This window comes from Amphiprion ocellaris, chromosome 6 (genome assembly GCF_022539595.1).
Source record: "Amphiprion ocellaris isolate individual 3 ecotype Okinawa chromosome 6, ASM2253959v1, whole genome shotgun sequence".
NCBI classification, from domain to species: Eukaryota; Metazoa; Chordata; class Actinopteri; family Pomacentridae; genus Amphiprion; species Amphiprion ocellaris.
Window position 1 is genome coordinate 23,189,145 of NC_072771.1, and position 67,828 is coordinate 23,256,972.

Genomic DNA, 67,828 nt, shown 5'->3' on the forward strand with positions numbered 1-67,828 from the left:
GCAAAACGCCCTACAAAGCAGGACATGCATGCAGCTTCTGACGTCTGCGGCCACACTGCGCTACAAAGCCCAGAAAAACCAGGAGCGGAAACAATGAGAATCAAGCTTATAGACGCCGCATAGGTCCACGACCGGCAAGTTTTTTCGAGCAGAGGCTGCAGTTAAGTGCACATCAGTTCATTTCGGATGAGCGGTTCGTGCGAATATTTTTCCACGGTGAAAAAATATACATAAAAAGACTCATGCAGGGGCACTTTAATACCCCGACATGGCGACGGCAAGAAAAGGGAGAGAGCTTTTTACTATTTTGGAAACTAGCGCGGACGCAGAAAGTAGCACGGTGTGCGACAGTCAAGACTCTCCGCTTAATCTTTCGGCCGATGTGAAGTGGTTTGAAATTCCGTACAGAAAGCCAGACTCGGACGAGGAAGACGGAGTGCGGGAGGAAGAAGAAGAGGAGGAGGAGGCGGCGGAGGACGGCGGCGAGGGGGAGAATGGATTCACGAGCACAGCAGCAGCCGCGGCGGAGGCTGCGGACGCGGCCAGCTTCATCGCCGGAGGAGGCTGCAACATAATTCTGGTCACCGGCAGCAACGGGATCAAGCACGACGAGGAGGAGTACGCAGAGGACTGTTATTATTCTACCTCCACCAACTGCTCGGACACCACCTCCAACGATTCGGATATTGATTTCTCCGATTTGGAGGAGGAGGAGCGCAGGAGTTTTTTCAGCTTTGAAGATGACTTGGACGAGGACTGCACTTCTCCGGACTTCTGGGGCGAACCGGACCAGGTCATTGCTATCGAACCTTTCTCCGCTGTCAGTGGCCCTCAGCACTCGCTGGGGGACGATGCTGACACCCGTGACTATTTCCGGATACTCTTCCCAGATTCTCTTTTTGAACACATGGTAGAACAAACAAACAATTACGCCCTCTATCGGCAGAGGAGGAGCGGGAAGTCAGACCCCCACTGGCACCCCACTGATGTGAGGGAGATGAAAGCCTATGTGGGTCTGAATATTCTGATGGGCATCAACCAGCTTCCAGACACTGGCATGTACTGGGCCAGTGACATTTTCATAGGTAATGCAGGCTTCAAAAAAACCATGACAGCCAGGCGCTTTGAGAAGCTCACCCAGTACCTGCAGCTGTGTGACCGAGAGTCAGAACCCGTGTGTGGAGAGCGTGGATATGATGGCCTCTTCAAAATCAGACCTCTGCTGGACGTGGTGGAGAACACTATGTGGGACGCATATGTGCCTAACCGCTGTCTGACCATAGACAAGTGTGCCATTGTCATGAAGGGACGCTTCTCCCCCACCCAGTACATGTCCTCCAAGCCCCTGAGGAAGGGGCTCACAGTGTGGATGCTGTGTGACTCCCGCTCAGGCTACTGCCACCGGGCCAAGATCTACGTAGGCAAACCCAGCGAAGACGAGGCAGCGGCCTGCCTGGGCTACAGGATGGTGACCTCGCTGGTGCGCGGCCTGGAGGGTCAGTACCACCACCTCTTCATGGACAGCTTCTTCACCTCGGTGCCCCTCCTCCAGAGGCTGCTGAGGGACGGCCTGTACGCCTGCGGGCCCACCCAGCCGGGACGCAAAGGTTATCCAGAGGTCCTCCGCCCCCGCAATGTTGGAAAGCTGTCCCAGGGTGAGTTCTACCAATGCCAGCGCGGCAACCTGATCGCTACGGTGACACGGGATGTCAAGGTGGTGAGCTGTCTGTCCACCAACTGTGCCCCCGGGATTGTAGGTATCAGTCCAGGCCGGCAGCAGCGAGAAACAGATGGGGGCGAGAGCGACAGCATGGACGGCTCGGGGTTGTCTTTCGGCGTTCCTCGACCTCTGCCCCTGCTGTTGTACCAGGAGAACATGAGAGGGGTGGACCTCTGCGATCAGCTGAGGGAATGCTACCAGGTGGGCAGGCCGTGTAAGAAGTGGTGGCGCTACTTCCTTTGGTTCTACGTCAATCTGTGCATCGTAAACGCCTACGTAATCCTGAGGGAGAGCAGAGGTGGCACGCCGCCGGCGGGCTTCAACGGCAAGCAGTTCACCCAGCGCCACTTCCGTGTTCGCCTGGCGCAGCAGCTGATTGGTGACTATCAAGGGGCGAGGGGCATGGAGAGGGCGGCACGCAAGAGACACGCAGATTCACCCATAGAGTATGGACATCGCCTGGAGCGCATGTCAGAGCGCTCTCGTCGCTGCAGGAACTGCACCAACAAGGGACTGCGACATGAAAGCGTGTTTGGCTGCAAGATATGCAATGTCCACCTATGCAGGGGAGGGTGCTTCTCTGAGTTTCATAAATAAAATTGAACTGTTTTTTTTTTTTTTGCTTGTTTTTATATCCTTTGTGTAATCAAACTACTTGTGTCAAGGGATTTTTTAAAACAGTAAAACAATTTGTAATTCCAAAGGGTACCACTACAAGTGCACAATATAGTCACACACTTTATGTAGAGCTAGTTTTAGGTTAGAAGTATTATTGCACGTATAATAGAGAAAATAATCAGAGAATCTGTAGATTATTTGAATTAGTATAGAATGTTTTGGCAACTTGCCTTCTGTAACACTGACAGAATTGCCTTGTGTCACTTTTTTATACATTTAAAATATGGTAAGGATTTTATATGAAAAAGATGAAATCAAACTTTTCTGCACTTACAATAGATCAGAAAATGTTTACAATGGGAAGTTTATCTCTCTCCTTTTCCAAAATAAAAACTTCTTGATGATGATCTGAACTGAATCACCCCTTTCTTTCTGTCATTTCAAAGCATGGGAAACATCACAATAGTTAACATTTAAAAGAAAAAAACAGTGTTAGTTGAATGTGAACATTGATGAAATTACACAGCTTCAGCTTTGGTTGCCCGTGTTCCTTCACACATGAAAATCTGTGTGTATCTGGGCCTTCAAGGGGACGCAGCTTGGAGCAATTAGAGGGCAGAAAAAGCCCCTCAGTACTCTCCAGCCAATGGACCTAGGGATGCCATTTCTTTCTCCAACCGCACTACAGACACAGAGCCATCTGTGGCCCTATTACTCTGAGTCCAAACCCAAAAAGTGGTACTTGTCAGTGACGCGATTGTAAAATGACAGAAACATGGCAGAGAGACTCTTTTTGATGGAAGATTCACAGAGGGTGAAGACATTCGCTTGAATGATGTAAAACAGCTTCTGCACAATTAGTCAAATGAGGGTGTTCTGGATCAAAGCTGTTTCTACAGTTCTAAGAATCAAGGACAGTTAAATTAAGAAGTATCGGTGAGTTGCGTTAACCAGAATGTGTGTTTTCTGCACAGCTTTTCTGAGCGTTCAGTTGTTGGCTGGCTGGCTGAAGGCTGTACGTAGGCAGAGATAGGCCGCTTCAGCAGGTCAGACTACCCGTCTCCTGTGTCTCCTTCTGAGGTCTCTCTCTCTCTCTCTCCCTCCTCAGGCTCCGCTTTGCCATCCTACACATTCACACACACTTACACACACACGCAACACTACAACACACTACACACACACACTACACACACCCTCCCTTCCCCTTCACTCCGCTCTCCTGCACTCCCTCAGCCGTTCCCCAGCTGGGAGAGGGTTAGTCAACTGGACGCCCATCCCGCTGATCTGCGGGAGCCCATGGGGAGTTGCCATGGCAACCGCGGCCGATGAAGACAGGGAGTCGCCAGCAGGCCCACATGGTTGTCATGGTACTCGCTCTGGCTACGGAGGTGGGAGGTGCCAGAGGCCACACCTCCCTAACCCTTCTCCAAAACCAGGGGAGGCAGTAGTGTGTGTGTGTGTGTGTGTGTGTGTGTGTGTGTGTGTGTGTGTGTGTGTGTGTGTGTGCGTGTGTGTGTGTAGGGAGCTGGCTGGCTGACAGCCTGCACACTGTACATGGAGCCAGGCTGGTTACCAGGCAGGCTCTGCTACAACACAGCCAAGACCATGACTGCTGCCAAAACTGAACCAAACTGCTGTTCTAGAGGCGTCTTCGTGCAGGTGTTCCTGGGATTAGAGGAATCTGTCACGCTGTGTTCCTCAGCATACCAACCAACCATACCCTAAGTTATTTCTTTTTTCCTGGAGAACATGACTGACACCGCTGCTTTGCAGATATCTTCATGCAGGTGGAGGGGGCAGAATTCGCTAAATCTATGCAGTACACTGCAAAATCTGCATTCTGTTCAATCATACAGCATTTAAACCCTGTATTTTCCATTTTTCCAACATATGTCAAGTGATTTCAATGGCTGTCAGTCTTCCTCTACCCACATAGCCTAGTTATTGTTCTGTCAAAGTTATTACAACTACTTACAATAATTGATACATTAAAAGCCACTTTTGACATTTTATTTAAATCACATTTTATGTTTCCACTCAAATATTAACACATTTCTAACAGACTCAAGTGCCACATGATGACAAGCCAATCGCAGCAGATGTGAGCTGAAATGTGAGTTCAATTTTCCAATTACAAAAATAGCAGTGCGGAGGATATGTACACCAGAACAGTGGAATCTGAAGCCATGTTGGTCACTCTTGTCCTTTTGTATTATTAATGTTGAAAGTGGAACGTTTTTGTTTTCTGTCAATTCTCCTCTCTGGTTTGTGGGCTGACTGTGAAATCGTGAAGCTTTATTTGTGCTGAGTCAGAACCAAACGCTGCTCTCTCTCTCTGGGTAGGTGGGTGTGCTGTATGTGGTGTCACAATAGCCAGATCTAATGTTTCCAGGATGGATCCCAACCATAAAACGCTCAGCTCTCGACATGTTCCCCCTCCTGGGCAAGGAAAGATCTCCGAGTCTGTCAAGAACATGGGCCTGGTTTCACTTAAGCACCACTGGTTGGGAAACACGTACTGTTAGCATCATGAATGTGGCTTTGTTAAATACTTTCCTCTGTTGCAAAATGAGTGCATGGACAAGGACGGGCGTGAGAAACCCCAAGCATCTAATTCTCCGCTCTCTCTGATTCATTGTGTGCCTCTTTGCTGCAACGAATGAATGTTCTAGACGGGCATGAATGTGATGATTGTGAGATGAAAAAGAGACCTCTTAAAATGGAATTGTTCAGATTAATCAGTGGCTCACTGAAAACAACATGTTTGCCTTTTTTAAGGAGTAGTTCAACCCAGGATTCAGATATTCAGCTTTCACTTGTTTACCCCAGTGCAGTGATGTAAAGTAACAACATAAAGTGCACTTTTTTAAGATCTTTATGATACTCCACAACAATTTATAGTCACTAGTTACTTTTCAGAAAAGGGTTTTACATAAATACATAGTAAACTGTGAAATAGAGTACTTTATTAAAATGAAACCATGATTCCTGATCTTTTCCACTGGTGACCCTTTTCAGAAAAACATGTCTCATTTCAGATGTCTGTGAGCTGCTGGGAGTCAAGAAGAAGGCATTTGTCCTGTAAACTTCTCTGTTTGAGGCGCACAGATCTAAATTTCTCCAGCATATCCCAAGAATGCAAAGATTAGAGAATATTATTTGAAATTAAACTGAAGGCAGATTTGTTCAGCAGAGCTCCATATTTTTTGTTCTTCCTTCATCTCTTTTTTCCTTTCCTTTATCGATGGATCGGTAATATCGATAATGCTTCTGCGACAACAAAAAGAATTAGAAGAATTTCCTATGTTTAATGTTAATTACAATAACAATAAAGTCTAAAACTTATCTGGATTAAAAGTGGTGCAAACAGTGACATGTACAGCGTGGGTGTTTGGTAGGTACCAGTTTGATGCAAGAGAAAATAAGAGCAAAGAAGATGAGACAAGAACATTTGGTCTCTTTTCTTGGTTTTTCTATCTTTTTCAACTTTCTAACATTCTACTTAGTGAAAAAGGGCAAAGAAAAAGCACTCATTCTTTAAAATCAGCAGGCATAACTGACATATACTTGAACCAATGTGTTTTTCACATTTTGATATTTGTTCTTTGACTCATTTAAATAGACTGCCAGTCGGCCATTAAAACACAACACAAGACACCTGGAGATATCGGGTCTTTGGGACATACAGTGAAACTGCTGTTTATTTGTGATTTAATTGGTAACTGCTGTAAAAGCTGTCTGTGATCCGACTGGCCTTTTATCAGTGTTGCAGCTGTAATGTCATACCGGCATTGACTTTAACTGGCTGAGGAATATAAAGCACACAAACAACAGGATTCTCTGATGTGTGTAGATAATAGCTAGAGTTTAATACAGTCAAATTAATGTAGTTACTGATATGACACATATCTCCATCTAGTGGACAGGAGAGCACATAGTGTGGAAAGTCACTTGAACTTGCCCAGAAAACAGCCATCATCCATCCACCCCTTATTCCTCATTCGGGTCACGATGTTGCAATGATGTTTAGGCCTATTTATTGACCCCACAGCATTTCTGAGGCGACAGTGCTAACCACTCAACCACCGTGCAACCCCCCAGAAAACATCCACTCATTTAAATACAGTCACACTGAACTGACATAGTTCCTCATGCTTTTATTTTGAATCCCATCAAACAACATCCATGTCCTTCCCTCTTATCTAACGTGTCCTTTTAACTAGGAAGCTTTCGAAACCAGATAGATCTCTTTGGTTTTTGTTGAAGTGGTTTTGGTGAACCCAGCAGGATGACCAGGGGGAGTTTGATTTCTGGGTCTCTTATCAGAGGAGCAGCAAGAGTGACCTTTAAAAAAAACAATAAAAAAAAAAATCTTACTATAATTTTAATACAGTTTTTATCTAAGACTTACATAGATTACTGAAGGTTTTATAAATTCAGGCAAAAAAATGATGAATGAAAGATGAGGATGATGATGCAATAAAAGCATATGTCATTTTACTGAATTTCAAGATTACTTTCCTCTGTCTCTCTATTGCAACACCAGAGTTTCCCGGAAGCTCCAGTGTAAATCTTTTTGAGCTGATGCTATGAGGGAACAGGTTAGGCTGCAATATGACACTGTTGCCTTCATCTACCCTCATTAGTGTGCGGACAAGCCATGAGGAATCTCCCCTTTAACCCTTCCTTCATCTCACTCTTCCTGTCTCTCCCCATCATAAAGCCACTGTGTGGTGCTGTTGTCATCACTCAAGTCTTCCATTTATAAAAGAAGATTAATATACAAAAACAAACCTTATGTTTCCTGAGTTTGTTATTGCTATGATTCAGTGATGGAGTCTCATTAACCTGAACTAGTCTCATTATGCTGGACTTGAGAGTGCAACAGAAGTACCTTAAGTCTGTACTCAAGCTTCATCATGCAGCAGTTGAAGAAGGTAGGAGGGAGCTGTGGAGGGATGCTCAGGATTTTAGTCACAGTCCGACTGGTCTCAGCTGGAACAGAGTCTCCAGTCCCACAGAAGATGTCATTTGTGTGCACCATCCTCTTTGACTGAGCAACAAAAGTCTGCTTCTCACACAAGTAGAATTTGGGTGTTACTGTCCGTGCAGAGCCGTTGATTACTTCCACAGAGATTCCCATTGCCTCACCTGGTTATATTATGGAGAAAAGAAAACTCATTCATGCTTCAGTTCGAGACAATTCAGGAGATGTTCTCAATTAAATCTGCTTACCTTGCATTAATCCCATTTTTTCTGAGGTGGCGTTCATTGTAATCCTTCCAGAGCCATAAAATGTAATCCTGGTCGCATGTTGTTGCTCCTATAATTATTTTTTATAAAGACATATGCTGTCAGAAAGGCAAATCTTAAAATGTTTGCTTGAATTCTGACTGAGATAAGTCATTACAAACCTAAATAGACTCAGGTGGCAAAAACAAGATAATTTTAATACCTTAAGTCCAATGATAATCATTTCTGATTTGGAGGCAAAGGGAAACTCAGACTTGGTCAGAAAAGGGAACTCAGTCTTGGTTTTCTGTACAAGCCAGATTGACTGAGTCAGCTGTGCTCGCAAACTATATGTGATGGTGCCCCATCTCCCTTTATAAGATGAAGGCATGTCTCTGTAAGGAATGAGCCCAAAAGGACAAAAATTACTTTATCTCGCCAGATGGTAAGGAAGTGTTTCTGTTCAATCTAAATTCCACATAAAGGGTGATGTCAGAGTTCAATACATACGTATTTGGAATCACAAAGTTGAATGGATACACATTTCTTCCAGGGCTGATGATTTCTGAGCCTTATAAAAGGAAAACATTTCAAGTTAAATACACATTCAGCAGTTTAATATATTAATCAGATCATAAGCTTCATGCTCATTTTGTTGGCACAAGCAAGACGATACTAACCGTCTCCTTTCTTTTTATCCTGAAGAATAATATGTTCAAAATTAAAGTATTTCTTCTTGTTGCAGTGGATCACTGTGGTTTGTCCTTCTTGTTCACACCAAGTTACTTTGGCTTTTCCTTTGGCTTTGACCACAAAACTCTGCACTTTGATTTCCTTGCTGGTCACCACTGTCACTTTTCCAGAGAGGATGTCACCTGGCGAGAAGGTGCCTCGGTCATTCACCTTATCGTACTCCACTGAGAGATGCTTCACAGTCATGATAATACTGCATCAAACAGCTTCCCAGAGGTTGTGAAGTAAAAGCAAGAGAGTTCTCCTTTAGTAAGTGATAAATCCAAAAAAATTTACCACAAACCGGTTTGAATTGCTCCACGGTGGTGTTGCTATGGGGCTTTTCGTTGAAGGATAAGGATGCTGGTGAGGCAGCCATATGCACTGCAGTGGTAGACTTCTCCAGAGCCTGTATCTGTGTCACACATGGTCACATGATCCAGCCTGCAGGTGTCACTTTCCCACAGGTAACTCTAGCCAGCAGGCTTGCAGGCTAAATTAGGCTAAATGAATGAACAGTGTGCCATACTGTATGTGTGTTAATTCATTTGTATTCTTGAGTGAAGACTATCAATAGCAATGCCAAAACTACTGTACATTACAGCACTGCATAATTCATACACTGTGCGCTATCAGTATACTGCATAACATTATGTTTATAAGATGACTTTAGTCTCTCTAAATCATGAGACAGCATAGAAACACGAGGCAGATACTGACACTGACTCAGATCTCATTTTTGTAAAATGGATGAATAATACAGAATGTTAACATAAAAGGAATACAACATTCATGATGCAGATGTCTTTAAACACTATATAATGTGGGCATATAATAGGAAATGCAAACTAGTATGTAGAGAATATTTTTTTTGCCCAGTATGGATAAATTTATGCTAGATTTATGCTAAATGAAATTACATTTGCTTTAACACAACTAACGCATTTACAGTCAGGACACTATCTATCTATCTTGTACACACACACACGCACACATGTATTTGTAGCTAATTTGTAGCAGCAAACTTCAAATGTTACAGTAAAGCTACAGTAACTTACAAATGTTCCTACTGAGCATTATAATTACGGTGATTCTGAGCTTATGAAAAAGTCAAAGTCGACTTAAAGTGAATGACTTTATTCGCAATGACTTTGCAATTTGGTCAACAAGCAATTTCTGAAGCAACAATCTAAACATGAACAATTAAAAATTTGAAAGACAGACAATTATTCGTCTGTTACATAAACCTAGTACAATACACTTTATGTGCAATTGTTCTACGACATTAGATTAATAAAATATTGCCAACCGAAATAAGATAGAAGAAATAAGATTACTGATATTACACATTAAAGTTAACAATTATTGGGCAGTACTACTTCATATATGGAATAAAGCTGTATAAACCTCTTTGTGGCTCCAGAGGGAGCTGCAGGATATCTGATAATTGCCAAGTTAAGTCATCTTGATCTGGGGGTGTGGCGTAACAAAGAGAAGGTGGCCAGCAGCTCAAAGATTTATTGGCCATAAAATTGCACATGCGAGTCTCGAAACATGCTGTTGATTGCTGTACTGTATTGTGGATAATGTAGGCTTTGGCAAGGAAGAGGAGTTTGTGGAGTGAAAAGGATGATCCCCCTGGTTGATTGAGAAGCTGTACAAAACTGTCCACCTTGAGTCTGATAGAGTTATAGACATGTGATATCATAATGATGGTATATTCTTTTAAGGCAGGTATTTACAGAGCATTTGTATACTTGTCAGGAGGGAGGGAGGGAGGGGTACCCTGCGTACGCTCCGTAGGGAGGAGGGGGATCCATAGGCGAGGGTACTCCACGTTGGGGAGCGGTGTTCCACATAGCTTGAGGCATTGAATGTTGGGGTGTGGTGCTCAGTGGTTGCTTTGGGTTCCCAAAAGCTTCAAATCCAAAAGAAGACGTGGCAGCAGGTCGTTGCTTTACATTTGAAAACTCAGGTAGGACCACTATAGGGATTTTAACCTCTGGGTCTGTAGCATATTTGATATCCAGTTGGATCTGTAAAAAATAAATAAATAAATAAATTTAGGTTCTTATTTCATCACAAATGTTGATTTTCATATTTGGAAAGTTTTCATATGAAGCTAGTTCAAGTCAGTTGCACTTTCTTTTGTTTCTTATTCCTTTGTGTTGTCACTAGGCACCCCCTGTGGACAGTTTTCTCTTTCTAGACTTTGAGTACCTTTGTTTAGAACCACTGAAATGAGGAAGTAGAAGCGAGGAATTTCCCAGGAGAGAGATAGTTTATGTCAGTGTTTGACTTTTATGTCACAAGCAACAGAAATATGAGACCTCATTTACTAACTGAAAGTACAAATAAGACATTTCAAATTAGGAAAAAAAATGTCTTCTATCAAAGCAGTAATCATGCATGTAAACAAAAGAATGGTTCTTATAGTGTATTTTACCTTCAGCCTGTATTCCAGCTTGATGATGGCACAGTTCAAGATGGAGGGAGGCAGTTCTCTGGGGATGGTGATCACCTTGGTCACAGTTTTTTTGCCAGAGGAAGCCTCAACAGCCTCAGCCTTCTCCTTCAAGATCTCATGCGTGTTTACTCTCCTTCGACCTTGGGCAAAGAAGCTTTTCTTCTCGTACAGTATGAATTTCGGCTTCACCGCACGACTGGAGTTATTGGTGATTTCAAGTGTGACTTCAAGAGGGTCACCTGGAAAACGGAGAAAGCTAGTCACCAAATACACAAAGACACTACTTTACATTCAGAGAATAAATCTTTACAGGAGTTAAGGATGGATGGATCTTATAAACTGTGCTGAAACTAAGGTAACCCAATGGTGGAGTGGCAAACCTGACTGACCAGGGCTTTCTCCTGCACTCTTTTCTTACATTTCCTGTCTGATTTCACTTTGACAACCCTAATAAAGGCAAAAGTCCCAGTAAGCAATACCCTTAAAATGTGCTAAACAAAAAAAAAAAAAAACTTTCTAAAAGATAATCACAAAATTTGTGCAGCTGCACCACTTCCCCACATGTGGCTGGACAGATTAATGACAGAAACCCAAGTCACCACATTCCATGTACAAGAATAAATATTACCAATAACTGTCTTTTTCATCTATATTTCTACTAAGGCAAAATCATACAAAATACATACTATGGGATTAAAGCTCTGGTGCTGATTGGTTTGTCCCAGTGATGTAAGGTGCCAGATATAACCTTGTTCTTTCCATAACTTGTTGCAAAAACTATAATGATTAAACAGTCATATAGACCCCAGACACTACATTGTAATTTAGCTGTAGACTGGACAGATGAATGCATCTACATCGGGAGGTTCCATCATTATGGGTCACATTATGGTTTCACTGGCATCACTCTCAGTATCCTGCTGGTTGGCCCCATTTCCCGTCAGAATCTATTCAGGGCCTCTGATACAAACTAAAGAGGCATTTTGACAGCTGCAGTGGGGATGGCTGTAAATGAAAGTGTCATCTTCCTATAATGATTTACAGCACAAACTCAAAACTAACCAATATCGCTAGGATGGATAGAGCAATGCAGAAAAAAATAAATATTATTAGCTTTTCAAAGTTTGAAACACTGGTTTTCCGTCTTCATATACTTTAGGTAACAGAGAAGGGAGGAGTGCAGGGCCTAACAAACATTTCCTGGATTAAATATGTCAGCAAACATCATTCAGCACCTGCTTTCCAATGTAAATAATAGCGGCCTGAATAAGGAAACTCAATGAGTCAGTCTTCCGCACCTAGCTAAGATACTTACCTTGTCTGTATCCCATCTGCTTTGTATGGACATCCAGTGAGACGTTTCCAGAGCCAAAGGCTCTGACGTGTTTGTCCTTGCAGCCATATTGAGGGTCCTGAATAGCAAATCTACATGTTATATTAATGTGGTAAGATCTTGAACTCTTTTGCATAAACTGTATCAATTACTTGATTAAATGATTGTATTGTTAAAGATGATTTCTTACCATAAGTCCCGGGATATCCATATCTGCTTTGGACACAAATGTGAAGTGGGCTTTGGTTTTTTTTGTTAGCCTCATTGACTGTTTAAGCTCTGCCCTCAGCTTATGGACAATTTTGCCAATGGAGTGTTTAAAACTTGATGGGAGTTTCCTGTGAAGTGCAATAACAGAAAAGGTAAATAAACCGAAAAGGAGTAATGTATGAATCTAAAAAAAACACAACGTTTAGGTCAAAAATAGGTACCTGTCAGGAATAGTGAAGGTAAAAGGAAATACATGTCTTCCTTGTCCAATGACTTCAGTACCTGGAAAAGAGATACTTATGTTTAGTCTGGTACATATTTTTAAAAAGTATACAAATGCATATTAAAATAAATAACTACTGATGTAATACTTTACCATCTTGTCTTGATTCTCTCAAGATGTGCTGTTTGACCTCGTAATATTTCTCATCAGACCAGTAAACGTGATCACGACCTTGCCCATAGTGCTCATGCCAGCAAACCCGAGCTTTTCCTTTAGCTATAAAAACAAGCTCTTGGATTGTAGTTTCTTTAGAAACCTCTACGATGATTCTTCCATTGATGACATCTCCATTTGTGAAAGAGTTTTTGCTGTTGATGGCATCATATTCAATTGAGAAATTTTTGATGGTCATTTTCAACACAAAGAAAGAAAAGAAAGTGGAAAATTAAAATCTCCTGTTAAAAACTAAGGTGAAACTCAAGCCCTGTAAGCTCTGTTCACCTGCTCAGCACCGTTTATATCTAGGCTGAAGAAAGCAAATCCTGTTGAACCGGTTTTTCTTGTATACTTTTTGTACTCAAAGGTGCCACCCACTCAACTAGACAAAACATTCAGCCCTGCAAAGCCACTATGACTTAACAGATAATGGAAAAACAACAGATTCAATCGAGAAACCAGCATGCTCTCTTGAAAGTCATGCTAGTGGGAGGAGATTATTACTGGTCTTTCATTCCATATCACATGCTTCCTTTTGTCATTGTGTCATCTGACATATTTTCCAGCAGTGCCAGCCAAATCTCTATTCGTTATATATTCTGTATATGTTTATTTAATCCAAAGAAAACAGAAAGCAGTTGAAGTAAGGTGCAGGACAGCTACAACTTTCCAAAGGAAATTTTTTTTTTTTTTTTTTAAAGTGAAAAGAGGGTGGGGCAGTGTGTTGTGAGTAATTTTCCCTCGAGAAACAATCATAACTTCCTGCATTTTCACTTTTAATTTATGCAAACAGCATGTAAATAATATCAGGTTTAGTATCAGGTATAATAACATGCTATACAATGCTAAAATCATCAGCATGTCTTACAATTAAATACATATTTCAGACTTTTAGTGCCTGTAAAACACATTTTCATATCCTATTAAACAAGACTTGAATGCTCTTTGTTTATATTTTTATGTTTTTAAAGTAATTTGTTGTCAAAGATTCACTTATGAAAAGCAACATTTGCAAAAAGGAACATTGAAAACAAAATTAGGCAATAAAATGAATGAGTAATTTGAGATTAGTGAGGAAAGTGGAGCCCATGTCCTGTGAGCTCAGGGCTCACAGACCAGACTAGATAGATTTGTTTATAGATATAGATAAGGATAATGATATACATAAAACCACAAATGATGTTCATATTGTTGTGGCAACATTGCCATCAAAAAAGTTCCTCAGGTGTTAGGGGTGCATGAAGACTCTTTTGTTCACTCTTGCAGCCAACAGCAGAACATTGGCTGTGCTTTACTTGTGGCAGAGACATTTCAGAGATGACAGAAGCAGCTCTAGAATGTTACTTACTCACAATAACACACCAGAAAGCAGCACAATGAGGGGACAGGATTGTGCAAAGTCTAAGTGAGACAATTCTTGGTCTCCTCGGTTGGAACATAGCAACTCAGGAAAACTACACATTTACAACAACCACAAACACAATAAAATGGATTTATGCCATGTGGGATCTTAAACTTGATCAAGACTATATATGCATACGTGTTTTTATAGGAGGAATAACATTGTTATGCCATATGTAGCTTGAGTATCTGAAAAACGCAGGATTTTCTCCAAAGATAACATACCAGTGCACTTCACACCCAGTAACACTATGACACCACAACTGGTTCACCCAAGGATTAAACAACAACACACAAGAGGAGCAACTTTGTATACGCAGTCCAATGCAGCAAACAGTTCTCAGACTTGTACATATGGGAGGCTAAACAACAGCCTCACAAGCACATGGCTCAACACAGGAGCAGACAGATGGTTTGAGAAAGGAGTAAAGAAAGCCATCTATGTCAGACTGGAACAGCCATCTCTATCACCATGATTGCTGTCGTTGTTTATGAGTCACCCACTCATCCAGCTGAGCTATCTGGATGCCCAGAGCTCCTGGTTTAACAACAATTCACACCTTGAGTCATGAAATGTCTTCCAAGTACCTACAAGAGAAGTCCACTCCTATAGTTTTTTATATATCAAAACAGAGGGGAAATAAAATCTTGTTTCAGGAAAGTGGCAGTGTCCCAGACTCCACATCCCCCACAGTGTCAACACAAATGATGCCTGGAATGTTCAAAGTTGGCGAATGGAAATAATACTCACATGCCAAGAACAGTTTGATCAGCTCCTGAGACAGCAAAGAATACCTTCCAGTAAATCAGTGTAATTAACTTAACTGACACAATGTTGCTGTTACTCCAGATAATGCACAACTATGAACAGCATTCATTTGGAAATAACTTTTGTGGATGCTGTTAAAAATACTGTAAACTGCCCATGGTGTTTGTTAAGTGAGCTACAACATTTCCGGGATCCCACAAAGCTGCTGAACGTTTCAGATATGTTTCTTTGAATTTTCTGAACTCAACTACGGTAATGGTATTTCATTTACTCAAACCCTAGGTGGCAGCATAAGCTCATGGGGAAAAGATCTCAAATCTCACAAAAAAAAACAAAAACAAAAACTAGAACTAACTGCACGGCCACATCAAACCATAAACATACCTTATCAGCATATATGAATTCGACGACATTTTGTCATTTCAGTCAATCATTTGCTGTTTAGTAACATTTTCAGACAAAACCAAGGAAGAGGTCAATTTTCAAAATATTTAATAGGTTAATCATTCAGGTTGACCATTTCTCACTTGTTTTAGCAGTGATATGTTTAAAAGATCATTAACACAAATCAAAAGACAAACAGAGTATAAGCCATGTTACACATATGTAAAATAACCACAAAAATGAACTGCTGGTAACCACTGATTTGAAAAGATGAGATATTTTTCCTAATTATGACCACCCAGTGGTTTTAACATCTTTTAAAGAATACATTTAGAGAAACAATAAATCAATCCAACCTGCTTTATGTTTATGAAATGAGAAAGTGATTATTTATTTCAAATTCCTCCGTTTAGTCGCACAGACAAATGCTCCTTATAAAGATGTCTTTGCAGTCCTGTCACTAAAAATTATTACCAAAACCCATCAAAGGAGGATGCATTCTATATGCTCCATAAGGAGGAGGCTCAGTGCTGGGCTGCTAATTTCGGGTTTGGATTTCCAAATGATTCAAATCCAAAGCCAACCGCAGCAGGTGGAGCCCTGATAGGTCGGCAGGATGAAAATAGGAAATTTCATCTCTGGGTTTGTAGCATACTTGATGTAACCAAGTTAGGACTGGTGAGGGTCTTCTGGTTTCTTTGAACACGGAACCGACAACACCACCTAGGGACTTTCACCCTAAGAATGTTAACAATCCTGCCTCTCAACAGAGGGCTTCCCCTACTAAACACAGGTACGTGCACAAATGAATACAGAGGCGTGTATAGAAAAATATAAATACAATTTTTATTCTGGTACAAAAATATGTTCAGCACACACACACTAATGTTAATATAAATGCAGTTATTAAAACTGGAAGTCACACAGGCCCTATACAGCTATGGAGGGGAGAAACCTGATTACTGAGCCAGAGAACACAGCCACAACAACCTAAAGATAAACACACACACGGGGAGAAAACAAAACTAAACTCGAACCAAGCAAACTGAAACAAAACAACTACAAACTAAAAGAAAGAAACAAAACAAACAAGCGGAAAGACAATGCAACAAAGGAAAACTGTAATGAAACAAAGAAATGTTTAACCACAATCAAGCAACAGAACGATAACAACAAGCATAAACAAACATTTTGGTTACCTCGGATGTCCGACGCTACACGCGCATGACGCCGCCGATAAGCAGAGACACCGTCAGCAGACTCTGCCCTGCAGCCACAGAACACTGGTCTTAAAAGAAGAAACAATATTAATACAAAATCTAAAGCTTACCAGTGTTTCACGTGCTGCACAGCGCGTACCTGTCCAGGAGTGTTCAGGTGTATACTGGAGCTACGTCCGTCAATCAATTTGAACCCCCTGCTGCAATGGCCAAACCAATCATTAGTTCCCCCCCAGCTGTATGGCATGAGGGCTAATCAGTAGGTCACATTGACATCGAGGTAGACCTGTAAAAAACATTGTCTTTATGTTGGTGAATTTCCAGGAAAACTGTAATTTGTATCTCGAGGATAATTCAGTTGTTTTGCCAAGATGTAAAACAAGATGTGTACCACCTGTGAAAAACATTGCCCTTTTGTTGATGAATTCTATATTATCTCCAGAAAATTTGTATTTGTTTTTCTGGAGTATTGTTCAGTTGTTGCAACAAGGTGTTAGTAGTTTAGCACGTGAAACTCGGAAGCTGTTTCTTTGCTCAATTTATCAACCTGCTAAGTGCGTATGAGAACTTGTCACTGTTAAGCTCATTTAGGATTTGATCTTTTGAAATTCATATTTTTCTTCTTGTGACAGGATGAGTTATCATGTAAAAGAGAATTACATACAGACTGAGGAAGTCACCCAAAAAAACATAGTCACACTAATATCATCTTTTAATTAATTGTTTTACAGAAATGACCAAACAATCCAGGATTTATTGTGGATATTTGCTCTAGAAGGGCAACCTTTGAACTGCATATTGTTTATCAAATACTATATTCTCACCTTGTGTGCTTAACCAGCTCCTTAAGCAAACAGTGTGAACAATGGCAACCGGGTTTGTTCAAAAGCAGTCGACGGTGAAATGGGAAACAGACACAGCTTTGAATACTGCAATGCTAAACCTGTGTTTAGAAACCAGACAGCACTCAGAAATAGTAACATATAGTATCGTGTCACCTTTCATACATTGAAATCATAATTAATATTAGTTGTACCACAAAAACAAAAATATTGCCCAATCCAAGTAGAAGAGTGTTCTAAAGTTTTAAAACGGTTCTCCAAAAATAACTGAAAAATACATTTTTGAATACAGGCATATAGCATCTTTTTCTGACAGACACTTGTCTAAAACCTTAATTGTAGCCTGATTTAGCCTTTTCTTTACCTCTTTTGATGTGTGTTTGGGGTCATTATCTTGTAGGAACACCCTGCTGTGTTCAAGACTGAATGTTCTGACTGATGATTTTAGGTTTTCCTGAAGAATGTGAAGGTATTCCTCCTTCATTATTCCACATACTTTGTGTAAAGCACCAGTTGCAGTAGCACCAAAATAATCCCTGAATACAATACTAACACGACGATGCTTGGCAGTAGGAACTGTGACTTTCTTGACTTGTTTAAGTCAATTATTTGATCTGTGCTGAGGTCTTCTGATGAGTGTTTCAAATGGGCCCTATTTAACTTGCCTCAGAGGAGTCACCAGATGCAGTCAACAGTGATCACTCATGAAAGGTAAAGAGGCCAAGCCACTAACAAATTTAGATTAACAGAACTTTCTACATCCCCAATAATCACACTCAAAGTAGATAACTCCAAGTGCTGTATGCGTATTTTCCAGAAGACTTACTATAAATTACTATTATTGTGCTTTTGTAACACCATATTGTTTCAGTGATTCCATCATAGAAAATTAAGAGTCATAGGACTCATTGGACACCCAAGACTGCCATAACATACACAGTCTTTGCAAGTTAGCATAAATTTTTGTCACAACTGTACATGTACTTTAACTACCTGAACAGAGTCTAGCTTGTGACAATAGTCTTGAAGGCCAAGTTTATTACTAATGGAAAACAAAGCAGGATAATCCATTTAGATTCCTTGAAAGTGTTTCCAAATCAATCATGAGAACAAATTTACCTTGGAGTACAGTTGCATCCATAATAAAAAAAAAAAATGTCAAGAAATTGTCACATGCATCAATCAGGTCATTCTCAAAAACTGAAGGACTGTGTAAGAAAAATACTAGTGACGGAAGTCCACCAAGATACCTATGAGTCCTCTGAAGGAGTAACAAGCTAATATTCACCACCATACTTCACGGTGGGGAAGGTGTACTTGTGATGATGTGATGTCATGTGATGACCCTCCCTAATGTCTTTCTTGCATGAAAGGCAATAAAAGGGTACTTTCAAATTTACAGCAGGGTGAATACTTCTTTACAGAAACTTTGCATAGGGTTGAAGTTTTGGTCGATTTTCTTTTCCAAATTGAGTATCTAAGGAATGACAAGTTTTCTATGCAGCAAACCTCTCTGAGACAAATTTGTATTGTGTATCAGTCACACACATCTCAGTAATCCTGGTTGTGTAGCTGCTTACCCTGAGTCTGTACTCTACTTTGAGGCTACAGCAGTTGAGGATGCAGGGCTCCACATCATGGGGAATAGTGATGACCCTTGTGATGTTTTCATTAGAAGATAGAGGGATGTGGGATCTCCCACCTCTTTAAAGGGGTCTTTAGTATTCAGTGTTCTCGCCCCTCCTGCAAAGAACCTTCACGAGATGAACTGTTCTGAACGAAGGCCATGACCTTTAATCCTCGCCCAGCAATACAGAGTAAAAATGTTAAAACAAGCCTCAGTATTAGACCAATAAATATCCCTTTGAGGGTTCACATCTTGGAGGAAACCAGATTTTTCAATATTCACATCCATGGCTACAGTTCCTGAGTTGAAAAACTTCATTTTCTACATTACTCATGCTGTGCCATCTGAAAGAAAACTACATTAATGAAAGCAACACAAATATACAAAAAAAAACAACAAAGAGAAAAAAGAAAATACCCAACACATTAACCTTCATTTCAGCGCCTCAGATGACCATGTGGAATGGCTGCACTATTTCATCCATTTCAGCAGGTGTACCATTAGATTGGCTTTGATTTCTAAACCTCTGTGTCTACATGCCCAGTTTCCTGAATGCAAATACGTCAATGGATTTCTAAACAGGTTGCACTGTACATATCCATGCAGGGGCTACGACCAGACTATAGGCAATTTCTGCCACCAACCTACTCAGATTGTTTTCCCTTCTGGAAGGACAAGAAAAAGGATGTAAGCCAGGGCATACCATTAGCACAGGGCTAATGGTATTGGGTGTTGGGTCCTAGTTTGGACACAAAGTTGATCTTAGTTGAATCTTTCTTGTTAATCCTCATTGATCTGCTCAGCATAGCTTCCAGTAAGTACACAACTTTACCGACAGAACCTTTGAAGGAGGAGGGCAAATCCCTGATGTACAAGCACAGAAAGACAGACAAAAGCCAAGACATTTTATATGCACAGAAATAAATAAAGCAGCTTTTTACCTTTTCTAAATTACATAATGGAATCTATTTAACCCAAATAAAGTATACATGACAACAAAAAGCATGGGAGCCCTGTGGAATTAACTGGTTTCCTGCATTATATTCATCATAAAATGCAATCTAATTTTCATCTGAGTCACAAGTCCAAACAAACACAGTGTGTGTAAGCTAACACAATGCAAACAATCACAATCCTCTATGTGTTTCTGGAGCACACCCATTAAACATTCCCAGTGCTGGTGGTGCTTGGATTAAGCAACTCATGAAACCTCCTTTGTCTGCGTTAATATTCAGACTTGCATCACTCAACTTCTACTGAGCTTCAGCTGACAGAAGTGCTGTCATCTTGCGAAATGCAGATCTGCGTCTGAACTCTGACATGATCCTGAAGAATATCTTGAAGTACTTGGATAAACTAAACAAAAGCAGCCTGTACATTACTGCTGCGATGAGGTTTTCATGTTGATATCCAGTGCCCTTTGTGTGATTCCAGGATTGCTAACTCCTGATTCAAATTAGTTTTTGCTGATGTCTGTAGAATTCAGGTTTATATACTTTTTCTAGTCAACTCTGTGAATGTTAGTCTTCAGTCATTTGTGTTTGATTTGTAAAGTTTGAAGATCTGACCATATTCTAAGACAGACCAATGCATAAATGCAGATAGTTCAATTATTTAAAAACACAAGGTTGATGCATTAATCTATCTGCTCTGACTAATTCAATTTTTTTTTTTTTTTTAAGTTTTTTACTGGAAAGGGATCTGAAAAATTAATGGGTAGACATGACTTTCTGGAGCAACAACACTGCTGTATAAAACACAACAAGAAATTGTAAATGTACTGGTAAGGAGAATATGTAATGGAATAAAAATGAAGAACCAATGAGACATATGTTTAGTTTACAGCTCTTAAAATTGTGGACGGATACCTTTGGGTTAAAGGTAATAGATATGATGCAGCTCTATCTGAATTAGAGCTGCACAGCTCCCAATAGAATCAGTGAGATGTAATGAAAGATTTAAAAAGACAAGGGCTTCTTTCCAGGAACAATTCCTCAAGCGTTCTGGTAGACAGCAGAAAGGAAATGCACACTTTCAAAATCTAGTGTCTTTAGAGATTCTTAATGGTTTGTAATTGGACATTGGATTGGTCAGCGAGCACTCAGGATCTCAGTTCACTGAAACTGAATACAGTTACACATGATGTTTAAATTATGCAGGCCTGGAACTGAAATCTGAACAAAGACAACAGTTTCAAGCAAATGTGGAGTGGACACATACATTCATAGGCAGATAGCAAAGGTAGAAGTGAGCTCCACAGTTTGAAATACTTACACATGTTTAAGTTCTGGTTTGGCAGCATAGTGTCTTCGTCACCCTCTGAACAAAAAGCAACACACTAAATTAACACAAACTGCCACGTTAATTAGGCAGGACAACAACTTAAAATCATAATATTAATTTATGCAATTTCTGACTTTTTAAAACGATCACATCACAGTTTATATTCATGAATAATTAATAATAGTTGATTGAAAAATGGCCTCACAATTCAGAAGCTAAAACTAGAGAATTTCAACTCTAACCATTCATTGACATTTGAGAGAACCATATTTCCATCCCACTGCGTTTACTTTTTTGTGTTGGCTTTAAACCGCCCAAGAGCTTATCTGAAATGCTTTTTGTTTGATTTATATGTGTGCTCTCTCTTTGGAAGTTTTCTCCCTTTGTTGCTGTTCAGTATTCAGTCCATTTAGTTCAGATATTTGCCAAAAAGCCAAAAAAGGACTTTTTCATGTCAAACTGAAAACAGATTTTTACAAAGAGATTGTTTAATTAAAAATGTGAAACGTAAAATAAGTGATTGCATAAGTATTCATCCCCTACAAGTCAGTATTTATTAAAATGAACTTTTGGTCGCAATTATCGCCTTGAGTCTGTGTGGTCTCAATTAGTTTTGCACATCTAGACACTGCAGTTTTACCCTATTGTTCACTGCAAGCTTGAGGGAATTTCCAAAGAAGAATGGGTTGAGATTCCTCAGGAGATGTCAGAGACTTGTTACAAACTACAACAAACGACTGCAAGCTGGTATATAGCAAAAAGGATACACAAGTGACTATTAGCATTAAGGGGGCTAATAATTTTGACCCTGGTAGTTTTTGGTTTTTGTTAAATAACTTCGTTTCTGTGTGCAAAGTAAAATAATGTCAGCATCCAAAATAAAGCTAGGATGTTTGGAAAAGCTGAGTTAAAAATTCCTTCATCTGTTTAACAGCACTTGGAAATTAAAAAAATAATATTTCATAGGGTGACTAATAATTTTGTCTTTAACTGTGTCTGCCTGTCTAGTCTGATGGCCAAAAAGTTAAATTTTGGTCTTTTCAGACCAGAAGAATTTTCTTCAATTTCACAGTCTCCCACATGCCGTTTGGTGAACTCCAGCTGAGTCTTAATATGAGCTTTTCAACAGTGACTTTCTCTTCACCTGCCATGAAGCTTGGCAGGTGACTATTTGACTAGAACTAATTTGACTGGTGGTGTTTTCAAATTAGTTATGTAGTTGAAGAGACGCAAGTTTGGTCACCGGATTTATGCACAGCGGTAAACAAATCTGATGCTGATTTGATACCCTGCAAAATGGAGGTTGGTTCATGAACAAAGATCACCAATCACTGGCATTTCTTTTTAGTAGGTTGCCATGTCAGTTAAAATTTTAAGAGACTGTGTAGAAACTCATAAATACAGAGGAGAACAATTTAATAAATCAGTTTCTGTAAGTTGCTACTCAATTTTGAAAAGCAACAAAAGGAGAAATTTGCTTGGTGATTCTTTTTTATAGGCACTGCATGGTTTGCAACAATGTGCAGAAAAATTATTTGATTGCTTTCTAAGGAATTTTGCATCATGCCACCATCCGTTACCATTGTGCCAGTGCATCAGCTTCTATTTTCCAGGTTGTTTTCAATTTTAGCATCTTTCTGTGGCATGCTGTTGGATTTGTGCTGCCTTTAACCAGTTGAACCCACAGAGCAGCAGTGTTTATATGTTCACTGCACAGCATTTTTCTGCAACTCCTACACTTTTCAACACTTGATTTGAAATGAATCTTATTTTTCATGCAAACCTGGATTCTGTGCAAGTAGAGCAGAATGACAAGCAGACTTACCCTGATGATGTGCGCCTCCAATGAAGTACTGTTTAACGCTGAAGTACTTGTCTTTGGAGTGGTACACAACAGTAGCTTGACCAAATCTCTGGCTCCACTGAACGTCTGCTTTGCCCTTAAATTTAATGGAGAGAGACTCTGACAGTCTTTATGCATTAACTGAAATTTGGACATCAGAGTTTTACTGGATAATGACATTTATGTGTTGTGTGCATGTAAATACAAGCAATGTTCTAATTTGAGACATTCACGTGGATCCTGCTGCTGTTGATGAGCTGTTTAATAAACTCAGAGGAAAGACTTTACCAAACAAGCTGAAAGCAACAAACTAAACCTCCGTTCATCTTGTTAGACATGTTTGCATATGTCTGTCAACAAGGGGCAAAAACTGTGTCTTTTGCACTGTCACAACTAACTGGCTGCATTCACTGACACTTTGACACTGTTGTTTCAAGGTGTGAACTGAAACCATTAGATCTGAGATTGCCCCAGGGCCGGCCGATGAGATTTCCGGGGTGGCTGTGGTTCCCATTTGGTGGCACCCCTGCAGTATCAGGTATATCAGACAATGCTGCATTACACTCCTAAAAGTCAATGAAAGGTCTGTTTTGATAAACCAACCTGCTAAGAGCCACGCCTTTGCTAAACAACAGAATATCATCATGGAATTAAAACCAACTGACTTTTGCTGACATTAACACAGTAAACCACAAATATCACGGTGGATTAAACGTGTTGATCCACACTTGGTGCGTCATACATGAGAAGATTACTGAAGTGCATCAGTTTTTAGGGTGACCACATTTTGATTACCGAGAACCAGGACATTTGGTATTTTCAAGGCCGTGTAATAAGGGTTTTAGAGTTGCAATAAAGGTCTAGTATTTTTTCCCATAGATCACCACTATGGGGTTTCCTAATCTGAGTCAAGTCTACAGACTACAGTTGCCAAAGTTGAACGCCAGGCAAATTGGGGATTCTTGCAATACTTGTCAACAACCTGGGTTAGGCTAAACAGGTAAGAGTTTGTGTGATGGTCATCTTAAATTGACTATGATTCAATGTTGAAAATCAATAAAAGGAGACAACGTCTGAAAAAAAAGAGAAAAAATTCAATATCTTAAGCACTACAAACAGTATATCATTGACTCTAACTGTAGGTGGCAGCATAAGTTTAGGTGGAAGAGGTCTAAAACATCACAAAATGAAACTAAGACTACCTGTATAACCACATCAGCCAACCTTAAAATCATCCTCTGGCCTGAGGATGTCATTGAGCTGTCTTCAACCCTTGGATGTGAAGTGTGTGTCAGGAGATACCCATTTTCCATTGGATTTGGGTCACTTTTGACCCATGTTGCGCATCAAAGGGTTAATTTAGGTGCAGTACATGTGAGTCAAGAATGTTTTACAGTATGAATTAAATATAAGTTATAATGTAATGTACCCTGTCAGCATATGCAAATTAAAGTGCATGTAGTCATTTCAGCCAAGCATTTGCTGATAATTTTAAATTAATAAAAACAAAACAACAGAAAAACTACATACTTTGTTACTTTAATATATTACAACTTCAAAAGTGAACTAAACATATCATACATTTTTGTCAGTTATGACCACCAAGTGTTTTTAACACCTTTCTAAGAATACATGTAGAGGAAAGATACATCAGTCAAACCTGCATTATGTTTATCAAAAGAGGAAGTGCTATTTTACAATTTCTCTGTGTTTTCACACAGTCAACCTTTGTTGATGTAAAAATATTGATGCTATCAGCTGAGATCTATTCTTATGTCATCCTGTATGAAACAAAAGGCTGATATTCAGAACATTATAGTGAAATGTTCCTTGTAAAGTGTTTTTTCAGTCCTGTAACTAAAACTTACTACCAAAATCCGTCAAAGGAGGATACAATCCATATGATCCATAAGGAGGAGGAGGAGGATCCGATTGTTGGGCTGCTCCTGGTGGTGGTGCTTGTGGTGCTCCAGCACCCCAAACTGGAGGGTTTGGATTTCCAAATGGTTCAAATCCAAAGCCAGCCGCAGCAGGTGGAGCTGCAGCAGCGGAGCCCTGATAGGCCGGCAGGAAGACAATGGGAAATTTGATCTCTGGGTCTGAAGCATATTTGACATCCAGGTAGACCTGTAAAAACCATTGGCATTATGTTGGTGAATCTTCAGGAAAACTGTTATTGTATCTGGAGGATAATTCAGTTGTTTTACCAAGATGTTAATGAATCAACATGTGAAATCAGGCAGCAAATCATTTGCTAATTTTATCAACCTGTGTAATATGTACAACTGTAACTATGTACAGTTGCATCCATCAATAAAAAATGTCAAGAATATGTCACATGCATCAATCTGCCAATGGCAGGTCATTCTCAAAAACTGAAGGACTGTGTAAAAAAAAATACTAGTGAGGGAAGTCCACCAAGATAACCATGACTCCTCTAAAGGAGTAACAAGCTAATATTCACCACCATGCTTCACGGATGCTGTACTTGTGATGATGTACAAGATTTGTCATCCACCGAATACAGCATCTAGCCTAAAGGCTAAAAGTTCAATTTTGGCCTCATCAAACCAAAGACCCTTCTTCCAGCTGACTTCAGTGTCCCCCATATGCCTCTTGCTGAAGAACAGGCATCAGTTGTTGTATGCAGTCTCTCCCAATCTAGCTGCTGAAACTTGTTACTCCTTCACAGGAGTCATAAGTGTCTTGGTGGCCACCCTCACAGGTATCTTTCTTGCATGAAAGGCAATAAAAGGGTACTTTCAAACTTCCAGAGGGGTGAGTACTTTTCTATACACACTGTAACCTTTTGGGGTTGACGCTTTGGTAGAGTTTCCTTTCCAAATTGAGTATCTAAGGTTTTGTATGCTGCAAAGCTCTGTGAGACAAATTTGTAATCTGAGAATGTGTAGGAAAAACTAGCTTGACTTGAAATGCTTATTTATTGATAACAATTCCCGTAATTTTTAATGCCTTTTTCAGGAAACACAATACACAGTGCAGTCACACACATCTCAGTAGTTGTACTGGTTGTGTAGCTGCTTACCCTGAGTCTGTATTCTACTTTTAGGATACTGCAGTTGAGGATGGAGGGCTCCACATCATGGGGAATGGTGATGACCCTTGTGACGTTTTCATTAGAAGATGGAGGGATGGGATCTCCCACCTCTTTAAAGAGGTCTTTAGTATCCAGTCTTCTCTTCCCTCTTGCAAAGAAGCTGTGTTTTCTGTACACACAGTACTTGGGCTTGATCTCACGAGATGAATTGTTCTGAATCAAGGCCACAACCTTTAATCCTTCTCCTGCAAAACAAAGCAGAAATGTCAAAACTAGCTTCAGTATTAGACTAATGAGCATCAGTATCACTTTGAGGGCTCACACCTTGGAGGAAACCAGATTTTTCAATATTCACATCCATGGCCACAGTTCCTGAGTTGAAAAACTTCATTTTCTTATCCTTAGACTCATGCTGTGGCATCTGAAAGAGAACTAGATTAATGAAAACAATAGAAATATACACAAAAACAAAAAAAAAAACAGAGCGAAAACAGAAAACACTCAACATATTAGCCTTCAACCTGGCGTCCCCGTTGCCAAAGCGGTGGCTCGATTCATCAAATTATGTCAACCATATGAGTTTCAGTATGTAATCAAAGAGTTTCATTGTTAACACAATGTTACGGGAAATTTAAAACCTGTGTTTTTAAAGGCCCACTTTGCTGGATGCAAATACTGCAGTGGATTTAAACAGACTGTTCAGTACATGTCCAGGCAGGTGCTAGAGCCAGATTTTACTCACCAACCCGCATTTCTGTTTTTCCCTTTCAGAATGAAGGGAATGAAGATGTAAGCCCATACATACCATTAGTCCAGGGACATTGTTCCAGTCTACTTTTGACACAAAGTTGATCTTAGTTGAATCTTTCTTGTTAATCCTCATTGATCTGCTCAGCGTAGCTTCCAGCAAGTATACAACTTTACCGACAGAACCTTTGAAGGAGGAGGGCAAATCCCTGATGTACAAGCACAGAAAGACAGACAAAAGCCAAGACATTTTATATGCACAGAAATAAATAAAGCAGCTCTTTACCTTTCCTAAATGATATAATATAATCCGTTCAATCACAATAAAGTATACATGATGATAAAAATCATGAGAGCCCTTTGGAATTAACTGGTTTTCTGCATTAATTCATCATAAAACATAATCTGATGGTTATCTGAGTCACAAATACAGGCCAACATAATGTTTATAAACTAATACAATGCAAACAATCCCAATATTTTGTGTGTGTGTCAAATACACCCATTATACATTCCCAGTGCTGTTTGGGAAATTTGGATTAAATAACTCGGCAAATCTCCTTTAAGGATCAGTCCTGCACATCTGGGAGGAATTCACAGAACTTCCTGCCCACATTGGGTATTTCCTTGGCATGTCTGCTCTTTTGATGTAGTACCACAGTATCCGTACTGTGTTAAGGTCTGAGCTCCAAATGGGCCACTCCAAAAGGCAGATCATTGCATCATTCTGTCGTAGATGTATTTCACTATTTAGAGTTATTGTCCTGCTGCATCACAACCCACTGGCCTTCAGCTGGCAATTAAGTTCCTTCTACATGTAAAAAGCAGATCTGCGTTGAACTCATCACTTATCCTGAAAAATATCTTGAAGTACTTGGATAAACTAAACAAAAGCAGCCTGTACATTACTGCTGTAATGAGGTTTTCATGTTGGTATGCAGTGCCCTTTATACCATTTATATGATTTCAGGATTTCTAACTCCTGATTCAAATTAGCTTACGTTGATGGCTGGTTTACATACGTTTTCCAGCCAACTCCATGTATGTTAGTGTGCTTGATTTATTAAAAATGGGAAGATCTGACCATATTTTAAGACAAACCAAATCATAAATGGAGATAATTCCAAAAGGTTGCCTCTTTTCTGTTGCTGTAGTTGCATAATACAAGGCTGATCTGTTAAGATGTTTTCATAGGTTTGTGCTGTGTGTCTGCTCTAGCTAACTATGGATCAATAAAAAAATAAATAAAAACTTACTGGTGAGGGATCTGGAAAGTGAAGGGGTAGACATGACTTCCTGGGGCAACAACATTGCTGTCTAAAAAAAAAAACGAGAAACCGTAAATGTATTGGTAAACAGAAAATGAAGAAACACTGAGACGTGTTTACAGGTCTTACAAGTTTAGACAGGCCCAATTCTTCAAGCTTTGTGGTAGACAGCACACAGGGAAAACACACTTGCAAAACTTAGTTAATGTCTTTTGAGATTCGTTATGGTTTGTAATGGGACATCGGATTGGTCAACAAACGCTCAGCTTCTTAGTTCACTGAAAACGTATATAATTATGCAGCCAAGCAATTGAAATATGAAAAAAGACAACAGTTTCAAGCAACTGTAGACTGGATACACACAGTCATAGGCATACAGTGAAAACAGAAGTGAGCCCCACAAGTTGAGACACATTTATGAAATACTTACACGTGTTTAAGTTCTGGTTTGGGAGCAGAGTTTGTTCGTCGCCCTCTGAACAAAAACACATTGAATTAACACAAACTGACACGTTAGTTAGGCAGGCCAAAACCCAAAAATTTAAATATTTATTTATGTAATTAACCATGAAAATGATCACACCACATATTATATTCTTGAATTACCAATTTAGAATTGGTTTAAAAAATGACATTACAATTCATAAACTAAAAGCAGAGAATGTCTGGGATTGTTGTCTGACAAATTACTTAATCAGTTCATCAATTCATGAGTTAATGCTTTAAATGTGTGCTCTGCCTGGTGTAACACATAAGTATTCCCCCCCTCCCCTTTCTCCCTTGGATATTTTCCACCTGTTGCTTTTCAACACTAAATCATTGTAAATATAATTCGTCTTTTTTGACAAGAATTTAGATGTTCTCATGTCATAGTGAAAACAGATAAATCATTTCTGTGTAGCTCTGGCTGTATGCTTCAGGTCTTTGTGTTCCTGGTAAACAATTCTTCTCCCAAGTGACCGTCATCTTGCTGACAATATCAGGTTGTCTGCCAGGATTGCCATGTACTTTGCTGCAGTGGCTTAACTCTCTGTCTTTAACAAGCCTTCCAGGGCATCATCTCCACCTCCTAATGCTGCCACCACCATGCTTCACAGTGGAGAAGGTGTGTTTGTTATGCTGTCCACCAAACCCACATGCCTTCTAGTGAACTGTAAGCTTTTGTCAATAGTGGCTCTCTCTTTGACACTCTCCCATAAAGCTTTGCCTGGCGAAAAACAGGAAAAAGTTGTTGTATGCACACTCTCTCCCACTTCAGCTGTTGCAGCTTGTAACTCATTCAGAGGAGTCCTAAAAGTCCTTGTGGCTTCCCTCAAGTCTCTTTCTTGCAAAGTCCCTCAGTTTTTCAGGACGACCTGCTCTTTGCAGACTTAAAAATGTGCAATAGTTTTCAATTTCTTCATGATGGTTTTATCTGTACTCTAAAGGAAACTCAGTAACTTGAAATTATCTTCTAGTAGCAGTTGGTTGCATCAGTACTGAATTCAGTGAGTCACTTTAAGTGGAGACAATACTAGACTAGACATTTAACATTACATTGCAGAAATCTGTTTTCATTTTGACATGAAAGCGTCTTTTCCCTCCAGACTGTTATCCATTTTCACATCTTTCCATTGCATGCCCCTTTTAGTGTGAAGAATGTGCTGAATGTCTGTTGCCTGTAACCCACAAAGCAGCAGGGGGAGGAGGGCTGACTGGCCAGCGACTTTAGAAAACTAACATTTCTACAATTTCTGCTGATTGCACAGTTCCCCCTGCAAAACTTGTCAGCATTTCCCTCCAAAACAATCTTGTTTTTCATGCAAACCTGCAAGTAGAAAAGAATGAAATGCAAACTTACGCGGCGTTTTGCCTCCAGTGAAGTAGTGTTTAAAGCTGAAGTACTTGTCTTTGGAGTGGTACACTACAGTAGTTTGACCGTGTCTCTCGGTCCACAAAACTTCTGCTTTGCCCTTGAATTTAATGGAGAGAGACTCTATCTGACAGTCTTTGGCCACTTCCAGCGTGACTTGACCACAAACGGTGTCGCCACATGTGAAATTGTTGCTCTTATTGATGGGATTGTAAGTGACTTCCAGTTTTTTCACAGTGGACGACATGATGCGCAGCTCGGAGATAAAATTCCGGATGAAAGGCGAAGCAAAGCAACAAAAACGGAGGCGAGATCTCCACCTTCGACGGGTGTGTCCTAATCTAGAAGAGGAAAATAACAGCTGCTCTGCCTCCGCCCATCACTGCCTTGTTATTCTGAGTTCATTTCCGCATGTATCAAGTCAACTTCAGATACGTTTAACTCGCTTCCCTGTCTGTCTTGTTTCAAAATGAAAATAACGGTGGGATTCATTTTTCCAGTGGCTCCTCCAGAAATTTTTTCGTGAAGTGTCCTAATCCCAGTTAGCACAAAATGTTCCCACAACATTTGATGAACATTACTTACAAGTTCTAATGGTGTTTTCAAGGAAAAAACTAATGCGAAAAAAACACTCAGAGGATGTTTGGAGAATGTTATGGGGCCACGGATTATGTTACATCATAACATTGGAAGAACGTTCTCAAACATTTAAAAAATGTTTTCAAGATTTTCTTGAGATCCCGATATGTGTATATATATATATATATATATATATATATATATATATATATATATATATATATATATATATATATATATATATATATATATATATATATATATATATACATATATATATATATATTTATATATATATGTTGGTTTTGGGTGATTTGGGGGTATTTTAGAGGTAAGACATCTTCTGGAAAACATTCCCACAGTGTGTTACATGATGACAATAAATAGGCCTAAACAGTTTTGACCTATTTATGCTTCTAACACTAAAATTCTGTTCATGTGTGATTCAAATTTTTATTCATGATAATGATAATAATAATGGGCTGCATAGAGGATCAGTGGTTAGCACTGTCACTTCACAGCTAGAAGATCCTCACTTCGCATCCCGGCCTGGGCCTGGGATCATTCTGCATGGAGTTTGCATGTTCTCCCCTGTGCATGCGTGGGTTTTTTCCGGGTAGTCCGGTTTCTTCCTACAGTCCAAAAACATGCTGAGGTTAATCAGTGATTCTAAATTGTCTGTTGGTGTAAATATGACAGTGCTCATTTGTCTCTATATGTATCCCTGTGATAGACTGGTGACCTGTCCAGGGTGTCCCCTGCCTTCTCCCTTAGTCAGCTGGGATAGACTCCAGCCCCTTCGCAACCCCACATGCCCTAACAACTACATTTGTGTGGCACTGTGCCTGAACTAATAACCTTCATCAGGGTTTATTGTTGTGTTGGAAAACAATGGGAGGGGCTGTGTGCTACTTACTGAGATTTTTATAACCGCTTAGACACCTGATTGTGTAAAAATATTGCATATTGCACATTATCAAGGTTTATAGAGGTGTTAATTATATTATTATACGTTTCTGAATTATGACAAACCAGTGACACATAAGTCATGTGGAGCTTTGTTTTCTACCAGGAAGTACACCACTAGCTGTTAGGATATCATAAATTGAGGTGATAAGGGAAGGTCAGTGAATGTTACATAAGCTCACTTCCCAGTTGGAACTATGCTTACAACCAACATGTGACTCGTTCACATTTTGTTTTCCAGTGGAAATAATGTGTCATGGTTTTCTGAGAGGTTGTGACTGAAAGTTTATTTCTTAGGTTGAAATTAACTGATGTGCAACATTTTATTACAATAAATGAGAGCTATTTATGGCTCTGCAGGGTTAGATCAAACACTTAAAAATCTCTCTGATACAAAGCTATAGTAAACTTGTACTGTCATGTCATGTCCTGTGCATCTTTTGCGTTTTCTCTGTGACACTGTGTGGTATCTGGAAGAAGAGATTTTTAATGTTGTGCTGATAGATATTTATTGTTTAAGAGAAACCAGCATAGCCAATGCTTTGTGACTTCATTATTTATTTAAAACATCATAACATCAAGTGAAGAAAGTCATTCCAAATCAAATCGTGTTGGTAATAAAGGAGCTGACTGACAACACAAACACTACTGAAGTCAATCCATTCTCTACTACGGATTTCACTTTATGAACTACACAATATTTCGTGCTACAAACATTATTATAATGTGATGTGGACAACGTTTTACTGCAGATTAAAGACAGCGACTCATGGAGTCTTTTCAAGGTATATTTCTCTATTCTTTTTTTTAAAAATCAATTTAACAATCACTTCCTACTCGAAAGACTCTTATTATTATCCTATATTTTAAAACATAAGTCTTTGCAATGCTCTCAATCTTGCCATTTATCATGAGAACACAGATTAAGCAAAAACACGTTAATCATGGTAGTTCCTAACTTGGAGTTATACTGCAAATTAAATAGAGTCCTGTGCTATCAATCTATCTATTTGAGCTTTTAGAGCTTTCTGTCAAAATCAGTCGAAGAGAGATACATCCCTGACACACTGATTGGTGAAGGAGCAAAGGGACCAGAGGCTGTTGGGTTTTGTAAGAGGCTAGTCCGTCCTGGCATTGAGGAGTTTGGAAATGCGTCAAATCCATAGGCAGGATTGGCAAGAGAGTGCACCTCCTGAGGTCCTTCGAGAGCAGGCAGGATGACGATGGGGAACTTGATCTCTGGATCTGAAGCATACTTAACATCCAGGTAAACCTGTGGTGCAGAAACAGTCTGTAAATATCATAGCTGTCATGCAGCCCTGCTGACATACAGACACAGACACATGCTGGTGACACACTTTAACAAAGACAGACACACACCCTGAGTCTGTACTCTACTTTGATGATGCTGCAGTTTAAGATGGACGCTGGTGTGGTGGGAGGGACGGTGATGATCTTGGTGACAGTCAGACCTGCAGAAGGTGGGATGGCTTCACCCTGCTCTTTCAGGATGTCTTTTGTATCAACTTTCCTCTTCCCCTTTGCAAAATAACTGTACTTCCTGTACAAACAGTACTTGGGCCTAATTTCTCGAGATGATCGGTTCTGAATGGAGGCCACAACCTTGATGCCTTCACCTGGAAAACAGAACATGCTTAATACAGTCTAATGCAAGTCTTACTGTCAGCATGAAGCCTGAATACTAGCGATAGCTTATTATCTTGTAGTACATATAGAATATGGAACTTTTAAGATGTGCATATCACCAGTACAGAACCAAAATCTTCAGTTCACATTTGCATTAACTGGAGGCAGATGACAAATGAAATCCATTTCATTATTTGACCGGAAATCTTGAAGTTTCATACTGTGTTCAAATGTCTGAACTGTTGTGTTTCACCTTACAAAGTCATGTTTCTTATTTTGTTTCGTGTGTGTGTCTGCAATTAGCTCCCAAGAAAAACTGTAATCTTGCTGAATATATTTTAAATCACCTCCAAAATTGCCGTCTAGAAAGTTCTGTTCAACTTCTGTTCATCTCTACCAGTGTTTTTTTTCCTGCAAGTGTCATTTAAAAGTGGCTTATCTGTAGACCATAAAAAGGTTCCATGAGCAAATAGACTTTGAGCTGCACAATGGTCAACTGCAGGACAAGAGTTTATTTTCATTGCAATCCCACTGTTGAGATAATCTGGGATTTTTCTGAGATTTCAGTAACATCAGATCAACCACAAAATTCTAAATTACCTTGGTGGAAACCCATTCGTTCAATGTTCACATCCATGCCTACTGTTCCTGAGTTGAAGAGCTTCATCTTCTTATCAGTGTTACCTTGCTGTGAAATCTGACAGGAAAATCAAAAACAGCTTACATATTGTGTTAATTCTCATGGTTTTAGCAGCATCCAAGTTAGCAGACATCTTGGGCATCTGATTGTGAGTGTGTGTTGTAAGGTAGATTATAAAAGGTACCATGAGCATTGGATCCGGGTTTCCTTTGTGGATGAGGGTGAACTCTGCCTTGGCTTTGCTGTCTATTCTCATGGACCTGCTCAGATTTGCCTCCAGTGTGTACAAGATCTTTCCAAACTTGCCATGGAAGGAGGACGGCAGCTCTCTGTAAGATGTGACAACACAATGTACAATCAGACTGGAAGAGTGACAGAATATACTATTTGTAGAACAAAGAGCCAACATACATGGCTTCATGAACAAAGTCATTGGTTAAGATATGAAAACTCACTGTGTTGGAATCTGAAAGGAGAACGGATAAACATGGAAGCCCTGGCCAATAGTATTATTGCCTGAAAAACAATGAAATAGTTACTCAGTGTGGCTTCCATCATTGGTTAAAGTTTGTAAATCTGACCATAAACCAATTTGCAAATTTACAAGTAAATGTATCCACAGCTGTTGGACTGTTCTTCTCAGTATGGTTTCTCATTTGTATAGTAAAACTGTTTACTAGAGGCCCTGAAGGAAAAACTGAAAACCCAGAAGATTAATTTAGATGCCATTTAAAGTTGAAATAGTTTTTAAAAATGATGGAAGCATTTATTTACCCAGTTTTATATCCTACAAATCCACCATTGAAAACAGGAATGAACACAAAACACTCAGAATAATATTGATGACAAAAAGTTATATTTTATAAACAATTATCCAAATGACATGAGACAGAAAATATATTTCAAATAAATAAAATCTGACTACAATACCAGCCTGCCCCAGTGAATGACACACAGTAAGCAAGTTACTCACCTTGCCCCTCCTGAATGATAAAATGTTTGACGCTGAAGTATTTTTCTTTCTTATGGTATGTTACAACCGTTTTTCCATAACTTTCCGTCCATTGGACTTCTGCTTTTCCCTTCAGTTTTATGCAAAGTGAATCTATTTTGCATTCTTGTGATAATTCTAATGTAGTTTGTCCTGTAATCATATCACCACTAGTGAAAGTATTGCTTTCATTTATGGGATTAAATCCCACTAAAAAGCTCTTAACATTACTTGACATTATACCTTTTACTGCACAAAGTGACAAGTACAAGAAATGGCAGGCGAGATCAGGAGAAAGGTTTTATCTATTGTGAGGTGTGTCTGCGCATGCGGGTTTTGGTAAACATTAAACCACAGGGCCTGATGCTTATTGGGTTGAAAGTCTATTTTACCTGACATTTCACTCTAATGTCCTTTATGAACAACAAAGGCTTTTTCCACACCTCCAATGCAGCTGAAATTGCTCCAACCTCTTTCTGACTTCACACACATAGACTTTGATTCCATCAGCTGCAGGGTTATCTGCAGATCGTGTGATGAAACTCTGGGATTCTTGGAGGCTTTGTCTGCTCTTGGGTTAAATTTGCGACAGATGGCCAGTTCAGAAGAAATTGTCTGTCATTTGAAATCCACTCTATTTGTAGATAACTTCCATTACAGAGCAAATATTCATATTAAATAATTTGGAGATCCTTTTAAACCAGTTGCCAGATGCATGAGCATCCACAACCCCTTTCTGCAGGCCTGAAAGAGCTCTTTAGGTCTTTGCATGATGACACTTTAGAAGTAAAGAGAGCACCAGACTCCAGATGTCAGAGGTGTCAGTAAGACAGAACCCATCTGTTTCCCCTTTTGAGGTTCTACACATTGGCATCTAATCTGGAACATCTGATTTCTTTTGGTCTGAAGATGTGATAGAAATGTTTACTTTTTCCATGTTTTTTATTTGGGGTTTCTTTCAGTAATGAAAATGAGTAAGGAATGTCAATTCTAGGGGGCATTTCTTTGAATGTTAATACAATGCCTGTCAATGTCTTCACCTTGCTTAAAGATTTTCACCGTTTGTTGTTTGTGAAAATTGATTCGTGGTCAAATGTATTTGACATCTTGACAAGTATTCACAAAACAGACTCTTTCATGTCAAATGTAAACAGATTTTTCACAAGTGATTTCAATTAATTAAAACTACAAAATGTAAAATAAATGACTATATAAGTATTTTTTGAAACCTTTAAAGCGACTCACCTAATTCAACACAGATGCAGCCAGCTGGGACTAGAAGTCACAGTCAGTGAGATAGAGATTATTTGAGTGCAGTGAATGTGTCTCAGGTAATTGTAATATAAAGACACCTTTTTCTGGAAAGTCCAGTCACTGTTGAATCAGTACCCCTGGCTATAACTACACCATGAAGACAAAAGAGCAACCCAAGCAAATCCATCAGAAGGTTATTGAAAAGCATAAGTCATGGGATGTACACCAGCAGAATTCCAAGTCACTGAATGTCCCTTGGAATGCAGTTACAGTTAAATCCTTCATTACAAAATGCAAGGAACATCGCACATGTATAAATCTGCCTAGAGCAAACAATTCTGAAAGCCAATGAATGACAGTGCAAGAAAGGGACCAGTGAGGGAGGCCACCAAGACACAGATGACTCCTCTTATGGAGTTATAAGCTTCAGCAGCTGGTTGAGAGAGACTGTGCATACAACAACTGTTGCCCAAGTTATTTATCAGTCAAAGCTTTATGGGAGAGCGGCAAAGAGAAAGCTACTGTTGAAAAAGCTCATGTTAAATCTCAACTAGATTTTGCTACAAGGCATATGGAGGACTGAAGTCAACTGGAAGAAGGTTTTTTGGTCTGATGAACCCAAAATTAAGCTCCTTGTCCATCGGGCTGACACCAAACTCTGCATATCATCACAAACTCACCATCGCTACCAGGAAGCATGGTGGTGGCAGCATCATAGTGTGGGAATGTTTCTCAGCAGCAGGCCATGGAAGGCTTGTAATAGTAAATGGCAAAATTAATACAGTTAAGGGAAATACTGGTGGAAAACCTGATGTAGTCTGCAAGAAAACTGCAAGTTGGGAGAAGATTTAATTATTTCCAACAAGACAATGACTAGAAACATACAGACAAAGTGACAATGAAATGGTTTAAGATAAAATAAGATAAACTTAAACAATACCTCACCAAGGAAATGCTCAAAATTTAAAGACAACACGGTGAATGTTTTGGTGTGAGAGGGTCAGAGCCAGACCTCAATCCAACAGAGAATTTGTCACAGGACTTCAACAGAAAATTCTAAAAGATATTTTCTTTACATGCTCATTGATAGGTACTTGTAAATATATTTGCATTTCCATGAAAACTACTTCTATCATGGAGTAAAACAAACACCATGCAGTGGATGTGGAAGCTGAATACATCATTTAAACAGAAACAAGAGGACAGGAGAACAAATACTGGAACCAGCTTTAAGGAGTATATTTATGAACACTGTTCCACTATCAGGCAATTGGTAAAATGCATGAAAAACTTGCATTTAGTTTATGTGTTTAATTACATATGATATGTAACATTAAAGAAAAAATTTATTCAGCATACATTGTAATTTTGAATGAAAGTACCGAAACCACAACAAACCTATGGAAAAAATACTATTAGTAATACAAGAAGTACAAGAACTAATGTAGGCAAATGAATATGCCAGTATGGCACAGGTTAAAAACAAAACTCACACAGTTAAAATTAAATTATGCATCTAAGTCTATGTTAACATCACCATTATCTGAAAGCACAGGGAAGAATGTGTGCTCTGCTGCAAGGCAAGTTGCCATCAAATTCAAAGCCAAAACCTTTCACTTTAATAAGCAGATAGCAAGCAAGACAGGGAAACTTCGCTTGGGTCTTCAGGATTCAAAGCATTTCACAAATAGCCTAAACTGCACATACACTGCACAGCTACATTTCCTGACACACTGTCTTTTAATGTACAGCAGATTAAAGATGCACTTTATCATCTCTATCAGTGGCTCTTTGAGTACTTTCAAGGTATAGTTATCTATTTTTAGCCCCTAAAACAATCAATTTCCTTTATTTATTCTCCTAAGATTCTTCTGCAGTTTAGAACAGACAGGTTTTGCAGTGCTCTCATTCAAGCCATTTATCATGAGAACAGGGGTTAAGCAACAAACTTGGTCAGTACTTAATCATGGAAGTTCCTATACTGTGAATTAAAACAGAGCCCTGTGCTCTAGGACTTTCAATCAAAATCAGTCAAAGAGGGGTCCAGCCATGACCCATAGGGTGGTGGTTGAGCAGAGGCATCAAAGGCTGTTGGGTTTTGTAAGAAGCTGGTCCCTCCTGGCACTGAGGAGTTTGGAAATGCTTCAAATCCATCTGCAGGATAGGCAGGTAACTGCACCTCCTCCGGCCTTCCTAGAGCAGGCAGGATGACGATGGGGAACTTGATCTCTGGATCTAAAGCATACTTAACATCCAGGTAAACCTGTGGTGCAGAAACAGTCTGTAAATATGGTAACTGTCATGCAGCCCTGCTGACATACAGACACAGACACATGCTGGTGACACACTTTAACAAAGACAGATACACACCCTGAGTCTGTACTCTACTTTGATGATGCTGCAGTTTAAGATGGACGCTGGTGTGGTGGGAGGGACAGTGATGATCTTGGTGACAGTCCGATTTGCATGAAGTGGGAGGAGTTCGCCCCATACTTTCAGGATTTCTTCTGTTTCAACTTTCCACTTCCCCTTTGCAAAGTAACTGCATTTCTTATCCAAACAGTACTTGGGCCTAACTTCTGAGGATGATTGGTTCTGAATGGAGGCCACCACCTTGATGCCTTCACCTGGAAAACAGAACATGCTTAATGCAGAAGTTGTACTATCAGCCTGAAGCCTAAGCACAATAAATGTGTACTACGTACAGAATATGGAACTTTTAAGGTGTGCATACGTACAAGAAAATTTTAAAATCTGCAATTCACACCTGCATTAGTTGTAGGCAGATGACAAATGAAATCCACTGTATTATTTGACTGTAAATCTTCAACATTGGGTCACAATGCTTTAATTGTCATGTTTCAGTGTACAACGTCTCGTCTCTTATTTTTTTATTGTTTGTGTCTCTGCAATTAATTATCAAGTAAAACTGTAATTTTGCAAAAGGTATTTCAATCGGATCCAAAATCACAATTCAGTAATCCTAACTTTAACTCAAAGTACATGCAAAAAATAACTAAAAGCTAGCTGGCATTATTTGCCTTCAAAATCACAGTTCAGAAAGTGCAGTAATAATCACTTTAACATTTCATTTGAATTAGTAACATTTGCTGACATTACTCATGATAAACTGCTGACCATTTGCCAAGCCAAGGAAGGCTATAGCAGCCAAACCAATATATCAGTACTGGATATAGAAAAAATGTGCATTTTAATGTTAAGTAATTTAACTTTTTACCTTTACTTTTGTCTACCTTCAGACTTAAAGGTGTACATTTACCTACAAATGACATTTTGACATTGCTTGGTGTGCTTTAAAGAAGTAACATAGAAAACAGAGGTAGATCATATGTCTATCACTGTTTTTCCTGGATGTCTCATATATTAGTGGCTTATCTGTAGACCATTAAAAGGTTCCATGAACAAATATATTTTGAGCTGCACAATGGTCAACTGCAGGACAAGAGTTTATTTTAATTTCAGTCCCACTGTTGGGTTAATCTGTGAATTTTGGGAAGATTTCAATAACATTAGATTGCATAAAATTCTAAATTACCTTGGTGGAAGCCCGTTTTTTCAATATTTACATCCATGTCTACTCCTCCTGAGTTGAAGAGCTTCATCTTCTTACCAATGTTACCTTGCTGTGGAGACTGACAGGAAAATCACAAATTGGTTACATATTGTGTTAGTTCTCATGGTTTTAGCAGCATCCAAGTTAGCAGACATCTTGAGCATCGGATTGTGAGTGTGCGTTCAGTTCAATTCAATTTTATTTATATGCCACCAATTACAGGTCAAATTGTCTCAAGACACTTTAGAGAACCCACAGAACCCCCAGAGCAAGCCCTAAGGCGACAGTGGCAAGAAAAACACCCTTTTAACAGGGAAGAAACCTTGAGCAGAACCCGGCTCTTTATGTGGGGGGACCCATCTGCCTGCTGGCCGGTGGGTTGAGAGGGACAGAAGAGAGACGTAGAGAGGTAGCGGTAGAAGGGTTATTGTAAGGTAGATTATGAAAGGTACCATCAGCATTGGATCTGGGTTTCTTTTGTGGAGAAGGGTGAACTCTGCCACGGCTTTTCTGCCTATTCCCCTCGACGTCTTCAGATGTGCTTCCAGTGTGTACAAGATGTTTCCAGACTTGCCATGGAAGGAGGACGGTAAGCTGCCAACCAGACTGGATGAGTGACAGGATAATTTTTAGGGAACAACAAGCCAGCATAAATGTGTTCATACACTATATTGCCAAAAGTATTCGCTCACCTGCCTTGACTCGCATATGAACCTAAGTGACATCCCATTCCTAATCCATAGGGTTCAATATGACGTCGGTCCACCCTTTGCAGCTATAACAGCTTCAACTCTTCTGGGAAGGCTGTCCACAAGGTTTAGGAGTGTGTTTATGGGAATTTTTGACCATTCTTGCATTTGTGAGGTCACACACTGATGTTGGATGAGAAGGCCTGGCTCTCAGTCTCCGCTCTAATTCATCCCAAAGGTGTTCTATTGGGTTGAGGTCAGGACTCTGTGCAGGCCAGTCAAGTTCATCCATACCAGACTCTGTCATCCATGTCTTTATGGACCTTGCTTTGTTCACTGGTGCACAGTCATGTTGGAAGAGGAAGGGGCCAGCTCCAAACTGTTCCCACAAAGTTGGGAGCATGGAATTGTCCAAAATGTCTTGGTATACTGAAGCATCCAGAGTTCCTTTCACTGGAACTAAGGGGCCAAGCCCAGCTCCTGAAAAACAAGCCCACACCATAATCCCCCCTCCACCAAACTTTACACTTGGCACAATGCAGTCTGACAAGTATGGTTCTCCTGGCAACCGCCAAACCAAGACTCATCCATCAGATTGCCAGATGGAGAAGCTCAATTCGTCACTCCAGAGAACGCGTCTCCACTGCTCTAGAGTCCAGTGGCAGCGTGCTTTACACCACTGCATCCCACGCTTTGCATTGTACTTGGTGATGTATGGCTTGGATGCAGCTGCTCGGCCATGGAAACCCATTCCATGAAGCTCTCAGCTGAAGCACTGTTCTTGAGCTAATCTGAAGGCCACATGAAATTTGAAGGTCTGTAGTGATTGACTCTGCAGAAAGTTGGCGACCTCTTGGCACTATGCGCCTCAGCATCCACTGACCCTGCTCCATCAGTTTACGTGGTCTACCACTTGGTGGCTGAGTTGCTGTCATTCCCACACACTTCCACTTTCTTATAATACAGCTGACATTTGACTGTGGAATATTTAGGAGCGAGGAAATGTCACGACTGGATTTGTTGCACAGGTGGCATCCTATCACAGTTCCATGCTGGAATTCACTGAGCTCCTGAGAGCGACCCATTCTTTCACAAATGTTTTTAGAAGCAGTCTGCATGCCTAGGTGCTTGGTTTTATACACCTGTGGCCATGGAAGTGATTGGAACACCTGATTCTGATTATTTGGATGGGTGAGCGAATACTTTTGGCAATATAGTGTATTTAAAGCCAGTGGTTAAAATATGATAATTGTTGATTAAAATGCATTTTTTAGAGACAACTCACTGTGCTGGAATCTGAAAGGGGAACGGGTAAACATGGAAACCCTGGCCAACAATATTATTGCCTGAAAAGCATTAAAACAGTCACTCAAGGCTTCCACCACTAATTATAAAAAATGTTTGTAAATCTGATCATAAATTAATTTACAGCTATATTAATCTCTTCTCAGAATGGCTGCTCATATAAAAATTGACAGTTTATTAAATGCCCTGAAGAACCAATTTAAATACCCCTAAGACACAAGATTTAAAGGGAAGAGATTTTTTTAACAGCATATAGCATTAATAAACTATATTTTAAATAAACACAATTTAATCACAATAGCAGGTTTCTAAACTGAATGATATAGAGTAAACAGGTCACTTACCCTGGCCCTCCTTGATGATAGACTGCTTGACACTGAAGTACTTCTCTTTGCTGTGGTATGTTACAGTTGGTACTGCCAGCGACCATTTGACTTCTGCTTTTCCCTTCAGCTTTACGATGAGCGAATCTATTTGGCACTCTTTTGACAATTCTAATGTAATTTGTCCCATAATAGCATTACCACTTCTTAAATTACCGCTGTTGCCGTTGGGACTAAGCCCAACTTGAAAGCTCTTAATGGTTGACATTATACGCTGTGCAAAGCGACAAGGACAGGAATGGTACAGGTGACACAATGAGAACAGTGGTTTTATATGTCTTGACGTGAGTAAGCGCCCATGCGCACAAATAGATATGATTTTGGTAATCATTAAACTGCATGGCCCTAATTAGAAACAGCCCAGTGGATCCTAAACAAAGAAATATCTAAGAATATAAAATGTTGCTTTGAGGAAGAAAATTGACTAAAATAAAATTTTATTTCCAGTGCATTATTGGTGAAAGAATGCAGATTACAGAACAATCTCATGCTTACTCTGCTTACAAAAAGCCTGGTCACATATGCTACTACATGGTGCTGTTGACTCTTTCCAGTGCAGGAATCCTTAATCTTCTTGTTCTGATAAGACTTTCCTAGTAAGTGAATAAGCTTTATCTGCACAGCATTTGAACCAAAACCATCTTAGTGTTTGTAAAAACTATTTTAAAAAATTAAAAAGTGATAAATACATCTGAATAAAGAGTAAGCACACACTTTTATAGCCATGTTAGATTAATGCTCTAAAAAGTGACTCATACTGCTATGACATGAATTGATATTGCCTATCATAGTCCAAAAGGTTATTTAGCATGAGCCTAATAGGCTCTAGCCTGGAGATATCAAACTGCCCTTAAAGCTGTCTTGAGAACAGGTGTGAGCCTTTGGACAACTTGACTATCATTGATTTTATTACTTGTGCACTTCTGACAGCGATGTCCTCGGTGTTCTTGGTACAACAATGTGAAGTAAGTGTGGTGATGTTTCTGACAAGATTGTGGAACTTTGTGAGAAACAGTGGGTGCTGAGTGGGTGCTCACTGTGGTGAAAAAAACACCAGAAATTATCTTTGTGTTATTGTATTTATTTCAAAGGTAAGCCCAGCTACTCACTTTCTCTTTAATGTCAACTGACTGAGGCATGTTTTCATGGAGTGCACACATGACGATGCAGCCACAGGCCTCCAGCAGCTGTCAGTTACCTTGTAAGACTCTACCAAGTAGTCAGTGGACAGAGGGGGGAGTAGGAAGAGTGGATTTAGTCAAGTCTGATGTATTATTATTATTATGCTTGTAATTTCATCTGCTTGGTTCAGTAAAAATCTAAAGTTGATTGAAATGCAGAAGGGCAGGATAAATGTGCGTACCTCATTGTTTTGTAGCTGCACTTGTTTGAGTATTTTCACAACAAACAAATCAGGGGTTTGAGAGAATTCCTCTTTGACTGGTTCATTCTCTGTTTCTCAGCACTTTGTACAGCTCAATACCAGAGATAAATGACACTTGGTAAGGGTTTCCCAACAAACACATAAAGGCCAAACTAAAATTATATGACACATACAGCAGACAGTACTTGAAAATATTACATAATAAGAGAAGCATCTTTGCTCTTCTCTCCTGTGCACTGCCCCCCGTGGGAAAATAGATGGATTGCAACACATTTGCAACCATGATGCAGTTCTAAAACAGCAAAGGCAACATGTTTATAGGTCTGATGACTCACATAGATTTAATTCCACTTACTTAAGCTAATATTCATACGATGATATCATTAATCTTTAAAGTCTACATGTGATGCAACCTGGGTTTAGAAAGAAAGCAGTGAAGGAAAAATCGGAGTCTTTGCTGGAGGGTAGAGACACCTCAAATAATATTATTTCAAGCGAACATATAGCAGCTTTTAAGACAGACAGATGACAATATATTGCTCAAGCAGTCAAGCCACCTCTTATTTCTGATTAACAAATCACCCTGAGGTGCAGCAGCTGAAGCTTGTCGGCATTAATTGTATGTCAAAGTGTTAACTGACTCTGGAAAGGAGCTTAATTTCAACACGGTAAACTAGTTTTGTATGTGTAACATTTACAATAGCGCTTTCATTTTCACACAGCAATATTATGAAAGCAGCAGCCTGAGATAGTGTGAACTCTCATTTCAATCCAATAATGAAACTCGACAAAAGTCGGTGAAATGATTCGATGTGCGGAGCTGCTCTCAGCTATTATCAGCCACTCATCTGAAGTTAACATTAACATACAGAGCACCGGCTGAATAACAAAGAAGAGGCAACCTTCCTCCAGGAAATTAAGCTGACGATGTTTGCAGTGATGCATAATTAAGTCAAAAATATTTCATTTAGTTTACCACATTTGCAGCGATTTCTCTACTGAATGGTGCCAAAAGGGAATATGGTGCATCATATTGAATTACTTCAGCCGTTTGCATGATAGATATTTGTCGTCACCATCATTATAAGAGGACAGACTTCTGCAAAATCATCTCAGCTACAAGAAGCTTGTGGGGGTTTTGCCTGTTTTAGTCATCCAAAATTTCAATGGGATTCAATTCTGTTTATTTTTTCATGACTGGGCCAGTACATAACCCTCCATATTTGAGCCAATTCTTGTGGGCTCTCTGTTATTATCCTGTTTAAATATCTACTTGTAGATTAGTTTCAACTTTGAGACAGCCTGAGATAATCTTCAGATGCTCTTTGATATGATGCAGAATTCATAGTTGAATCAAGGACTGAGAGCTGTCAACTCCCTGAGGCAACAAAGCAACACCAAACCAGAACATTTCCACCACCCTGCTTCACAGATGTTATAAATCTCTCCTGAAAAAATTGTCTTTGAGTTGTTCAAAACATGTCTGCAGTTTTATCTTTGATTTATCTGTCCAGAGCCATTATTCTCAGTTGTTCAGTCAGCAGCACTTTGACACCAGCAGCTGCATAGCTACCTGCAGATCCTGTAATAAAACTTTGGGGTTCATAGAGACTTTCTTTTACATTTAACGGTCTAACTCTGGGGCTAGATTTGCTGCAAATGGCCAGTCCTGGACAAATTGACAGTCATTTAAAATCAACACCACTTGTAGATAATTCCACCACAGTACATTGAGTTATGTTAAATAATTAAAGATCTTTATAATTCACTTGCTGGACTAACAGGCATTCACAACCACTTTCTGAAGGCCCTAAAGAGCTCTTTAGGTCTTGGAATGATGACACCACACAGTGAGTATGTTGCGTTTAATATTAGGCACTATTTTAACGAGGATCATGAGTTTGCTTGTTCTAATATGTACAATATATACAATATAAAAATACATCAGGTTAAAAAGGGGAAATGAACTTCAGATGGGAAAAAAGAACATACAGAACACACTTAAAATAACATCGCAAATCATTGTTTTCATGATATTTATATCACAGTGCAAATTTTTGGTATTAAATTCTTCAGAGTACCTGCGACAATCCCTTGATAATTTATCTGGGGTTTAGTGTTCATTTCATCTTTTGATTGTTTTATTTAGGCTGCACAAATGTTTCTACATATCATATGTGGTCCAGCAGGACATACTCTCAGAAAAATAATGGTTCTTTACTGGTTCTTCAGAAGGTTCCCTGGTTGCCCCAAATACCAGCACCAATTGAAGAACCTCTCAATTTAGCCAGAAATTAGAACAGACTGTATTATTAAATAATCCAAATATCATCATGAACAGTGAGTAATGCTCTTTACAGTTTCAGGCTTCTTGCCATATGTTGTTCTGTCTGACGAACAGTCCAGAAACCAAAATACATTATAATGAAATGGACTGAAAAATGTTGCAAATTCTATTAAAAAATCAGACTTAAAAGCTCTATGTCTCTAGCTGTCAAATGCTCTCGGTGACTTCTTGATTTTTAGTTTGGATTGACAAATTAACTTAAGGTTGTAGAGGTTTACGCTACTCATCACAGCGACGGACGGTGTGTTTATCTTACTGTGTGTCTGAAGATAACATTGGTTGGTTCCAATTAGCGCCTTTATTTTTCTAAGTGTACAAGGTAACGTTTTATTCAGATTTATTTGTTAGGTTTTTTTTTATAGCATAGCGTTTTTTTTCTTATCCACAAATGTTTTGCAGATGTTAGGATCAGGTCAGGGCTCTGGTTGAACCATGTTTCAACAGACACCCACTGGCCACTTTATTTGGTACACCTTGCTGGTAAAAGGTTAGATCCCCGTTTTCCTTCAGAACTGCCTTAATTCTTTGTGTCATACTTTCAACAAGGTGTTGGAAACAATCCTCAGAGATTTTGGTTCATATTGACATGATAGCGTCACACAGTCGCTGCAGATTTGTCGGTTGCACATCCATGATGCCAACTTTCTCGCTCCACTACATCCCAAAGGTACTCTATTGGATTGAGATCTGTTGACTATGGAGGTTGCTGGAGTACAGTGAAGTCATTGTTATGTTCAAGAAACCATTTTGAGATGATTTGAGCTTTGTGACATGGCACATTATCCTGCTGGAAGTAGCCACATGGTTAGCAACAATACTCAGGTAAGCTGTGGCTTTTGAACAATGTTCAGTTGGTACTAAGGGGCCCAAGTGTGCCAAGAAAACATCCCCCACACTATTACACCACCACCAGCCTGAACCATACAAGGAAGGATGGATCCACGCTTCCAAGTTGTTTACGCCAAGTTCTGACCATCTGAATGTGATGACATTCTGCATTCCTTGGTTGTAACAACTGGCTATTTGAGTGACTATAGCCCTTCTGTCGTCTCCAACCAGTCTGCCCATTCTCCTCTGACCTCTCACATCAACAAGGCATTGTCGTCCACACAACTGCCGCTCTCTGGATATTTTCTATTTTTCAGACCATAACCCTATAGATGGTTGTGTGTGAAAATCCCAGTAGATCAGTTTCTGAAATACTCAGACCAGCCCGTGTGGGACCAACAACAATGCCATGTTTAAAGTCATTTACTTTCTTCTCCATTCTGATGCTTGGTTTGAACTTCAGCAAGTTGTCTAGATCACGTTAAGTTATTTGTAGAAACAAGCAATTGGACAGGTGTACCTAATAAAGTGGCCAGTGAGTGCAAATTAAGTTGTTTATCTAGATACTGTATATAGTGCATTAAGTTTAAGAATATGAGTTGTATTCATAAAATGTAGCAGAAGGCAAAAAAAGGAGTGCTGATGACAGTAACATTTTGATGTTTTTGCTTTTTGTATGGTCAGGCAATCTCCCAGACGTCTAAAATATTTTTATTTTATAACTAAAAGCTAAAGCTAAAGAGAAGCAAGCTGAATCTATTTATCTATACCTACATATATTGATAGAGTAGTCATAGGTCTTATTAAATCTTTAAGAAAGCAGCAACTATGACAAAGTACATATATAACCTTTACTGTTCAAAACATCAGAAACAGCTGTGTTTTCCTCACTGTTACATCACATTTAATCCCTGCGTCATTGTTTACAACGTTAAGGTTTGGACAGCAGATGTGGCATTATTGGCTGTAGCAAATTCATCAAAGCCATGGACCATTTTCAACTTCACAAAAGTACATCACAAAACATTTCCTTCATCCCTACCCATAGTACAACACTCTGTCAAAGACTGCCCATGCTTACTACTTGAGCGTGTTCGCGTGACCTCACAACTGCAGACTGTAGCTGAGCTGCAAGCCATTGTGTTCAGCTGCTTCTCACATTCCACACATTACTTCCAATGCTGTCATACTATACTAGTTGGCGAACACTCTCAGGCATCATAGTGGAAGTGTGAGGGTGAAAAATTCAGTGGTTGTTCAGTATAGTACCAGAATGAACACACTGAAAACTAGATTATATCTACAACAAGTTATTTAGTTACTTTACATCTAGTATAACATGAATCCAGCACTGAACTGTTGTTCAGTCCATTTAGAAACAACATCTCATCTGACAACATGTAAATTCAGGACAATTTGGCGTTTAGATCTACAAGGAGTTCTAAATCTTCTCTGATATGTACCTGTCTATCAGTCAGTTCTCCCGGCTGCCTGTGTCATGATCATGGAATACTTTATTACCATGATCCTGCTTAAGCTTAATGAAAGCTTGTCTGATGGCAGTAAGATACTATAAGGCAGCATCCACAAAGCAGTTATGTCTTTGGCTTCTATTTAATATCCTGAAGAATTCTTTGGCATTTAAATAAGACACTATGGTGGATACTGTATACACATCTAAAACAATATTTTTACCATTACACTGATATGCTGACATAGATTAAAAACTTTTTGTGTGCATCTTTAAAACAATAATATGCAACAACAATTTCATTCTGTACAGTGAACACACAGTTGTCATGACAAATTTGTAATGACATTCTGCATGTATTAAATCTACATTTTTTATAGACATATACAGATAATGAAAAAAATGTCAAACCCAGCTATAAATGGTGAAGGGCCATGTTTAAAGGTGCAATATGCGATTCTAATCCAAGACTTTTTGCCATTTTCAGCAAATGGTTCACTATACCTGTTGGTTCTGTGTACCCAGCCCCGGCTCTGTGAATGGGGAACAAACAAAGTGACTCTGATTGATTCCAGCGTGTCCTGTGCACGTTTAAGTTTGTGCTCATGCACAGAACAAGGTGGAAGGGAAGGGGAAGTGAGATGGAAGGAAAAGGGGCATTGGGGCTTACAAGGATAGTAAATCTCCCACACACTAACAAGATAAATATGCTAACAAACTAAATATCAACACTGTTTCTCCAAAAAGCTTTCCTGTGAGCAGAATGATAATATGAAGGTACAACTAAGGTACTGTTACTTTCTGTCAACAGCACTCAATTCATTTGCACTATTGTAGGTGCAATAATAAAGCAAATTAGGGTTATGTGTGAATCAGTACAATGGTATTAAAACACCTTGACACATGCAAAACATCAAGGAGTAAACAATAAAATAAGGTGAGATAATATTTGACAATGGGAAGAATATATTTTCCACCTGAGAAGCAAAAGATAAGAAAATGAGACAAAGCAAAACCTGCACTGAGCTGTAAAAAATTCAGTTATTAGTGGTGAATGTCAATCCCAGGCAGAGAAAATCCTGTAAGGCTCTCCCAGCAGAAACAATCGATAAAATTCAGAAATTTGCTCACGATGAAGGTGGGGAATTAGTGTGTGCAGAGCCATCATAAAGGATGATGGGAACCAGTACAGTGATGTCAGGAAAAGCTCGTACACAGAGGCTCACCTACAGAAAACACACAGAAAACGCAAGAAAACAAGATGAACATGCCTGAAGTCCATTATGAGGCTGAAAGCAAGAAAGAGATGGGAATCCAATTTTGACTTATTTGCCCCATAAAGCCACAATGAACAGCAGACTGAATTACAAACAAATATATGCTTTCTTCCAACATCTGATAGCTCTGGTACTAACCTCGATTATGTAATCAACCACCAAGATGCTGCAATTTGAGACGGTGAGATATGCGGACGAGGGAATAGTGAGCTTTAGCTCAGTGTGCACATCAGAGGTGTGAGCGGCGACAGGCTCTCCGGACACTGATTTAAAGCGTTTGACAACCTCTCTGTGGCGTTCCCTTCCCTGGGTATACAAAGTCTGCTTCTGTTCCAGCCTCGCCTTCGGAGTAGCAGTTTTAAACGAACCATTGCTAATGTTGCAATTTATCTTCACAGTTTCACCTGGTGGGAGGACAAAGACAGAGTCAGGAAGGGGTCATTTCAATGAAATTTTCTAAACTTCAATATCCTCCTTATTTCATTACACAGATGCATGGACGGAAAAACTATACCAGGGATGAAGGCCTTCTTCTCTACAGTGGCTGTCATTGTGAGAGGACCCGAAGCACAACACAGGCAGCACAGCGTCATGCTGTTCGTGCCTGAGAGGGGAGCCTGCAGAAAAACAATACAGTGACAGAGTGACAATTAGATTTAATGTGTTCATTTTGTATCATCAATTGATTTTTTAGGCCCAGATTATAGAGAATATAGACAAAAGTCCACCTCAGAAATGCTCAAATCCAAACTAAATATTAACTATGTGTGATAAATATACATGAATTGTAGAGTTGGATAGTATGTACTGCTATAATCTATGGTTTTCAATCATGAACTGCCCTTTCAAGGTCGTCCACAGCATTTTAATTGGATTCAGAATGGAACTTTGACTCGGCCACTCCAACTCCTTCATTTTGTTCTTTTTGAGCCACTCGGAGGTGGTCTTATTTGTGTGCTTTGGGTCACTGTCTCACTGCATAAACCATGTGTGCTTGAGCTTTAGGTCATGAACTGATGGGTGAATATTCTCCAGGAGGATTTTCTGATAGAGAGCAGAATTCATGGCTCCATCACTTGTAACAAGTTGTCCAGGTCCTGTGGAAGCAAAGCAAACCATCACACTACCATCACCATGTTTCACTGTTGGTATGACGTTCTTCTGTGGAATGCTGTATTAGCTTTACACCAGATGTATCAGGACTCATGTTTTCCAAAAAGTTCCACTTTGGACTCATCAGTCCACAGGATGTTATCCCAAAGTCTTGGGGCTCATGCAGCTATTTTTTTTTTGCAAATGCCAGCCTTTATGTTCTTTTTGGTCAGTAGTGGTTTGCACCTTGCAACTCTCCCATGATGCCATTTTCACCCAGCGTCTTCCTTATTGTAGAATCATGTAGATGGACCTTAAACAAGGCCACTGAGGTGTGCAACCTATAGATGTTCATCTGGGTTCTATTGTGACCTCCTGGACTAGATATTGATTCACTCTTGGAGAAATGTTGGTCGTTGATCCACTCCTCGGAAGGTTCACCACTGTTCCATATTTTCTCCATTTGTGGATAATGTCTCTCACTCTGGTTCTCTGGAGTCCCAGAACTTTAAAACTGACTTTGTAACTATTTCCAGACAGATAAATGCCAGTGACTTTGTTTTGCATCTGTTCTTGAATCTCTGTAGAACGTGGCATCATATGCTGCTTTTTGGGACCATTTAGCTACTTCACAATGACAGATGGGTTCTAGTCAAGTGATGTTTAGATTCAAAAAGCCTGGCAGTAATTATATGTGAGTGTAGCTGGTGAGACTGAACCCAACTGCCAAATGAATTTAGTCATTTGGTAGACTGGTAGCTAGGGGGGCAATTGCTTTTTCACATAGGTCAAGATGGGGTGGATAGCATTTTTCCTTCAATAAATAAAATCATCATTTAAAAACTGCATTTTGTGTTTTATTGGGTTATCTTTGTCTTACACTGAAATGAGCTTGATGATCTGAACCTTTCACATATGATACTTTTTCACCGCTCTGTATTTGTGTATTGAGTGGTGATGCAATAACATAGAGCACACTCAAAAGTACAGGCATATGAACTGGATTTGACTTCCATTTTGTCACTTTTCCAGTGTGCACTCATTATATAGTAGGTATTCAGGAACTCTGTGGGATTAGAAGGAGTCACAGCTGGTGTGTCCCAAGGTTGTTAAATTTAACTAGGAATATATAGAACCTGTCATTCCAGGCCTTTGGGGTTAATCTGGAGGATCAATCTCAAAGAAGATTCCTGTGCCTGGTTACACTTATTCCACAATTAACGTGCTTGATCACATCATCGCAAAGATGAACTTTTCCACAACAGACATAATGAAACATGGGTGAAAGATGACTCAGGTGTGATTAATACTGGACATGTCGGCTCACTGAAGAGGCTTCATGGAGTCTGCTGTGGAAAATCACACACATTGCAACATAAAGTAGGAAAAACATTGGAGATTAACAATGACTGAGCTTTATTTTAATTTTTATCTTTTGCCCTGGTCATTCATGAGCATCACTTACCCACAGGTATGGCAGGTTGGTATCAATGTGATGCACAAAGTTCAACTCTGTCTCAAAGTTCTTGGACAAATGCCAGGGTCTGTAGATGTCCACTTTCAAGGTGTATACTATTTTCCCTTGAGGCCCGTGGAAAGTGGATGGGAAATCTCTGCAAACAAATAAATGAATCCCCAAAATGGAAACAAAACAGATTCAACACCCTCACATATTACGACTTCGCAGAAAACAGCTTGTGACATGCTTTTGCGCCTTAAAGGTGATGATCATTCATTCACATCAAAGCAGATTTGCTGTCTCTGTAGCAGACACGGGAGAAATAAAAACCGCACCCAAACAGGAAGCTGCTCATACTCACCCCTGTGGGAGTTGACATGTAAACGGATACACATGAGTGCCGGGGGACAGTTTGGTTGTCTCACGGATTGCTGCAAGGAAAACACAACCTCAATGAACTTTCTAGTGGGCAATGATCAAACCGTTTGCGATCCAAACAAGTGCATACCGCCGTTTTCCTGCAAAATCACGCCTCTGTAATTGAAGTACTTCATTATGGCCGAGTAGTGTTTTCTGTTCCCTCTTCCTCCTCCTCCTCCGCTGGACCAGTGGACATGCGCCACTCCTGACAACGCCACCGTTATTGAGGTGATCTTCGTTTGCTTTGTGATCTCGAAGGAGATATGTCCTGTGACTTGGTCGCCACTGGAGAACGTGTTCCTCTCATTGAGCCTGTCAATACTGACGCTCAAGTTCTTGATCGACGAGCCAAACATCGCTGAGAGGGAGTTTGGGGGAGGAAACAAAAACAAGGAATCAGAAGCGCTCGGATAAGTTTGACAGGAGCAACAGTTTGGAAATTCGCAATCAAAAAGTCCGTGCAAAGTGATGAAAGCAAGCATCAATGGCTGACAACGACAAAGCGCAATAAACAGACTCCATAGACGAGGAACATTTGCGCAGAGCCTCCCAAAGTCATCCTGGGGCCAGCCCTGATGGGAGGAGCCACGGCCCAATAACAAGTCAATCCCTTTGATCAAGTCCAGCCAGATCCTACATACAAATGATTAGATCAGCTATACAAATCCTAGACCAAAGCATACGTGAGTTATTTCCTCACTTCATACTATATTATTAATCAATTCTGCTTCTTGTCGCTTCGATGTTAAAGGCTGCAACACTAACAGAAAGCTGTAAGAGGAGACTCCCCTCTACAGACCAGTGGTTAAATCATAAAGGCCATCTGTCACTGGTTAGTCCCTCTTTGAGTATTGCTTCCTTTCTTCCTCTGTCCTTGTCAATAACCCACACAGGAATGCACTGTAAGGTAATTGGGTTCCTACTAATTATGTAATATATTTATTAATCTAATAAGCTATGACATTTTTTGTGAAATCAATCATTTCCATCAAATTAATGCAAGAGGATTATTTCATAAACAAGTACCATCTTTTACTACTGATTTTATTTGTTTATTAAGACACTAAAGTCCTTTTCAGACGTTGGATACTTAACATTGTTGCCTTCATTAGTGTGTTTAACTGAAGTGATCTTTGCCTGTCATTCAGGCATGGATCACTTTTCCATTGTTGTTCCTCGCGGCTTCATTAAGCCATGATACATACACGATATTTGCCATTCATGTGAGATTGGAAAGGCCACTCAAAAAACAAACATATTTATAGGCTCAACAAGAAAAAAAATACCGCAAAAGTTTGCAGAATTTTTTAGCTGCATTTTGCGAAGCTAAGCTAATGCCCTGATTCAGTTTAGAAAAATAGGGTGCTAACTTTGTTCTTTTGTTATTTCTGCGAGTCAAGCTCCTGTTTTCTGTTGTGCTTGGTTTTCAGTTGGTGGATTTGTACCACATTATGTGTCATACGACCTACGGCCTACTTAAATTAGCCAGTCAGTAGAAATCTAAGTTTGGCTGCGGCCTACTCGTCCTCATAAACTTAAATCAAATGTTTAAAGACTTTTGGTCGTCATTGTACTTGACAATTTAATTATCTTGACTTTTTAAATGTAAGCTCAGTTTAGACCTGCATTAAATTTGGTTTCCTGTAGAAATATAGACATTTATAGTATCTTTATAAGGTGTTGGGCCATCAGGTGTCACCAGAACAGCTCCAGTGCTGCTTTGCAGCGATTCTCCAAGTCTCTGGAACTCTGTTGGAGGGCTGAACACCATCACTTCAAAAGACATTCCCTCATTTGGTGTTTTAAAGATGCTGGTGGAAACTAATGTCTAACACGTTCTGCCAATAAATGTTGTATTGGGATGAGATCTGATGACTGTCAAGGCCAAAAAACGGAATAGAATAGAATAGAATAGCTTTATTTGTCATTGTACATGTACAACAAAATAGGATGCAAACCTTTTAAGTGCAAAACAGTAAAATGCATCAAGTCAGAGGTATATATGTGAGCATGTTATTCAATCAGTCTATCAATCAATCATTCAATCAATCAGTAAAAGAAATTTGCTTCTAAATTGATAGTTTAGATTATTTAAAAGATTTTAAAAAGGAAAAGAAAAACACAACATACTATGTAGACAAGACATTTGATACTACACATTTTGTGTTTTTCAGTGTTAAGTGCAGTTATGGCTTTTGGGTAAAAACAGTTTTTTAGTCTTTTACACTGATTTTTTAGTCTGAAGGCAGAATGTGTCCAGGTTGGGATGGGTCTTTTAAAATGATCTGGGCCTTATTGAGGCAGCAGTTCCTGTTCTTCCAGGAAGGGGAGAGGCAGCCAGTAATCTTCTGGGTGGTGGTAACAACCCTCTGGAGTGCTTTCCTCTTTCCTTTTGCACTGACGGAAGTGATCTCTCCCGTCAGGACAGAAATGTTTCATGATAGGATAAAGGTGATCACACTGAACAACTCTGTGTAGATTTACAGTCACTGTTCCCTCTAAAGGGACAAGTGGACCCAAATCATACCAACGAAACCCTTCCAACAGCATAACAAAGCTACCAGATCTCTTCACTGTTCAGGTTTTTCCTCTAATTTGTCATCTGCCTGTAATTTATTCCAGTTTGACTTCTAAATGTATTCCAATGACAAACTGGTGACTTTCACATTTTCTACAAGAGCATTTAACAGCTAGGGAGCCTAAAGGCAATAAATCTCAAGACATGAGTGAACATGTTTCTCACTTTTCTTTCTCTAGTAATAAAAAATGAATCCTGACATTGTGGCCCGAGGGTCGTGTTTAACTGCACCAAACCATGTACCCAAGAAAAATATATACAATGTGATCAGACTGCACGCCACAACAGAAAACGCACAAATAGTATCAAAGTTGCTGAAAGACATAATACATTTCCATTCGACATGGTTGGATCTCTGCTATGTTAATAAAATTTTAGGTCTCCCCAAAGTCCTGATTTTGTCTAGACAGTAAACTTCCAAAGCTGCCATTATGCGGGTCAATAATTGCGGGATAAAACAACTTGTCACACCTGCTCAGTCAGTTATGAAAGTTCGATTGAAATAACTTTCCTTTCAGTGATGAAGTATTTCCCATGAAAAGTTGCATGCTATGTTTTGTTTTGTGTTATAGTGACATGCAGCTACATTATGTTTAGAAAATATCACCACTTTACTTCTGCATTATACATTTCTTTGTTAAGGTGTGTTTAATGATGGGACTGTTTTCATATTTCAGCTAACCCATAATCCCAAGTTATTTGATCTACCTGTCCGATATTGCAGATTCTAAATCAATGTCATGGTGAGAAATAACAGTGAAATTATAAATTAACAATTCTCAATATGTTGTGGTTCAAACATAGCTGCAAGTTCCAATGTGCGAAGAAACAATTGCAATGAAAACGTGTTGATGGTCAGTTTATCTTGGAAAGCAAAAAAAAAACCCACTAATATCTTTACAAATTGTATTTTATGTTAGAAAAACTTCAAACAGCTGAGAGACGGCTGACCAAATGTTCTAAAAATTTTATGGCTTAAGTTGAAATGAATTTACTGCTGTCAAAACAACAGGCTTCTCTATGCAGTGGCAGTGAATTTAATACTGAAAAGGTTTCACCCATTCTGATGTGGCACATTTGTTCTCCGGTGCACCCGAACATTTGACTTTGATTTGTGTTTCATCAAAGTGAATTTTAATGTTTTTTTTCTTCAATACTGTGAGTTCCACAAACAATTTCAACTCATCTGCATGTATTGGCCTGAAAACAAAAACCTTACAGATGAAAACAGTGTGAGGATGAAACAATAGATATTGGTTTGTGCACAAGTTTCACCAGGGAAAAGTGAGAAAATATTCTCTGCAATGGTTACCCCACTAGATGGCACTAAATACTTTACTGTGATGCTCGCTCTCATACAGCGTAAACCATGACTACACAGAACTTACTGGCAACATAACATGCAATTACAAACCCAAATGTCATATCTCCTCAGGATGCAATCAGTTATTTTAGAATCACTGCTGGAGTAAGCTGCGCAGTGATATTTAAACATAAACTTGTGTTATGCTTTCATAACAAGTGTTTTTACTGCCCTTTGATAGGTTTATAGTACACCATGCAGCCATAAAATGCAGATAATCACCCATTAAAACTGACAGCAAAGGCATTTTAAAAACTGCTGGCACAAGTTAACGGAGCCACATATGTTTTCATACCTGCTGGCTTGTCCTGTTTGAAAAGGCAACAGAGCGTCAGACTCCTCTTTTAATTTCTAAGAATAGTAGTGGACTGCAACAACCTGTACAAATAATCTATCAGAGTTTGTTCATGATGTATGGAAGCCATTTGCTGCTTGCTGAGACTTTTTTATTAATTATTTACTGAATGCTGAGACTCAGGGGCAGCTGTCATAGAGAGGAATGTCACTAAATTTCAATAAATAAACACCACTGCTAGACACACTTTTTCTTTTATTAGTGAGAAGTTAACGTTAGCAACTTCTTGCATTACACTAAACCTCTAATGCCAAGTTTAAAAGTTTAGAATCTTATACCTTTGTTTTTATGGTTTCTATTCTATTTGCTATGTGTTTAAATGTGAAACTTTCTCAAGTTAAATGTTTGCCAGGACAGATTGTAATATTTAGCAGTGTTTCAACTGTACATTAAAACAGAAAGAGCTGAAAAGCAGAGTTTGCTTTAATCCACAAACTTTAACTACGTCTGTTATTGTCTTACTCTCCCCTCAAAGACATCCAACTTTATAAACAGTGGAAAGAATTCATTGTAATGGTGCTGGAGACACAGCTCTTGCATAGCTGCTCTCACATGAAACACCACCAAACATTGTTATACTCCAACACAAAGGTTTAACTAATGGATAAGAGATTATAAAGAGCACATTAAGCATCTCTCTGCAGATTTTTTTCCCACCTGCTCTTATCAAAAATAGCTAAATATAACATAAACAACAATTAGGAAATGGAAAAAATGCATGTGGGATCTAAAAATCTTTTGGCCTTTTCCACTCAAACACACATTTATCTCTTAAAAATCCCAAACTTTACGTTGTAAAGTGTCAGGATTTCAACAAATCCTGCAATTAAACTTTTTTGTGTACAGACAGAACTTTAATATGTGTCTTGAGCAGCTCAGTTTTGGAAAAGGCTGTTGTCAATGCGGAAGTCTGATGTGGACGAGTGTTTAGCAAATTCTGCTATCAAGTTAAAGAGACTGAGCAACATGATCTGTTGATGCGGATGCTGGACATGAATGTGCGTGTGTGTGTGTGTTGGTTAAGTGCACTTGCACACACAACCATTTATAATAGGCTTTGACTTTAGCTGTCTCTGATAAGGGCACCTATCAGGTTTAGTTGAGCTCATGGTGACTTGACTTTGCTTGCCAACTCGGTAAATCAACCACACATAGTATGATGACTGCACACACACACACACACACACACACACACACACACACACACACACACACACACACACACACACACACACCATCTCTCGATCCATATCTTTATCTCTGAGATATCACATCATATTGTTAATTAGATCGTCCACACAACAACAGCTGGTGTTTTGATTTGGCCAGTTGGTTTATAAGTTTCCCTCATCATTAAAGTTTCTGTGTACCTGTCCATTTTTCATCACCCAAACTGAGTATTCACTTGGTATTTCACTCTTCCCCTGTTGGATTTCACCATTTCAATCATTCCTTAATCTTTTTCCATAATGGTTTCTATCTTTGACAATGTCACCCAGTTATAACCCTGCTGTTTGTTGTTCAAGAATCGAGCAGACATTTCAGTTAGTCAGATCTAAATCCAAAGTGAAGTAAAAGAACCCAGAGGATAAGCCACGTTATTGATCTGTAGTTTCTACACACCACCTCTCTCCTCTAGTTAATCCACAGGGTCAGCTCTAATGACATTGAGGAGCTCCTCTGGCAGTCAGCACTACTGCCATTTGCAATTTAGATGGAGAGAAAGGAGAAGTGGAGGAGGAGGTATGTGAGGGTGAAAACGAGGATAGAAAGTGAAGGAGAGAGGGAAAGGGAAAAGAAAGGTTTGAAAAGAGTGAGAGGGAAATGGAAAGGAAAAGAGGACTACAGGAGGACGAGTGTACTGCAGGGAAAAGATTTGAGAAGCGAAATAAAGAGAAGGCCCTGCGACAGACTGGCGACCTGTCCAGGGTGTCCCCTGCCTTCGCCCGAGTCAGCTGGGATAGACTCCAGCCCCCCCCATGACCCTAGTGAGGATTAAGCGGTGTATAGATAATGGATGGATGGATGGATGGAATAAAGAGAAGAGAGAAGGAGGATTTGACTGGCAAAGTATACATTTTAAAAAGACTAGATTTATTTGGTTGTTCTGATACAGTATATCATATTTCACACACTTTTGCCAAATGCACAACATTAAAACACATAATTTGTTTATTCATTCTCTTGCATTCGCTTTCTGAAGGTTAGAAAATGAATACACCTCTTATGTCTGTACAGCTCAGCTAAGCTTAGCATGAAGACTGGGAACAAGGCAAACCAAAAACACAAATGTAATGTGGTATAGATCGCAGACTCAAAGGTTACTCAGAGAAGAAGCCTTATCAAGATCTCTCATCTTATTAACAAAAGTTCTGAGTTAGTTGCCTTTGCAGTGATAAGAAACTGACTTTCATACTTCGCACATAAATTTCACTCTGGCTCCAATGTCCCACCTACTACAGTTTCTTTGCCAGTTAAAATCCTTCAACCATAATTATCGACAGATCGGGCAGTCCAATAGATGATGAGATGTCATTTGTTATTTGTGATGGAAGTCAGGGGCTACAGGGACTTCATGGTTTTTCTTGACTCTTGGGAGTTTTTCTTGGGAGATACATGCCGTACTAAATTGACAGTAGCTTCATTCTTACTCTGCACACACAACAGTCTTTTCATCTAACTTTTTAGCATTAGAGTAACACGTATTTCAAGATGAAACATCTACAAATGTTTTGTTTAAATATTTTATAAAGAGTGGAAAGGGTTAAGCATGTCAGATTTTGTGCAGTTATGTGCTCTTTTTTTCTTTTCATTTTTTTTTTCTTTTTGCACACGCTAAAAGAATTCCTGCGGCAAAACAGGAAGCCACAGAGGGAACAGTTGGCAAATCTAATCTTGTGCAGATCCTCTGATAGCTTTCTTCTCCACAAACAATACTGGTCAGAACTGAGGAGGCTTCTGAAGGGTGCTGAAAGACCCGACAACCATGCAGGGCCAAGCTCTTTGTCAGCCTCCAACTGATCAACACTCAGACATGTTCATTCAGAACCAGGAAAGGATGGCGTTAAGTCACTTCAAAACAGTCACGACTCCTAATGCTTCACATTCTTTGTTGTTTCGTTTCATTCTCTGCTTCTTTCCTTTTCTCTTACAGCATATACAACACAATCCACTTGTCAGCATGTTATACAAACTATTTTTCCTCTGCCTGCGTATCATTTGGTGTGTGTGTGTGGGTGGGAAAATCTTTGTCTGAATCCACGTCTGTCTGTATGTTAATGCAGTCTGTCCCACCAATAACTGTTGTATACGAGTCAGACAATGGGAGAAAACCTGTTTGGGGTTTCCTGAAAAGTTTACCACATGATGAAGTCACAGTGAAAGATTCCCATTTTTTCACTGAGAATCGCACTTTGCGTTCTCTGTCTCTCTGTGGTCAGACTTTAAAAGCTACTGCCACCATGATGTCATGACCACAGGGCCAATACTACAGCTAATGAGTCAGAAACTGCACAGTCTCGTAATGTAGCCTACACATCAGTGTCTGTCAGCCGGTCTGCCTCTCGCCCTGTGGTTAAACAGCCCGACACGTTAACATAAAATGGAATTGCCAGCCTGCATGCTATATTCATGTCTAAAGTTCATGTCTAAAGTAATGCTCCATCTCAGAGTATAAGAGTTACCTCAGTGAAACAAAAGAGGTGCTTTGTTCCATTGTCAAGCTAAATCCTCCCTCAGCAATTACCGTTCACCTTCCAAAGACCTCAGAGAGGAACAGAGCAACACTCTTTCTTTTAAAGCAAGCAGTGGAGCATGAAGACACAGGCACTCCACAGGCAAAGCCAGATCGCTCTTCTCTTTCAGCTGGCTACAACCAAAGCTTCAAACTAAATGTTATGACTCAGTTGGCATGGGCAGCAGGTATATTGTATATGAATGATTGTTCGCTATCTAAAATATGAAGAAATTGTCCATTGCTTTCCCTTTTAGCCTAAATGCGAGTAGAAATGTGAAATTCGATGGCAATTGTTGCAAAGGTATGTCACTTTAAGCCAAAATTTGCAATCTGCTTGTGGCACCACAGGAAAAGGATTACTTATTCAAGACATTAGGGTTTATCCTCTGGGGATCTCAAGTATCTTTCAAAATTCCATGGCGATCCATCATCTAATTGCTAAGCAATATCAGTCTGGATCATCCTGGTGGGCCAACTGACCAGCAGCACCATTAAATAACAAATATGATCATTTTCCCCAGATGTTAATTTCTCTCTTCAGCTTACTATAGCCTATATGTGCAACTTACAGTATGTATCATACACAATAGTTCAACAGTGGCATTTATGTTTTGTGAGACGTTGGAAAACGTATCTTCCCAGAACAAGCTGAATGACTTCATGAATCTTCTCCTGTGTGTTTTCCTACATACAAAAATGCAGCTGCGTAAACACAAACACGATGCTCTAAAATCTCATCATAATCGTCACTCAGAGCATCACTGCTGTAGAATCACACAGTTTTCTTGTCAAAGCGGGGTCGAATATTTGCCTTGAACTGTTTGGCACATCTTTCAGCCTACAACGGAGATCCTTGAAATCAAATCCACTTACTCTCCCCACTAAACTCCACGTTATGACTCAGTGAGGAAAGAGATGTCGTCTCTCAAAACACCGTAGTCCCGACTCTTCCTCAGTGTGTTCTCACTTCCTGTTTAAGGGGAAAGTGGCTTGATCATATTATGAGGCACTAAAATACCATAAAAGACAGGTTGTAATAAAAAATGAAAATGCCCCTTTTTTCGGGAAACTGCACATGATGAATGCTGGAGACCAACCTCCCCTCCTTCTTGTCTCTCACTGCTACTGCAGTTGTTTACATCAGGGCCAATGGGAGGCTTCCAGACGCAAAGGGTCTGACAGTCTATCAGTGAAAGAGGGTAGTTAATATGGGCACACAACCTCTGTCCTGACCTTGATGCAGGACCATCCATCATCTTGGCTTAGAGAAGGCATGAGGGTGAGAGGTGTATCCAGATGGAGGACACTTTAACCCAGGTTAGAGACTCTACAGCTTAGCCAGTATAAAGCCTCTGTCCTGATTTCACATTAAAGAGCCTGTGCAGGATGTGAAGATTTGTGACTTTAGTGCCCCGAGGTGGTGGTTCAGAAAACACACCGTGGCAGGTAACTCTGATGGATCTCTCCTCCAGTTCCAGTTCCACCTGAGGAGTCCAGTTTTTCTTTAAAAAGAGCTGCATAATCAGATTAATTTGATTCTATCTAACATATCACACTTAGGAGGAGACAGACGTGGGTGTTTTACATTCACTTTCTGCCACTCTGGGTGTCTTCTTTTGAAATCTTTTAAGAAGTGTTGGAAATGATAACAGGCAATAATGATAACGGGTAAATCAGCCCTTTCTTACTAAATTTACACTCTAATATTTAAACCTGCATTGATGCACTTTGGGCACTTGAAAGCAGCACAGCAGGCTGTAACACTGTCAAATTATCACCCAATGAAGTTGTTAGTGCAAACATGTTAGCAAACAGTTGCCTATTTAAGAATCCAACAGGCATAAAGCTACAGCACCAAGTCCTGTAGTTAGTTTCTCTATTTTACCTATTTTTTCAGTTTCTATCAACATAAATGTGGGAATCAGAAAAACAGTCGCTGCTAACTTTATCTGTCTGCTCATGCTGCTCTGCTGTTAGTGTACAGTCGGCTTTTAAAATGTTTGTCTGCTGTGTCTGGAAAGAGCATGAAATTATTGTATTTCAGGGCGGAGACGTACGGTTAGGTTTAAGTTTGGGTTGAGATCACACATTTAGTTGTAATAGTTTAAACTGGGGTTTGTGTTTGTGCACAACCTGAAGAATGCCAACGGCACTGTCTATTCTTTCACTTAAGCATGCTGTTCTCTCAGATTCATTTATCAGAGAATGTGCTTTTGGCTAAGAAATGTCTCCCCCCCCACACACACACATGTATGCATATGCACACACACGCACCAACATCCAATCCCTATTCTCCCATTTTGTTTTTTGGGTCACACTCATCTGCAGCCTTATTACCCAGAGTCCTCTGTGGCAGCCCGACCGGCGCTCCGCTGATGGAGTGTTCTGTTTGTCACATCAGCACCCAGCACACGCTCAACCCAGCTCAGATCATCAGGAATTTCACCGATGGGAAACCTGCTCAGAATTCAGAAAAAGGCTGTGCATACATCTAATTGTGATGGAGTTTTCCACCTTGGCTCAACTGCTCTTTTTTCTCTGCTTAGTCCTTTGATGAAACGCTCTTTCATCTCATCAGTGTAATTAAGTGAAGAATTTAAATCAACAATAACTGTGAAAAAAGACTTTTTTGCATGTTCAAATCAGGATGATTGGATTTTCTTCCCCCTTAATTACACATAATATATGTAGTATATTCCAATCATCACGACAAGTTGTGACTGTTTGAGTCTTTAGTGCAATAATGTAGTGATGATTACTATGAGCTATAGGATTTCTATTTACATCTGCATCATATAAATTATCATATCTTGTTTAATATATAGTGGGCATCACTGCATACAAGTCAGACATCAGAATGAAGTGATATCATCTGCACGATTTCTGAACATCTGTTGAGTAGAAATGCCAGAGGCCCTTTTAGTAATAAACCATTTAACAGCTGCCTAATTGCTCTATGAATCAGCATAGTCTGTAAAATGGTCTAAGAGATGCAATGCATGTTCTCCTCTCTTATTCTTAATTTCTTATGTCTCCGTCTGTTAGAGTAACTTAACAGCGTATCACCAGTTTTTATATGTTCCCAAAGCTGCATCCTTGCTTCCAAATGAGAAACAAATGTGACTGTATGAGAGCCACATGTACAGATGACGCCTCTGCTCAACTCCAAAACTGTCTGTCTGAATTTTCAGCACCATTATAGATTCTACTGCTGTGTTTTTTTGTTTGTTTCTTTTGGTGGTTTTTGCCATTGAATATTTGTTGGTTGTAAAACTTACTAAAAAAGAAAATCTCCTTTAAAGGTAGGCAAGCTCTGAAAGTACACATACTGTGCATTTATAATGAATGCCTTCTTGAATCGCAGCTCAAGTTCAACACATATTGGTTGGTTGACTCCCCTGCAGAGAACTGACAGGCTATTATGCAAACAGGCATTAATCCATTGAGTCAACTATCATCAGAACAGAAGAGTGGGCACAGCAGGGCCCATATTTTCAGGACCACTTAACTTTAGATGTCTGTGAAACCAGTGAGACGTAGAATGATAGGAAACATGCTTATTAGGATGTTTTCATGTCTTGCTTTCCTGTTGCATCAGATGTTGAAAGCAAACATTTTTTTCCCCATGAATGCCAAGTTTATTTCAAAGCCTTGGTGTAAATGATCTTGAGGCTGCGTGTTTCCGTGTTGATTCCTGTTAGATAAACTGCGCAACCAGATTGTGAGTCGTCTCTGTTTACACTGCTAATCAAGTTACACCCAGAGGCAAATTGTTTGTATAGGCCGTACTGGAAGTAACACTGTGCTTAGGAAAGCAACTTTTTGGTTTTTTAGCCAGTTGTAGAGGGGGGATTTGTAACTTTTTCCACCATTAACAAAATCTCCTAGTTGGGACAGCCTCCTCATCAGCAGAGAGAAGAGGAGGGGGAGGAGGAAACAGCAAATGTTGTTTGGAGCAGGCAGTTTCAAGATGCCCCTGGACCAGTGGATACTGGGACCACTATTTCTTTTCTCCTGCGTGCTGTATATGTGCTTATGAGCTCACATGCACGCGTCTGTAGATGTGATTCATCCATGTGATTCATCTGTGTCTGTGTAGTGTGTATGTCCCACTTTTTTTGCGAGCATTTTCAGCAGGGGAATAACCACGGTTAAGCTGGTATGGGTGGCGAGATGGTGTAAAGATCTTACAGGCGCAGGACAACCAGGAAAACATTTACAGTCATGGTCTCATATTTCAGACTGTATGCATGAATGAACCTTTGCTGTCTTGATGACTGAGCATCAAAAATGAAATACACTGAATAAAAAAGAAAAAAAACAAAAAGGTGACACATGCGTTGTCACCACACTGTCATCTGTCACCCACTGCCCACTTCAGCAAACCGCTGTTTGCAACACTGATACATTCTTAGTTGTGACACCAGCAATTACTCTGAAAACCAAAACACAGCGTGACAAGGTGTACAATTGTTCATGCTAAATTATTTACTGAGCCACAAGCTTTTGTAAACTTCAGCACCAATTAATCTCAAGAACCTCTTTTGTGTGAGAGCTTAATCGTTTGCTAATTAGCGTCCCTGCTAACAGACACTCTCAGTGGAAATATACGATTACATAGCCCATCGACAGGCTCAGTAAACAAAGGCTGTTTGCCAAAATGCCAAAGCAGTTGTTGTAAAGCTGTGGAGGGGCAAATCTATCACTTGTGTGGGTGGTGTGTGTGTGCTTGTAGCTCACTGTATGCAAGTGTGTGTTAATATTTATGTGACAAAAGAGAGAAATTGTACCAGAGAGGAAAGGGAGAGGGATTTTCATTCTGTACATCACAGTGATTGTGATGTTTGTTAAGTGAATATGCAGCTTGTTTTAAAGTGGCAGCACTGAGAATCCACTGCAGCCTGGAGGAGATGTCCTTAGATGACTTGATGCTGCAAAACCGGAAGGAAGCACCTGCTGGGGGAAGTGAATGATAGTGTTTCAGGAGGAGGGAGCCTAACTTACTGTATTTTACAATGCATTATCGTGGGTTCCACCTTTAATGGCTTGTAGTCCTTGCAATAAACAGTGGTCACCAAATTTCTCAGATGGTCTGGAGGGTCAAGAGATACACAGTGTTCTAAGTTTAAAACAAAAGGCAGAAACTGAATCAGATTCCTCCATAAGATTTATTTCTTTCCTCTCCCATTAATCATCTCACAGCCTCTTAGCTGTGACCTTCTGGAGGAGTCAGTAAAGCTACTTAACTGTATACAAAGTAGGTAAAACAGGCAAAGGCTAAATCTTGACCAGCTACAGATGTAAAGTGCTGCTTACACACTGATGCAACACTACTGACAGTAGTTGCAAGAGTTATAGTAACCTCTCCCTCTGTTTAGCTTCTCCAGTTTGTCTCATATCAAGGTATCGATGGTTATGAGATCAGTTGACAAGATAAATAATTTGGCGGAGGTAATGCTGAAGAATCATATTGACCCAAATCTGCAATAAAACTTTGAAAAACACACAAAAAACCCCCACCTCTTTTGTCTCAGCCTCACTTCCATCTGCCTCGTCTCCCTGTCTGGATCAGATCATTTGCTCTCCTGAATGTAGTTGTACGTTCCAGTGATGGAGTGCAACATGCTGGGGCTCCGTTTTGATTGTCGCCACAGGCCCGCTGATTACACTGAGCCACAGTCAATGGAAAAGGAGCTGAGTTCCCCATGATGGAGTATCCACAGCCTTCAGCCCAGCCTGCCTCCCCCGGCACAGAGCCAGCGGAGGAAACCTGCTAGTCAGTCAATCCATCAGTCGGTCAGCCAGCTGGTCAACGAGCCAGCCAGTCCATCAGTCAGCCCAACTGTCCCCGAGTTTATCAGCCTGTACCAGACAGGTTTCAAGCCATTTACCCTAATCCGGTGTTGATTCTCTTCTTTTTGGGGGGAATAAAAAGGGGTTGAGGTGACCTACTTATGATCAGACAGCAGCTCTATGTAGTACAACTGAGACCGTCACGCCATGTCCCACCTGAGGCGTCTGGAAGTTGAAATAGTTAGGAAAGAGAAAGGAGAGATTGTAGAAAACCTTGATGAATTAGAAACACCTAATGATGGCAACTGTTATTCAGTGTTTAGAGCTGCAAAGGACTATTAATTACATTAATATGTTTTTAATAAATCAATTGATCTGACTTTTGTGAGCCAATCACAGTATCCCAGAAAGAGAAAAGGTGATGTCAGAAATCTATCTATCTACCCTTGATTATGCTTACTGTCAGTTTGACTTATAATGCTGCTTCTTATTCATCTTGTTACACTTAATTTGTATGACTGGCAACACTTGTTAATCTATTTGTTACTGTTTTTACTATTAGGCACCAAAACATCTATCTATCTATCTATCTATCTGTCTATCTATCTATCTATCTATCTATCTATCTATCTATCTATCTATCTATCTATCTATCTATCTATCTATCTATCTATCTATCTATCTATCTATCTATCTATCTATCTATCTATCTATCTGTCTATCTATCTACCTATCTATCTATCTATCTATCTATCTATCTATGTTCTGGGAGCATAACAACAAACAGGTGACTCAATCACATCATGTTAATCTGATTTTCTTTTTACATAACATGACCTCTTAACCTTTACATTCTCTTCATCTCCTCCATGTTTTCTCTTCCTCGCTCTCTCTCCTCCTCCTCCTCCTCCTGGAACGTGGTTATCGCCTGTGAGTGGTTGTCATGGTGATCGACCCCGAGGGACTCATCCCAAAACCAGAAGTTCTGCTCGTCTGAAATAGAACCTCTGCCTCTCTCCGGGGGGAAGGTGGTTCATTTGGCACATGAGGGGGAAGCAGAGGGAGAGAAAGAATGAAGGAGAGATGTCTCAGTCAAGGAGAGAGAGATGAGAGAGAGGGAGGACACGGGGGGGAGACAGAGAGAGAGAGAGAGTGGGAGAGAGACAATGAGGCAGCATGCATCCATTCCAACTGGGTCACATCGCGAGAGCATTGCGTAAGCGTAAACACTGCTGCCCCTGTGTTATGCCCTTAGCTCACACACACACACACACACAATCTGTGTCTTTCCACAGCTTACTACTGTCTGGGAATCAGCCGTTTTGTATGACAGTCTGTAGTGTTTTTTTTTTCACATCCTGGATGGCATCAAGCTGTGGTACATCTCTTTTTCTCTTGTGCACTCTCTCTTGTGATAAGTACATTGTGACAGTGGATTGAACCCTCTTCTCTGTTAGCTGCCAAGCTGGACAGCAGCATGACATAGCACTTCTTCCCTGCTGCATATCCAAAAGCACACACACAGAGGCACTGATGTGGGAAATAGACTGTGTTTCTCCAGTCCTTATGGACTCTAGGTTTTTGTAAAGCAGGAATGTAAATGTACTAAAGCTGCTCGTCACCATGGGAAAGGTCATATCACTCCACAAACA

The 67,828-nt window shown here is 39.8% G+C and overlaps 6 protein-coding genes across 7 annotated transcripts; 1 reads left to right on the plus strand and 5 right to left on the minus strand.

Moving 5' to 3' along the window:
• The first annotated feature begins 268 nt into the window (after nt 1–268).
• LOC129349171 (piggyBac transposable element-derived protein 4-like) lies at nt 269–5,423 on the plus strand. The gene is made up of 3 exons (XM_055011633.1): nt 269–2,292; nt 3,572–3,726; nt 5,377–5,423. Exons 1-3 carry the CDS (start codon nt 269–271, stop codon nt 5,421–5,423), a joined length of 2,226 nt encoding a protein of 741 aa, XP_054867608.1.
• Nucleotides 5,424–6,184: 761 nt separating this feature from the next.
• LOC111576025 (arrestin domain-containing protein 3-like) lies at nt 6,185–9,281 on the minus strand. Its single transcript, XM_023281515.3, has 6 exons — nt 8,251–9,281; nt 8,081–8,141; nt 7,794–7,965; nt 7,574–7,661; nt 7,233–7,489; nt 6,185–6,682 (listed from the first exon to the last, which is right to left on the minus strand). Exons 1-6 carry the CDS (start codon nt 8,507–8,509, stop codon nt 6,554–6,556), a joined length of 966 nt encoding a protein of 321 aa, XP_023137283.2. The 5' UTR covers nt 8,510–9,281; the 3' UTR covers nt 6,185–6,553.
• Nucleotides 9,282–9,423: 142 nt separating this feature from the next.
• LOC111576020 (arrestin domain-containing protein 3-like) lies at nt 9,424–13,505 on the minus strand. The gene is made up of 6 exons (XM_023281510.3): nt 12,689–13,505; nt 12,534–12,594; nt 12,293–12,440; nt 12,085–12,181; nt 10,749–11,008; nt 9,424–10,338 (listed from the first exon to the last, which is right to left on the minus strand). The coding sequence occupies exons 1-6, from the start codon at nt 12,945–12,947 to the stop codon at nt 10,063–10,065; spliced, it is 1,101 nt and encodes a 366-aa protein (XP_023137278.2). The 5' UTR covers nt 12,948–13,505; the 3' UTR covers nt 9,424–10,062.
• An 11,138-nt stretch (nt 13,506–24,643) lies between these two features.
• Nucleotides 24,644–30,395, minus strand: LOC111576015 (arrestin domain-containing protein 3-like). The gene is made up of 7 exons (XM_023281504.3): nt 30,034–30,395; nt 28,624–28,668; nt 28,182–28,242; nt 26,984–27,134; nt 26,503–26,599; nt 26,167–26,423; nt 24,644–25,247 (listed from the first exon to the last, which is right to left on the minus strand). Exons 1-7 carry the CDS (start codon nt 30,290–30,292, stop codon nt 24,978–24,980), a joined length of 1,140 nt encoding a protein of 379 aa, XP_023137272.2. The 5' UTR covers nt 30,293–30,395; the 3' UTR covers nt 24,644–24,977.
• A 2,007-nt stretch (nt 30,396–32,402) lies between these two features.
• LOC111576021 (arrestin domain-containing protein 3-like) lies at nt 32,403–35,141 on the minus strand. Of its 2 annotated transcripts, none has more exons than XM_055011090.1 (6): nt 34,851–35,141; nt 34,333–34,393; nt 34,062–34,206; nt 33,838–33,934; nt 32,989–33,227; nt 32,403–32,863 (listed from the first exon to the last, which is right to left on the minus strand). In XM_055011090.1, exons 1-6 carry the CDS (start codon nt 35,104–35,106, stop codon nt 32,609–32,611), a joined length of 1,053 nt encoding a protein of 350 aa, XP_054867065.1. In that variant the 5' UTR covers nt 35,107–35,141; the 3' UTR covers nt 32,403–32,608. The 2 variants fall into 2 exon arrangements, with proteins under 2 accessions (XP_054867065.1, XP_023137279.3); XM_023281511.3 differs by having other exon boundaries at nt 32,971–33,227; nt 34,851–35,137.
• Nucleotides 35,142–36,952: 1,811 nt separating this feature from the next.
• Nucleotides 36,953–52,916, minus strand: LOC111576024 (uncharacterized). The gene is made up of 12 exons (XM_023281514.3): nt 52,440–52,916; nt 52,293–52,362; nt 51,938–52,085; nt 49,895–49,997; nt 49,519–49,784; nt 49,235–49,329; nt 42,035–42,351; nt 41,671–41,731; nt 40,149–40,302; nt 39,679–39,775; nt 38,493–38,749; nt 36,953–38,385 (listed from the first exon to the last, which is right to left on the minus strand). Exons 1-12 carry the CDS (start codon nt 52,831–52,833, stop codon nt 38,140–38,142), a joined length of 2,208 nt encoding a protein of 735 aa, XP_023137282.2. The 5' UTR covers nt 52,834–52,916; the 3' UTR covers nt 36,953–38,139.
• Nucleotides 52,917–67,828: the final 14,912 nt, after the last annotated feature.

What these genes read in the sequence shown, in the direction of transcription:
- LOC111576025 (XM_023281515.3), bottom strand. Translation starts at nt 8,509, where the DNA reads ATGACTGTGAAGCATCTCTCAGTGGAGTACGATAAGGTGAATGACCGA. An exon ending in AACTTTGTGATTCCAAATAC is followed by an intron (nt 7,966 to 8,080) that starts GTATGTATTGAA and finishes CATTCCTTACAG; the next exon opens with AGACATGCCTTCATCTTATA. An exon ending in TGATTATCATTGGACTTAAG is followed by an intron (nt 7,662 to 7,793) that starts GTATTAAAATTA and finishes AAATAATTATAG; the next exon opens with GAGCAACAACATGCGACCAG.
- LOC129349171 (XM_055011633.1), top strand. Translation starts at nt 269, where the DNA reads ATGGCGACGGCAAGAAAAGGGAGAGAGCTTTTTACTATTTTGGAAACT. An exon ending in GTCCACCTATGCAGGGGAGG is followed by an intron (nt 2,293 to 3,571) that starts GTGCTTCTCTGA and finishes GCACTCCCTCAG; the next exon opens with CCGTTCCCCAGCTGGGAGAG. An exon ending in TACTCGCTCTGGCTACGGAG is followed by an intron (nt 3,727 to 5,376) that starts GTGGGAGGTGCC and finishes GTCTCATTTCAG; the next exon opens with ATGTCTGTGAGCTGCTGGGA.
- LOC111576020 (XM_023281510.3), bottom strand. Translation starts at nt 12,947, where the DNA reads ATGACCATCAAAAATTTCTCAATTGAATATGATGCCATCAACAGCAAA. An exon ending in ACCTTCACTATTCCTGACAG is followed by an intron (nt 12,441 to 12,533) that starts GTACCTATTTTT and finishes TGCACTTCACAG; the next exon opens with GAAACTCCCATCAAGTTTTA. An exon ending in AGCTGGAATACAGGCTGAAG is followed by an intron (nt 10,339 to 10,748) that starts GTAAAATACACT and finishes TATTTTTTACAG; the next exon opens with ATCCAACTGGATATCAAATA.
- LOC111576015 (XM_023281504.3), bottom strand. Translation starts at nt 30,292, where the DNA reads ATGTCGTCCACTGTGAAAAAACTGGAAGTCACTTACAATCCCATCAAT. An exon ending in ACAATGTCCCTGGACTAATG is followed by an intron (nt 26,600 to 26,983) that starts GTATGTATGGGC and finishes GTTCTCTTTCAG; the next exon opens with ATGCCACAGCATGAGTCTAA. An exon ending in AAGTAGAATACAGACTCAGG is followed by an intron (nt 25,248 to 26,166) that starts GTAAGCAGCTAC and finishes TGGTTTTTACAG; the next exon opens with GTCTACCTGGATGTCAAATA.
- LOC111576024 (XM_023281514.3), bottom strand. Translation starts at nt 52,833, where the DNA reads ATGCTTGCTTTCATCACTTTGCACGGACTTTTTGATTGCGAATTTCCA. An exon ending in GATTTTGCAGGAAAACGGCG is followed by an intron (nt 52,363 to 52,439) that starts GTATGCACTTGT and finishes TTTTCCTTGCAG; the next exon opens with CAATCCGTGAGACAACCAAA. An exon ending in ACTAATTCCCCACCTTCATC is followed by an intron (nt 42,352 to 49,234) that starts GTGAGCAAATTT and finishes ACTCACGTCAAG; the next exon opens with ACATATAAAACCACTGTTCT.
- LOC111576021 (XM_023281511.3), bottom strand. Translation starts at nt 35,106, where the DNA reads ATGTCAAGTAATGTTAAGAGCTTTTTAGTGGGATTTAATCCCATAAAT. An exon ending in ACCCGGATCCAATGCTCATG is followed by an intron (nt 33,935 to 34,061) that starts GTACCTTTTATA and finishes TTTTCCTGTCAG; the next exon opens with ATTTCACAGCAAGGTAACAC. An exon ending in ACGAATGGGTTTCCACCAAG is followed by an intron (nt 33,228 to 33,837) that starts GTAATTTAGAAT and finishes TCTGTTTTCCAG; the next exon opens with GTGAAGGCATCAAGGTTGTG.